Source organism: Musa acuminata, chromosome BXJ1-8, assembly GCF_036884655.1.
Source record: "Musa acuminata AAA Group cultivar baxijiao chromosome BXJ1-8, Cavendish_Baxijiao_AAA, whole genome shotgun sequence".
Classification (NCBI taxonomy): domain Eukaryota; kingdom Viridiplantae; phylum Streptophyta; class Magnoliopsida; order Zingiberales; family Musaceae; genus Musa; species Musa acuminata.
In genome coordinates, this window is record NC_088334.1 from 43,979,999 (window position 1) to 44,035,200 (window position 55,202).

The 55,202-nt window shown below is 39.9% G+C and overlaps 9 protein-coding genes across 9 annotated transcripts; 5 read left to right on the top strand and 4 right to left on the bottom strand.

Moving 5' to 3' along the window:
* Positions 1-1,506: 1,506 nt before the first annotated feature.
* LOC135680363 (extensin-1-like) lies at positions 1,507-2,010 on the top strand. The gene has a single exon (XM_065194244.1). The coding sequence runs from the start codon at positions 1,507-1,509 to the stop codon at positions 2,008-2,010; it is 504 nt and encodes a 167-aa protein (XP_065050316.1).
* A 5,710-nt stretch (positions 2,011-7,720) lies between these two features.
* LOC135588050 (probable xyloglucan 6-xylosyltransferase 1) lies at positions 7,721-9,444 on the top strand. Its single transcript, XM_065079983.1, has one exon. The coding sequence runs from the start codon at positions 7,941-7,943 to the stop codon at positions 9,264-9,266; it is 1,326 nt and encodes a 441-aa protein (XP_064936055.1). The 5' UTR covers positions 7,721-7,940; the 3' UTR covers positions 9,267-9,444.
* Positions 9,445-13,004: 3,560 nt separating this feature from the next.
* Positions 13,005-13,931, bottom strand: LOC135680365 (protein PHOSPHATE-INDUCED 1 homolog). Its single transcript, XM_065194245.1, has one exon. The coding sequence runs from the start codon at positions 13,929-13,931 to the stop codon at positions 13,005-13,007; it is 927 nt and encodes a 308-aa protein (XP_065050317.1).
* A 3,179-nt stretch (positions 13,932-17,110) lies between these two features.
* Positions 17,111-18,870, top strand: LOC103995487 (glucan endo-1,3-beta-glucosidase-like). Its single transcript, XM_009416083.3, has 3 exons — positions 17,111-17,118; positions 17,636-17,721; positions 17,814-18,870. Exons 1-3 carry the CDS (start codon positions 17,111-17,113, stop codon positions 18,749-18,751), a joined length of 1,032 nt encoding a protein of 343 aa, XP_009414358.2. The 3' UTR covers positions 18,752-18,870.
* Positions 18,871-25,934: 7,064 nt separating this feature from the next.
* On the top strand, positions 25,935-27,228 carry LOC103995486 (glucan endo-1,3-beta-glucosidase-like). Its single transcript, XM_018830252.2, has 2 exons — positions 25,935-26,004; positions 26,171-27,228. The coding sequence occupies exons 1-2, from the start codon at positions 25,935-25,937 to the stop codon at positions 27,226-27,228; spliced, it is 1,128 nt and encodes a 375-aa protein (XP_018685797.2).
* Positions 27,229-32,891: 5,663 nt separating this feature from the next.
* On the bottom strand, positions 32,892-34,129 carry LOC135589152 (glucan endo-1,3-beta-glucosidase-like). The gene is made up of 2 exons (XM_065081451.1): positions 34,043-34,129; positions 32,892-33,955 (listed from the first exon to the last, which is right to left on the bottom strand). The coding sequence occupies exons 1-2, from the start codon at positions 34,110-34,112 to the stop codon at positions 33,009-33,011; spliced, it is 1,017 nt and encodes a 338-aa protein (XP_064937523.1). The 5' UTR covers positions 34,113-34,129; the 3' UTR covers positions 32,892-33,008.
* Positions 34,130-35,531: 1,402 nt separating this feature from the next.
* Positions 35,532-37,631, bottom strand: LOC103995485 (putative pectinesterase/pectinesterase inhibitor 22). The gene is made up of 2 exons (XM_009416080.3): positions 36,683-37,631; positions 35,532-36,351 (listed from the first exon to the last, which is right to left on the bottom strand). The coding sequence occupies exons 1-2, from the start codon at positions 37,629-37,631 to the stop codon at positions 35,678-35,680; spliced, it is 1,623 nt and encodes a 540-aa protein (XP_009414355.2). The 3' UTR covers positions 35,532-35,677.
* A 674-nt stretch (positions 37,632-38,305) lies between these two features.
* Positions 38,306-47,100, bottom strand: LOC135588051 (sucrose synthase 4-like). The gene is made up of 15 exons (XM_065079984.1): positions 46,895-47,100; positions 46,691-46,817; positions 46,362-46,513; positions 46,083-46,275; positions 45,879-45,997; positions 44,966-45,182; positions 44,728-44,823; positions 44,349-44,522; positions 41,991-42,107; positions 41,737-41,903; positions 40,773-40,997; positions 39,446-39,767; positions 39,128-39,372; positions 38,888-39,026; positions 38,306-38,697 (listed from the first exon to the last, which is right to left on the bottom strand). The coding sequence occupies exons 1-15, from the start codon at positions 46,990-46,992 to the stop codon at positions 38,659-38,661; spliced, it is 2,430 nt and encodes an 809-aa protein (XP_064936056.1). The 5' UTR covers positions 46,993-47,100; the 3' UTR covers positions 38,306-38,658.
* A 6,018-nt stretch (positions 47,101-53,118) lies between these two features.
* Positions 53,119-54,547, top strand: LOC135588052 (multiple organellar RNA editing factor 3, mitochondrial-like). Its single transcript, XM_065079985.1, has 4 exons — positions 53,119-53,540; positions 53,648-53,745; positions 53,838-53,903; positions 54,043-54,547. Exons 1-4 carry the CDS (start codon positions 53,146-53,148, stop codon positions 54,261-54,263), a joined length of 780 nt encoding a protein of 259 aa, XP_064936057.1. The 5' UTR covers positions 53,119-53,145; the 3' UTR covers positions 54,264-54,547.
* Positions 54,548-55,202: the final 655 nt, after the last annotated feature.

Sequence of the window (55,202 nt, forward strand, 5' to 3'; positions counted from 1 at the left end):
GCACATTAGGAGATAAGACTTTAGTTATATGTATCAGAGATGGAACAATATCTTTAATGTTCTTGCTTTTTATTCGAAAAAAAAAAAACTAAATGATCATTGCTTTCTATTCGGACAAAAAAGAAACAGTGGCTGATCATTTGACCTGCACCTACTTGTATGTGCAAGAGGCTTTCTTGTTTTTGCCTGATGGAATTTAACCTTTTTGTTTTTATTGTGTTACATTTTTCTTGAATTTTTTGCGGTAATGATATTTTACCATCACATTCGTCATTCTCGTCTTATCATTTTTTTGATCATTTTTAAGATTTAAGTAAAAAAAATTAAGCTAAATGTCACGTAGATTGGACATGTCTTGCACTAACCGCATGTCCCCGCCGTAGCCGACGAAGCGACGCCGAGCATGATCCTCACTTTGGCGTCGCGGACCCGCTGGCGCGGCGCGATCTTGATCCGCCAGAACCCGCGGCGGCGCCGTCCCTGGCTGCCGTCGAGGCGATGGTACCCGCTCCTCTTCCAGAACCCCTTCAGTCCGCCCCGGTACAAATCCATCGTCGCCTTGTGACCGAGCGAGCAGGAGAGGTAGGTGCCGTTCATTTGGTTGGATGGCAGTGGCGGCACCGTCGATCTCACAGCACTGTGTTTCATTGCAGTGCATGCACTGTGCTTCGTAGAAAGATAACACGAATCTATTCTCGATCTTCGTGGAACATCTGCGGTTTCCTTTGGCAAGAAGAATACGGTTTGCAGGCTCAGATCGGACCGGCTGTGGAATCATCTGCAACCGGAAGTGAGGAAGCTTCGAGGCCGGTGCAAGTGGAATCGCTTCTCCTTCGCTACATGCTGACTGCAGCTGAGGCCCACCGGTGAGCGGAAACACACATGGCCGGCTGTAGAATCCTTGGAATGTCATCAGATCATTCCAAATGAAAGCTGTACTCTTCTTGCAATATGTTCCGATGTCGGCAAACGCTGCATGCACCCGTTTTCGTAGTGCGGTATACAAGATGCATTCTTAGCTTGGCGTGCAAGGTTCTCAATGATACACATCGACCATCGATTGCCGTGACCTGTATCCCCCACCGGGATTCCACGCCGGCCCAACCCCGTCCGCCATCGGCACGTGCGACCGCCATCGCCGTCGCTCAGGGTCGTCGCCCCGAGCCTCGGCAAAAGCGGGCGGCGCCCGAGACGCCGGTTCGCACGTGCCACCCCTCCGCCTCGACGCGATCCCTTAACACGTGGATCTCGCGGAGTAGTCAAAATAAGCGAATTTTAATATCCCAATAAATATTTTTAAAAATAATTATCGAATGAAAAATCGAATTTATCAATTGATAAATTCGAAGCATTTGTAGTAATAAAAAAGTGCAACTTTTTCCAGCTTGGGAAAGTAAAACGAGTGAGAGGGTGGTGAGGAATCGCTTTATATGATACCCGCACACCGAAAGCGGAGGCTCCCACTACGCTCTCGCTCGCTCCCATCACTCTCGGTCTCCATCCGAGATGGCGAAACGCTCCGCGTCGCCGGTTCCCACAATTCCCCGGGCCTTGCTCCCGCTCCTCTTGCTGCTAATGGCAGTCGCCTCCCCACCGTCGGTCTCGGCGTCGAGGGCCGTGATCAGGGACGGCACCTCCTGCACAATGTGCGCCTCTTGCGACAACCCCTGCCTGCCCGTCGTTTCCCCTCCCCCTCCACCTCCTCCTCAGCCGCCGTCCACGGCGCAGTGTCCCCCGCCGCCGTCGTCATCGTCGACGCCGGGCACCTTCTACTACTACTCCCCTCCGCCTCCGTACGGAGGAGGAGGAGGAGGCTACTACTACCCTCCTCCGGCAAACATCTACTACACGGCACCGCCGCCGCCCAACCCCTTCCTGCCATACTTCCCCTTCTACTATTACAGCCCCCCTCCACCCTCAGACCACAATTCCGTCGCCGCGCCCTCGAAACCCTTCTTCTTCGCCTTCTTCTCCTCCTCCATCCTTCTCTTCCTCTTCTTCCTAGCGTAGGAGACTCTTTTTCTTTGCCTTCCCTACATGCGCCACTACTCTTCCCGAAATATCCCTGTTAGCTCTTCCCATCCCCTCCGACCGTTCCCAAAATACCCCTGGTGCCGCAGTAAAGGCAGCGGCAGCCGGAGCCGCCGAAGAAGGCAAAAAGAGGGTGAGATTGTCTTCGCCGCTACCAGTCTCTCTCTCTCTCTCTCTCTCTGTAGCAGTAATTGTCGTTTACTCTGTTGACGTATCCTGTGATTCAGTCATTTCATTGTGGAATTCGTGTTGTAATAGTTATAGGGACAAGAACAATAATACTGAGATATGTATCGATGAATAAGTAGTTTATAATTGGATGTTTATTTAGTTTGATGGATTGATCCTAGAGCAGAGTGCAGATGAGCTTGCAGATTGACGATACGTACAAAGATGAAGAAGAAGATGGAGAGAGTACACAATCGAGGTGGTGGAAATGTCGGCGGCGGTGTATCGATCACATGGGGGAGTTTGGTAGATAACGACGCATGGGGAATGATGTGGTGGTCTGTGCGTGCAATTATTGCTGCAAGCCACCATAGTTTGGGATACGATTGCCTTCTAAACGAACGTCACTTGAGTTGCCGATTTAGGTTGGGATAGGGGCATTAACTCGGTCCAATCTAGTGGAACTCTTTTATTTGGGCCCGTCTCTATTGAGGTCGAGTCAAATCGTAATGTCTCGATTCTTTCGGGCTGCCTATCTTATCCATCACCCTCGATTCTACAACCTAAATCGATTGTTATCATCGATACTATAAGTTGCGCTACCTGATCTATCGTTAGTGCGTCGTAGACCGTCTTTGCATACGTATAATTTACGAACCGTTACGTTGTCTTTGGAACGGCACAAAGAGCAAGTCGCAACAGCCTCTTGCTTCGTCTCCGTGCCGCGTGTCAGCGTCGCCATACGACAGCTGGAGCTGTGACAAACCCTCCTCCTCGTTGCCTCCGCCGGCCCGAACGTGTTTTCGTGCGTGCCAAACTTCTCGCTCTCCTCCGCTCCTGCGTGCTTGTGTGGTTCCTTTTCGTGGGTCCCACGCGTGAAGGCTCGTTCATAGCCCTTTTAAGCCGGCCCCACCCTTTCGACATGGCCACGTGGATAGTAAGTCACCTGAGGTGGATTTGTTGCCCACTTTTCCCAACAATTATCTACACTATAATATATTTTTCTTTTTTGCACTCTTAGGCCTTATTGTTATTCATTTGTAAATAAATATAATTATGTCCATTAACATATATTAATAGTCAGGGAAAAAAAAAAGATAGTTTCAGCATCTCAATAAAATTCCTAACTCTATAATTTTTAAATCATTATTATTTAACGATAAATTAAATAAACTTATGGCCACCAATTTTACTGATCATAAATATGGCTCTTTCAACTACAATTCAAAATAAGGATAAATTAATCTAAAACAGCAAAAGAAATTGAGAACTTCTCTTTGAGTTAGAACGGGACCGATGTAGAGTTTTTGAATTTTTTTAATTCATTTTGGACTATTTTGGATGGGCAAACTTGATCTAAATCAAATTTGTCTTCCATTAGGATTAGTGTTGTAATTATACATAAATTGGAATCACAAACCACTTTGACTTGGAAACAACTTCATAACCCTAATTCTAATGAATTGTTTTAGGAATTAGATGTATGTATCGGAGAAGCTTAGTTTCTTTTGAAGTATATCTCAAATTGGATTGTATTCAACGGTATATCTCATCCAAATGCTAAGTTAACATGTGATAATGAGAATATTGTCGATTAATTATCATTTGACATGTGAGTTTCATTTAGTATCCAAATTAGAAAGAGAAGATAAATATCATCATTTCGTTGAATCTCGTATTTTGATGATGAAACTAATTGATAATTATGTTTATGTTTTGATCTGTGTTTTGAGCGACACAGATGTTTCGATCAGGATGAGACAATTAAAGCAGGAAAAATCATGTTGGGCCGAAGGAACATGTCAGGACGTCGGGCCGATGGATCGGTCGATGTATTGACAGAATGCTTCAAGCCATGAACTTGGGCATCGGGCCAAGAAGAGTGGGTATTGCGTTAAGAATATCGGAGTTGCGGAGTCAACTGGCCGATTGGGCAATAGGCTGTAGGAGAGGACGATGCGCCGAAGAATCGGACGAAGCTTCAAGGGACCAATGACATACCGGACAACTTGATTAATGCTTAGTATTAATTGTTTAGATCGAAGTTTTGTTTCACATGTGCAAGATTAACTACGATGGAAGTAAGATATGTAGCAGGAGTTACACCGGAGTCAAGACCATGATCACGTTGGGGGTTTAAGAGTTCGACGGAAGTCCAGACAGTCGTCGGAGGTTCTACAGGAACAAATCCGAGAAGTCCAAGAGCTTGCCAAAGAAGCTCGTCAGAACTCGCCAAGTGGATCGTCGCAAGTTCAGGAGTTTGCCGGAATTCCGTCGGAGCATCGTCGAAGGTTCGTCAGATGTTCGTCGGAAGTTCGTCGGAAACTCGCCGGAAGAAGCGCTTGACACACTGGAGCAAGTTGCAGTAAATGTCTTAAGAAATATCGTAGTTAGTATGTAGATTAAGTTAAAAATGGGAGGTGATCCCATTAACTTAATCCGGGGGCAATTGGGCCCTTGACAGACCGAAATTGGGCCGAATGAATCAGCCCATTCGGACCCAGAATTCCTACTAAGCGGTGGCACCGCCCAGGAGCTCAGTCTCCCAAGAAAGCTGGGCGATACAACCGCCCAGGTTAGGCGGTGGTACCGCCTGGGCTCAGTCTCCAAGCGAGATTGGGCGGTGGTACCGCCCCTGTCAGACGGTGGTACCGCCTGAGCTCGGTCTCCGAGAGGTAGTACCGCTAGGACCCCAGAAATCTGGGAGATGATATTTTTGAGCTCCAAATTCAAACTAATTTGGGGCCTATATAAACCCCACCCTTTCCTGCATGAAAGGAAATCGAAAATCCAATCTTACTATGTGATTTTTAAAGCTCAAAAGTGTTGTATAAGCTAAAAGTTCTCCTTCCTCTTTTCATCTAAGTTTCGATCATTCAAGAGAGGAGTGAAAATTCTGTAAGGGTTGTCTCCTAAGCCTGTCAAAAGGAGTGAAACTGTAAAAGGGTGGTTGACCTTCGCCTATTGAAGGAAGGCCTCTAGTAGATGCCGGTGACCTCGTCGGAGGAGGAAGCCGAAAGTGGATGTAGGTCACGTTTGACCGAACCACTCTAAAATCTGGTTTGCATTTCTTTTGTGCTAGTTATCTTAACTGCAAACTGCCTTCCTTACTTTATTTCAAATACGTTTCCGTAAGCTTTCAAAGTTATTATATGCACGAAACGACTTTTACGTCGGAATCAGATTTCTACGTACGAACGCAGTTTTAATAAGTTTTTCGCTGCACTAATTCACCCTCCCCCCCTCTTAGTGCTTTTGATCCTAACACATTTACCCATCTATTCACATAGACAATGGTTTAAAATAAACGCTTTTGATCCAAACACATTTACCCATCTATTCACATAGACAATGGTTTAAAATAAACGATTATAGATTATTCATTTCTTTGTCCCCCACATGAATAAAAGGTCAAACATAAATTATTAGAGGTGATTAGTGATTATCATACTATAAAAAGCTTATATTTAATGCAATAAAAAAGGGATCACCTTTTGACCACTCAATCTACGCTCATCATCTATCTCAATTTATTAATTTGGAAGTTGAAGAGATGGAAACCTTTCCTTATATCAATCGTCATGCAAATAGTATCTTAAGAATTTAACAGATGTATCTTGAACAATCACGTTAGGTTCGACCAAAATGTCAACAATTTTTTCTTATAATAATAAAAAAATATACAATGTTTTAATTAATAAAACAGCATACATTTTATTCATTAATTAGATGAGCTATATATGAATTTAAATAATTATTTTTCACCTTGTTAATCATGTAAAAAATAATAAAGAACTAATAGACCATAAAAGGTGAAGGAAAGCATTAATATTAAGATCGGACAATCTCTCTCTATCTCTCAAATCTATCTCTGAAATCTAATTTGAATGTAGAAGAGATTACATCGAGAACTCGTTTTATCTTTGTTTAGAGAACAAGTGCACAATTACATTGGGAGCCTTCTATACCTCATTCAACATACATCGATTCTGTTGATACGGATCAATCTAAACCTGTTCAAATCAATCAACCCGTTAAAAGATGATCACCAATACTGATGTTAGATGATACTATTTTTAAAATCTTATTTAAAAATTAAAATAAATCAATTAGTTTATGATACAACATATTTTGGAATCCCGGACACGTCACAGCTGATATCACACGCAAAGTCAGAACCGTACCGAGAAGTTGTTCCACCTATCCCGTCCCGAGAGCTTGGGGCGATGCCGTCTGATGCGGCTTCGCACGCCTCGAGACGACGATCGGTTAGAGGCGTTGTCCCATCCCTCGAGGGTCGATGACTACGTCGAATCGACGTGCTATCGATCCTCGTACAATAATACATAACCCCGAGCCGGTCTTCGGCTAGATGAGGCATAAAAAAAGAATTATACCCACTACTGACTTGATCGTCGGAGGGGCCAAAGTCGAGAATCACCCGACGAAGATCATTTTTGCAGGGAAGCGTCACCACCTACGGGTCGCGAACGTCCCACCTTGAAAATCCCCGATTGATATCTCCAAGGCGAGTTGTCAACCGGTCCGGATCCCGACTGACGTCAACCAGCATCCCTTCCCAAGGGCACGACCACCTCGTCATCCAGCTCATTCTGCAGAAGGCTCTCGAATTCGACCCATGAATCTAGCCGTACTAACTCATCAGCCACTGTATATTTGTTCGTTAACGTTTATTTGACAAAGCAATGTATTGAGATCAAATTCCGCCTCCTTCACTTGCAAAATAATTGAAATCCAATACAATTTTGATGTCTATTTTTCGATAAAATAGGGAAATGTTGTTAATTTTGGGATGGTCAAAGGAGAGACAGAGCAACTTTGACTTGTTTTATTTGTGTGGTCACAGTCCGATGGTTGGTGTCACGTCTTCTATTTATCCACCCCACGCTGAGTTGTTTGTCCCGCGACCCAAACATTTCATGCGCCACGTCAGCCTCGTGACTTATCTCATAAATCATGTCTTTGTTACACCCATCAAATCACAACTAAACTTGTCCAAATTCATTATTATTATTATTATTATTATTGATATACTATTTAAAACTTTTAAACAATAGAAGGTTCGAAATTTTATGTTTCGATTTTTCGGCCGATCGAACCGAGTCAATTAAGACAACTAAAAAGTAAAATAAAAAATAAATACATTTTTAATGTATTCTTTAAACATGATTGGATTCGAGCAATGAGATCGATAGTGGACGATGGAATCTTTCTGCATGGGACGGGAAGAGGGGACGAATTTATTCGAGAATAAATAAAAATAATAATCTTAATTGAAAATGAAGTGGCATTCGATGAGATTAGGGCACGCAGGTAAATATCAAAACGAGAGGTGCTCCGAGATAAAGATTAATAATGGATTAATTTTGAAGTAAATAATATTAAGTTAAATTATTAATAAAGAATTAATAATCTAAATCCGACAAGATGTGGAACTACCATCTGTCATACATGTACAAACGGAACAGCCAACCACAAAACCCAAATAATGCCTTCTTCCCCCTTTCTCTCTTCGTATTCCCATCTATTGCCTTCCTTTTCCATGGATTCCTTCCTTCTCCCGTCCAGATAAAAAACGACCGACACACCTCATGTCCTTCCGGCACTTCCTACCATCGCTCTGGTCTCCCACCACCTCCTTGCCATCTCTATCTTGAGCTCCCTTAGCGACTTCACCGCGAGGAGGAAGAGGAAGGAGAGAAGAGAGATAAGAGGAGAGGATGTCGGTGCTCGGGCGGTGCTTGGGGGAGAGGCGGGTGCGGCAGCTGCATCGGGCGCTTCGCAATGGGCGGCTGACCCTGCTCTGCCTCGTCATGACCATCGTCGTCCTCCGAGGTACCATCGGCGCCGGTCGCTTCGGCACCCCGGAGCAGGACCTCCACGACATCCGCCGCCTCCTCCACAGCCATCCCCATCACCCCCACCGCGCCCTCACTGAGCAGCAGCCGCAGCATACCGATTCCAACGGCGCCGAAGAGGAGGAGGATCCGCCGCGCGATCCGTCGAAGCCCTACTCCCTGGGCCCCAAGATCTCCGATTGGGACGAGCAGCGCGCCGACTGGCTCCGCCGCCACCCGGAGCGGCCGAACTTTCTGGGCTCCACTAAGCCGCGCGTCCTCCTGGTGACGGGATCCTCCCCGAAGCCCTGCGAGAACCCTGTGGGCGACCACTACCTGCTCAAGTCCATCAAGAACAAGATCGACTACTGCCGCGTCCACGGCATCGAGATCTTCTACAACTTGGCCCTCCTCGACGCCGAGATGGCGGGCTTCTGGGCCAAGCTGCCCCTGATCCGCTCCCTCCTCCTCGCCCATCCGGAGGTGGAGTTCCTGTGGTGGATGGACAGCGACGCCATGTTCACCGATATGGCCTTCGAGCTCCCCTGGGAGCGCTACGCCCCCTTCAACCTCGTTTTGCACGGCTGGAACGAGATGGTCTACGACGACCGCAACTGGATCGGCCTCAACACCGGCAGCTTCCTCCTCCGCAACTGCCAGTGGTCGCTCGACCTCCTCGACGTCTGGGCGCCTATGGGCCCCAAGGGCAAGACCCGTACCGAGGCGGGCAAGGTCCTCACCGCCTTCCTCAAGGACCGCCCCGTCTTCGAGGCCGACGACCAGTCCGCCATGGTCTACCTCCTTGTCACCCAGCGTGACCGGTGGGGTGACAAGGTCTACCTCGAGAGCGCCTACTACCTCCACGGTTACTGGGGCATCCTTGTTGACCGCTACGAGGAGATGATCGAGAACTACCACCCGGGCCTTGGCGACCACCGCTGGCCCCTCGTCACCCACTTCGTCGGCTGCAAGCCGTGCGGCAAGTTTGGGGATTATCCCGTGGAGCGCTGCCTCAAGCAGATGGATCGCGCTTTCAACTTTGGGGACAATCAGATCTTGCAGATGTACGGGTTCACCCACAAGTCGCTTGCCAGCAGAAAGGTGAAGCGGATCAGGAATGAGACCAGTAACCCGCTGGAGCTGAAGGATGAACTGGGGTTGCTGCATCCGGCGTTCAAGGCCACCAAAGTCACTGGCACAGCATCCTGAGTAACTTCTTTTTTCTTCTGTACCTCTTGTTCTTTTCTAGTTAAATTTAGAGCTATTGTCATCATGGGAGGCTTAATTATCTAAAGATATATTTATGTTGTATTGGTGTTCAATATCAGAGAGTTCCTGACATATGAATATGCATCAAGGATAGGAATAGTAATCTTCTTTTATTCCATTTCTTTTATTTGTTGCCACTTGCTTATCCTTGAGGATCCTCAGATTTATCTAAATGTGAAAAGAGATTATTGTCATCTTTTGGTTTGGACATGAAGTAAAGTCACAGACAAAAATAACACTATGTTGTCAGTAGAAATATAGAGTTTTGTTGTAGATGTTCCTGTTTCCTGCAAAGGTTTGTTTGTTCTGTGAAGTAAAGGAGGACCACTGTAGTGTTTGCTTGGATGCTACTTGTCTTGCTATTGACATGGTCAGGTCCTTATACCCAATGAGCACCTCAATGGGTCACTTGTTTCATTTCTAAAAATGATAGTCTGCATAAACTTTATTTTGTCACAATACATGAAGCAAAGGTCACAAGTTGTTATGCTATACAGTCAGATCTGCTTGTACAATTATTGTTATGTATTCGTCTGTTTGTTCTGTTCAGTACAAGTTTTGAGCTTTTGATAGATGAAGGTATTGGATAAACCACTGGCGCCATGGCATCTAGTTTTAAGTCATGTGTTGTGACCTATCTGGTTATTGTTACTTGGATCCTGGACAGTATTTCTTCGGATTCAAATGGAAAAGTTCAGTTCTTAAATTGATTTTATTGGAAAAGGAATATACAAGAGCTCTTTTAATTCTCTTCTGGTAATGGCTAAACATCAGCTCTCTTCATTTTTCTCTATAGAAGCTGAAATCTGTCATGTTATGCAGAGAATTGAGCTATTTTTGCAATATGTAAATATTTCTGTTGCAATTTTTTGTCTCATTGCTACCATTGAATCCTAATATTTAAACGATTATGGCAGTCTTGTTGATTTTGTCAAAGCTCTATCTTCCTATCTTCATGTTAATTATACATCAGCTCTCTTCTTTCTTTTGTTATATATTCGGAGAATTGGGATTTTTTTTTTTTGCAATTTGGCAACATATCAATTGAACTTTCCATGTTATTGCTACCACTGAATCCTGACATTAATAGACTATGAAATTCTCATTGATCATTTCAAGTTTTTACCTTCCTTTCATAATCTTGAACACACTATTAAAAGACTTATGAAATTCTCATTGACATTTAGTGGCTTCTTTGCTGATCCATGCTAAGATGTGCATACTAATGATCAGTGAGATGTACCTATTACAAGCCAAATTACTTTTCATGTAAGTGTCAAGTCCTGATCTCTTATAGACTGTGCCAATTTTCTTAATAGTCTTCTCAGTTCTCTCATACCCAGTTGTTGTTCAAATTGTTGAGCTAATAAAGAAGGTATTTTGCCAATAGAAGTTAATTTTATTGTGATCTGAGAAAGTTATGACCCTAGTTGTGCATTATTTTATTTTTGTCGCATGTTACACCCAAAAGTTATAGCTTCTGACAGACAAAAATACCAGTCAAGCCACTAGCATCATGACATCGAGTCCTTGTTTAGGTTTTTGAACTTGTGAAGTTCAGCATTGTTTTATTCTATTAAATTATGATGTTTGCTGTACTTTCGATTGGGCTTGCTGTGCTTTTGATGTATTAATAACAGACTTATGTATTCTTAAAATATGTTATAGGATGATAAAATTTCCATCGGAGCTTATGATGCTACAATAACACTAGTTTGAAACTAGAGGGGAAGCCCTGATGCCATGTTAAGGTTGTGACCTGATTTATCAGGATTTGAGTCATTGAAACATAATTTTTAACTTGCAAGGGTTAGGTTGTGTACACTGACCTCCCATGATCCACATGCACCTCAGTACCCCTTTTTGTTCACTAGTTTGCAACCTTAGCTTCTTGTCTATTTTCCTGTCATCATACCAGAGCGTCAATTCTTTCCTGAATTGATTCTGCATCTTTTGAGTATGATCTTTTCAAGTTCATTGATCAACACGGAGAGGTGCATACAAAAGCTAGGAAAGGATTATTCCTATTGTGACCTGCATTTTTAAGTAACTTTCTCATGTAAATAGCACATCCTTGACGTCGCATACTGTTTCAAAATTCTGAAAAACTTGTAGACTCTATTAGGACCAGCGGTGTTAAGCCGTTCTGTACCATGGAGCATCTAAGCTTGTTTTCTGCCCCAAAATGGTGAGACGAATCTTCTTCTCTGCTAAGTAGGCTAAATCATCTTTTCCCTTGTGCGGCATTCCAAATTGTTCTTGTATTCATTTTCTTAGCTGTTTGGGCTATATTGACAGGTATATTTTCCTCTCATCACATTAAAGCTTTGATTTTATACAGAATTGCTTTTGAATCAGCTCTTTAAATTCATTGATTGATGTGGATAGGTGCATGAAGAAAACTAGAAAAATAATATTCTTAATTTTCACATTACAAGCAGCTTTATGAAAATGCAGTCTTGATCTCACATAACAGCTTAAAACCTATCTGCTACAAGGAACATTAGGCTTTTTTTATTTTGACCCAAAATATGAAAGGAAAACTTCTCTGCTAAGTAGACTAAATCATCTTGTCCCTGTTTTACATTCCAAATGATTCTTGGGTTCATTTTCTGAAACTGTTGTTAGATTACTTCCTTTAATGAGTCCCCCAGTTGTAAGTCCTAATAACTAGATGCAAACAATATATCTTTAAACTCTGTAGAATCTGGAGCTTTGTAGCTTTTATTGTGAGGCGTGAATCTTTTGTTAATTATAACTTTTGTTACATCCAGTTAGTCTTCTCTATGCGAAAAACATTTTCTTATTAAATAAACAGTATAAATCTCTTTTAACCCAAATTGTATAATTGTATAAGTGCTCCAAATTTTGTTCATTTTAGAACATTTATTGAGTTTCTAGCTTTTTAGCATTAAGTATGGGATTGCAGGATGTGTGAGATAACCTAAATGACACTCAAACAAAGGAATTTTCAATGCTGTTCACATGCATGTCTCATATTAATATGCTTATATGGCAATTGGTTGCATTCAAGGCCCTGAGATTTAATGCCAACTTGAGAGACCTTTCTTCTTTTGTTTGATTGCATTCAGGTTTCTACTTTGTGCTTTTAGTTACCTACAAAACAAGTGATAATTTATATTTGCTATCAACCATGCTAGGAAACTGAATTATTTGTCACATTTAGGGGCATGCATGATAAATATTTCGAAAATCAAATTATAACAACACGATAGACTGAGCATGCTCAACATCTGTCTTTGATAATGTTCTTATCAATCTATCAAATTGTGAAACTAATTTTTACATTTTATATGCATATGTTGCATTTATTCAGTAACATTAGATCCTGTCAGGTTCTAGGCAACTATGTTGTTATTTCTAAAGGTAATTTTTGTCTCATGGAGACTAATTTCTGATATTTAGACTAGTAGATGATTCTCTCAGCAACACCATCAGAAATCCATCTCATAATATTTATACTACTTTATCAATTTCCCTAAATTAATCTCATTTGTTCATATCACTTCTGATATAGATCGGCTGTCATAAGAAATATCTTTCGATGGTCATATGCATGTATTTATTGACTTCCAAACCAATATACTAACAAGCTCTACGTGCTTATTACATATTAAGACTTCAGCCTTCTTACAAGCTAAACCAGACGTGGAGTTCTCAAGCGACAACCTTGCACTTTCCACTGATCGGCTCCCAAATGGCCGGTAGGAGAAACCTCCGGCCACCGGCGCCGAAAGCGTTAAAGCTGGCTTCGCTCTTGTCATTGATCAACAGGTTTCCGGGATTCCCCGGATAGGCACCCTCCCCGAATATTCCGGCGCAGGCGGTGGCGGCCTCCAGCGGCGCAAGCCGGTCGCCCTGGTAGTAGCCATCGCGGAACGGGTTCGTGACGGCCCCCGCAATCACCGTGGCGATGTTGATAATGGTCCCGTCCACGCCGACCCCGTTCGGCGCCACCAGTGGCGGCCTCGGCGGCCCGTATGCCGGGGCAGCGTACGGCCATGCGCAGAGGCCGGGGCACTGCGTCCCCGGGTCGCCGACGTGGGCCATGACCACCCGTTTCCCGGTCGGCATCAGAACCGTGCTGTGGAAGCCGCATGAGCTCGTGCAGAACTGACCGACGGTCACGTCGGAGGACGTCAGGACCATATAGACGCCGGTGGCGTCGAGGGGCAACGAGCCTTTCGCCACGGAGCTTCTCACCAGGTCGGCTAAGTTGGAATGGGTGAGAGATCGTCCCAGGGAGTAAGCCCGGTCGGATGTCTGGGCGGCGACCTCGACGGTTGCTGACGCAGGCTTCCCGGTGTAGTCTTTGTACTGTTGCACGGTTGACCACCATTTTGACACAGTGGGTTGCGGCGAAGGCGAAGACCGAAAGGAGGCGAAGAAGTCGGAGATGGCGGCTCGGTGGGCGGCGGTGAATGAGCCATACCATATGATATAGATGTTGATGGGTGAGCTGAGGAGGGAGCCATTGTGGTAGTGGAGGGTGGTGGAAAGAGCGGCTAAAGAAGAAGATGATGGTAGAGCCAAGGAAGCAAGGATAAGCAAAGTTGGAAGCATGGTTGTAGTGGACTTGGCCATGCTTTTTAAGTGTGGTCTTCATGTTTCGGATGTGGCTGCCTCTTTATAGAGGCTTGGAGTTTGGGACTACATGGAGATTGGTTGCTGAATCAATGATGATTGATTGAAGAGATATTGTTTACAATATTTTTTCGATTGTTCTGAGTTTACTATAAAGTATTTCATAAAGAAAGATTCTAGTTATACAAAATAGTGGCTCTTAGATAATATTCAACGTATTCCTACTATCACATGCTTAGTTAAAATTATCTAAGTTATAAGAGATCGTTATGTTATCCATCTGCAAAGGATTAATCTAATTACAATCTCGTTCAAACATATAAAAGAATAAATTGATTAGTTCTGAAAACGAGTGATAGACAAGTAATTCGGTAAACACTTGGTGTGGAAGAGAGAAATGAGAAAATAATAACTTTATAAGATAAACAAATAGCTGCAAGTCTACAAATGACTACTCACTAGATGTTATACACGTTGGCAGGTTTACGTAGGTTTTATGTGTGAACTTGTGAATCCAATTAATGTCCAATATTATCCTAAACTCCCATTTAGTCTTATGTCACTTGGGTGATTGACATTTCGTACCATAATATAGTCTATAGAAAATAGGTTATTACACACTAAAACTAGACCATTTTAGGATAGTTTTATCCATTCTGGTAAATAGTCATTTTGCAACCGTACAAACTATTTCTGCTCATAATTTTTAAGAAAAAAAATATAAAATAAGATAAAATATACTGCCAAACATATGTATATACAAACAAAAGTGATGAACGGTTCATAGACATAGGTGTTGCGGGTGCACGACGACCATCCATGATATTCTCCCCCACTTAAATTGTCAATACCCTCGTTGACGTCTTGTTAGTAAGCTTTACTAATTGCCTCTTCATATTGTAGGGCGCCTTTAGATTGTTAATTAGCTTCTATTTGCGGAAGCTTTTGCTACTTCACCAAATACTCAATCTGCTCTACACCATTGAGTAGTTTTGTGATGCGATCCATTAAATTGACTTCAACTCGCTTTTCATAAGAGGCTCTAGTAGAGAGTATATGAGTTAGAAAACTTCAGAAAGCATCTTGCATATCTGAGCGATAGGTTTTCAAGTTACTTGAAAAATATTATAAATTTTGAGCTATGTCAGCAGTTACAACTTGTAGGAGATATTGCTTATTCCATTGATAATTGGGAAGGGTCCTTCGCACACCAATTCCTTATGGACTTTATGTCTAAAAAACTAGAGTGATACTGGTTGGAGCTTTACTAGTATCAAGTTGTCAACTTTAAACTCTTATGATCGTTTTTTCGAATTTGTCCACTTCTTTATTTTTTTTTTGACTGTGTTCTCCAAATAAAATCAAATAATATTTGTATTTCGATATCGTTAGTTTATAAAGTGATATACTAATGTTGTTGGTGATTATATGTGACTGTAGGGACGTAAAAGAGTCACGTGATATATACTAAATTTGATCTATGTTAATCTTGATTAGTTTAAGTCATATTCATTGTTAAACTTCAAAATTTCAACATTAATGAGTAGTCTAAGACTCTTTTTGGAATTTGATATAAAAAACAATGGCACATAAACAACCCAGTGACACATCAGTTTGTTCGATTGATACATCAATCGGAATTTGGTCCCATGAGATTGGTAACATGGCATCAAGAAAGATACTGATTCGATGATGTCGATAGTTGACAAACCTGAGCTTAGAACAAGCGTTTATACTGTAACCACAGCTCTTATAATTTGGCATACGATCTCACAAATTGTTGATGATCAAATTACTCACATAATTTGTAAATCAGACTAACTTATAAATAAAAATAAGAAATAATCTTTTAGAATACAATCTTTATGATCAATCAAAGACATATTTAAGTTGGAATCAGGATTCGTCCGGTGTAACATCACTGGTCCTACTAATCTAATGAAAGATTCGATCGAAGACTAATCTTCGATATGCTAATCGAGACAAGGAACCTACTCTACCTCTTCACGATAAGCTACTTGTTGCCGGAGCAAATTAAGATGACCTTAGTCCAGCTAGAGGTCAATCCATGTTGCTGAAGCACGAAAGATCGAAATAGCTAAGTTATTCAAGGATTGAACAGTGATTGATGTGTTGGTGGTCGAATGAAGTTTTCAGCAGATTTTATGTTAGGATATGACAGAGTTATCAATCAGAGTCTAATATAAGTACACAGTTTGCATGAACTAAAAAACCCTTCCTCCACCTCACATGTGATTGTCATTATAGCCGTGAGGGGCTTAATATGGTCAGTGAATTGGATATGGAAGGATTTGCTATGAAATCAAACAAAAAGTGAAATCACCACAAGGAGTAGTGTGCTTGCAAATTTTAAGATTTTAATTGGATCACACGCAATCTCCCTTTGGAATTGCATACAATCGAATGAGAGAATTGATAAGGTGGCTCCCAGAGATCCATATGTTGGTGCTGTGAATGCAAAATATGGCCATTGATTAGTTTAAACTTTTAGAATTTATTCTAGATAAGCTTGTGTGCAAGAGGGGATAAAGATTTTGATTATGTTGCCTAGCATTGAAATCTATACAATTTAATTATTAGAGAAACATTCATCGTCGTACCGTATGCATCACATACTTAAGGACGAGAGATTTTATTCATATTCGTAGTGTCAAGATATCAAATGATTAAATTGTTGAGGGAATATCTCTCGTATTCATATTTGATGGTGTGGTTATCGATGATGTCTCTTTCAACTCGACTTGATCTTTGGATGTTGTTAGGAAGTGATTTACAAGAAGATGAGTGGATGCTCTTAGACTTTCCGATGATGCTCGTATAAGGATTGAGATAAAAAAGTGAAGTCACGATTGAATAGTAATTAACTTTGATAACGATATGATTATCGTATCATTGGGTCCCACCTCTAGTGTCGATTAGGGGGGTTGAACTTTCCAACTATCAGTATTCTTATAATTTAGAAAAATATTTATTGTTTTTATTTGGAGATGACGGTATGATTGGGCTTCTCGGACTTTAAGAGGTCTTTATCATTTTTCGTGACACATTTGATGTGTTGACGGATTAGGCGATGCTCGTTTTCTCTCACATTACCATTTAACCACAGCGTAGAAATAGAAAGAGAACTGAATGAAGTTAATCTCACTCCCAATTAATTCATGGCCTCGTAATACTCATGGAAAACTTATGGCCTCGTAATACTCATGGAAATTAATTCAATTCATTAATCCATCCATTTCTAATCTATCCAATTAGATCAAACTAAATATATGATATTTTTTTAAAAAATAATATTTTTATTTGATTTGAGAAAATAATTTTTCTCTATGATATTCCTGCTTGATTTATAATTTTTAATAATATTTAGTTTTAAGTAGATATTGAAGTTATTATACATGTAAAATATCCCTAAACTAATCGCTACTACAACAATAGTTGACCTTTGGAGAATCGTCCATTTTGATTTCAATCACCATTCCATTTGGCCAAATCACGACAAGAATCTATTCAAATATTTCGTTCATTACAACCTGAAGAAACGAGGATAAGCAGCCATCGCATGCCAACTGTGCGCATTCCATTCATGGACGAGGCGATCTTCCCACCGCTGGCCTCTAGATAAGAACAAAACCCTCCGATCAACCCGACGGCATCAGAATAGAGAACTGTAGAGGCAGCTAAAGCTCCAGAGATCTAGAAATGGCAGACCGACTTGTCTACTCTCCGCTTCGGACTGCATTGTTAATCTCGGTCTTGGCAGTCCTATCAAGTATTCTTTCTTCCTCTCTTCCTTCCTCTGTTGTAGTGTTAACTGTATGTACAGGGACAGTGTGGATTACCAACTCGTGTTTCTGCGTTCAGGCGTGCATGGCATCGGCGTCAACTACGGTTTGGTTGGCGACAACCTACCCAAGCCCAGAGCGGTGGTGGATCTCTACAAATCCAACAATATCGATGGCATGAGGATCTTTAATCCAAACCATGACGTCCTCGAAGCCCTACGAGGATCCAACATCACACTCATCGTTGGCGTTGAGCACAAAGATCTCCAACCTCTGGCCTCCGATGCTTCCGCAGCTACCAACTGGGTTCAGACCAACATAGTACCCTACTCGCCCAGCGTCTCCTTCCGCTACGTAGTCGTCGGCAACGAGGTCATCCCCGGAGATTTGGCGCAGTACGTCTTCCCCGCCATGCAAAATATCCAAACCGCACTCGATTCCGCCGGCCTACAAGTCAACGTCTCAACCTCGGTCGCGCTATCTGTTCTCGGCTCATCGTATCCTCCGTCCGCCGGTGCTTTCACTCCGGAAGCACAAACCTACATGAAACCCATCATACAGTTTCTCGCCAGCAGTGGATCCCCGCTCCTCGTCAACGTGTATCCTTACTTCGCCTACAGAGACAACGCTGATCAGATCGCGCTGTCCTATGCCCTGTTCACCTCCGAAGGAGTGGTGGTGACTGATGGAGCATATGGTTACAAGAACCTATTCGACGCAATGCTGGATGCGACCTATGCGGCGATGGAGAAGGTGGGAGGGAAGGATGTGGCCGTCGTGGTGACCGAGAGTGGCTGGCCATCAGATGGCGGCTTTGCAGCAAATATCAGCAATGCTCACACATACATCCAGAATCTGATCGATCACGTTGGGGAAGGAACACCAAGAAGACCTGCACCGATCGAAGCCTACATATTTGCCATGTTTAACGAGAACCAAAAGGAAGCAGGAACGGAGCGAAACTTCGGTCTCTTTTACCCGGATGAGCAACCCGTCTACCCATTAAGCTTTGTTTAGCCAAAACATGGTGGAAGAACTCATTCCTATATCTCAAAACGCAAAACCATAAGGCACCGGAAGAACTCCCAAAATTCTGGTCCTTCAAGTCTCGCACTAGGGAATACCCATGTTTAGGAAACTTAGAAGGGTTATCTTTCTCGATGAATCAACGTTGTTAGGGCTCACCAAATAAAGAAGATATTTTCCAATCGAATAATGCACTTCTTATTATGAACATCAGCATCTGTGTGCCTTCACATGTGGATATATCAGTTGTAATTATAGGGAGGAGGGGAGATGAACTAGTGGTGAGAATTGCAATGAAGAGATAAATGAATCTGTATGTGAATCATGTCATATAAGAAGAATTTAGTGATACGAATATTAATCTTACTAGTTCTGGGGTTGTAGTGATGTGAATGCTGCTCCAACAAGGAAGGCCTAAGCCGATACGAAGGATACACCTCGAAGGAATAACTCCGATACTAATTATGCACTAAAATATATTGTTCGGGGTTTGGATCCAAATCGAGTCTAGAGTCCGAGCTCGTCATAATAAGCTTTGGAGTTAAGGATGAAGTGGTTTTATAAGGTCTCCTATAAAACTACATTAGGGGTACACCCCATAAAAATCACATATGATGCTTAAATTAATAAAGAAATTGGGGAATTCATAAGAAGAGTTGGTGTACACTCAAATTATTCGAGATAGTCATAAAAAAACACCTTAGGCCTTTTTATGGAGAGCTTTAATAACTATAGGAATTAAGCGAGGAGTTAAAGTATAGAAAATCGATGGTACTTATTAGTCATTACTTGATCGCGACGATGTCAATCAAATTGTTAAACATTACGATTAGTGCAAGCAAGGTCTATGTAAATAGGGCAGGGGAGCACGACTATCATATTATGATGATTAGATTCTTGAGATGGCATTGAGTCAGCATTAATGTGGGCATCACACTTCTCCGACATATCGATTGATAAGGTATTTGATAAGACATGATGTGGTGTTGGATCATCTGCATGTTAAAAACTCATTCTTATCTACGGGGCCACACCATAGTTGGTGGGTGTTGTTACCATCGTTATAGTCACTCAAGAAGAGATCAAGAATATTTTATGATTGAATTCAAGGATGTTTCATGATTTAAAAGGGTACATATTGACATTAGCTTTGACTCGATGACTGGCTTGCTAGCTCACTACCAATTGGACGTTGATGTGGGCAGAGAAATGCCCACATCCCCCTTCCCTATGACAGACGGTAGGGCAACAACCTTTCACTTTCCCATATTATGATTTTGGGATACAAGTCGACTATCCGGAGCAGTAACTCCCTAGTGGCAAAGCCTATATGCTCCTTTCCTAGTTGATTGACACAGTCGATCGCCTTCTGCTTATTTCGGGTGACTGCCAAACAAGTGACACCCCCATAGTTGTCCTTCGTTAACAATGCATTACATGGATCGTACCATCTCGCCGTCTAGGTAAATGAGTTACAAAGAGGGTATACGGGCTCGTCCCCATCAATTATAAATCTCCCTTCACATATTGTCTAGGTATAAAAGTCGATCTTGAAAGTAAGAAGAGGGAATTGGACTTAAGGCTTCTACTATTCATACTATTTATGCACTACACATTTTTCCTAGCTTACTTGTTCTTACAGTGCCTCTCGTGTGAATGGTTGGACATTCCTTTAAATACAAATCTCAAATGCCCGCTCTTTTAAATGACTTCTTTTTCTATATCTTTATGCATGTTTCTCTCAAACGGTCGTGCATGTTGGCTACCCTCAATGTAGCCTCTCCCATATTTGTATACTAAGTATTTCTATATGTATTTGTCCTACTCTGATACCAAATGTCATGAATTTAGTTGATTTTGCCTAAGTCATGCGACACCCTTGCATGTCCGTCCATAAAAGTTAATCTTTCTGAAACCTCCCATGGTCCCTTAGGATCTATAAAAGAGAAAATAAGTTAGAAAAAACGTTTCACTCGGGATCCATAAGTAATTATTTTAGCAAACATTTCATAACCAATGCAAATTACATATATACTTTACAAGATCTGAATGATCACACAATAAAGGATCCAAAATGGTCAACTATAGATCAAAATACCCACAAGTGCTCATATAACACAACATTCATTTACAATAGAACCATTGTCTAACAATGAGGTATTATCAACCATCAAGTATTCCGTGAGCAGATCAATCAGTGAACTTATTCTCCAATGAAGACCTGTACTGTAGCCTTAGTGTCCCTATACAAGCAGCTATGAGACCAGCTGCCTCCATTATATGGACGGGTATATAGTACACTAGTCTATCCGGTTATATCGATGCCCCTCTTGAGTAACCTATGACCATAATTATTTAGGGCCTATGTTTAAAGGTGAATCGGTCTCATTATCATGATTTCATCACTATCTGATTCTCATTGCACAGATCCAAAGATATCACAATATATATATGCAACAAGCAATATCAAGTGAGAAAATATCATAATAATAAAAAGCAGAAAGACTATTGTCATGTCATACGTGTTATCACTCATGTGATTGACTTATAGGGCACCTATGATTAGCAATCTCTCACTTGACCTAAAGTCAATTACCTTTATATTTGATCCCCATCAGACCTCTATGACGCTCAAAGATAATATGAGACAACAACTTTGTCAGTGGATCTACGAAGTTATCTTTGGATGAAACTCTTTCCACTACTACATCTCCTCGAGCCACGATCTCTCTAATAAGTTGGAACCTCCTTAGAACACTTATGATGAGACCTGAGTTACCTCATTTGAGTAATCGCCCCATAGTTATTACAATATAAGGGAATTAGCTCTTGGATCTATGATGTACTTCTTCATCCAGACTCCCTCATTTGCTGCCTTTGTCGCAACAATGTACTCCGTCTTTATGGTCTAGTCAGCAATAATATCTTACTTTGAACTCTTCCAGTATACTATTCCATTCAGGGTGAACACATAACCTGAATTAAACTTGCTATTATTGATATCAGACTGGAAGCTCGAGTCCATGTAGCCCTCAACCCTAAGGCTACTTTCTCAACATACTAGTAAAAGATTCTTAGTCCTTCTCAAGTATATAAGGATCCACTTTACTGTTTTTTAGTGCTTCAAGCCTGGATCCACCTAATACCTGCTCATGACACTCAGAGCATGTGTTATATCAAACCTAGTATATAACATAGCATACATGATAGATCCTATGGCTGAAGCATAGGATATCCTATGAATGTTTGTCCTTTCTTCAATAGTCTTTCGAGACATACCCCTAGAAAGCGATATCCTATGTCTCATCAGTATGAGAACTCTCATAGAATTTTTCATGTCAAACCTTTTGACAATGGTGTCTATATACTTGGATTGGGATAAGCCAAGCATCCTCTTGGATCGATCTCTATAGATCTCAATCCGCAAGACATAGGATGCTTCTCCTAAATCCTTCATGAAAAAGTGTCTAGATAGCTAAGCCTTTACTATAGAGAGCATCCCTATATCATTCTTAATGATTATGATATTATCCACGTATAGCACCATAAAGGTAATAGCGCTCCCACTTACCTTTATGTACATGCAAGGCTTATATTTATTCTTAACAAAGTCTTAAGATCTGATCACCTCATCAAATCTTATATTCCAACTTTGGAAAGCTTATTTTAGTCCATAGATGGGCCTAAGCAACCTGCATACCTTATTTTGACTATCCTTATATATGAATCTCTCAAGATGTATCACATATTCCTCCTCCTCGAGATTGTCATTAAGGAACACAGAATTTGTATGGATTTTAGCATGACTATAAGTGAGAATGTTTCGTCATAATCAACACCATGCCTTTAACAATAATACTCTTTAGCCACTAGCCTTGCTTTATAGATCTCCACATTTTTATCTACTTCAATGTTCTTGTTAAAGATCCATTTGCAACCAACGAGTACAATACCCTCGGGTGCATAAACTAGGTTCTAAACATTGTTGGAGTACATGAAATCCATTTCAAAATTCATGGCTTCTTACCACTTTCCAGAGTCTATACTCGTAATAGTCTCTTTGTAGGTATGAGGATTAATATTCTCTCCTCTGATATGTCCCACATATCTCTCAGGAGAATGAGGTACTCTACCGGACCTACGTAAAGTTGGAACCTGTGTACTAGGTACCTGAATAGACTCGGGTTATGGAGTAGTGCTTAAGCTTAGTTCTCTAACCTCACTCCTATTAGATCTTATTCATAGGATCCAATAATTCAGGGTCTTATTGGATATCCAATAAGATAAGGGCTCCAGCGAATATCTTATTTCCATAATAATTTACTCGACTCATCGATTGCGGATGTACTATGCCACTACGTCGTAATCCCCATACGATATAGTGAAATCCAATTTTTTGGATCTATATATCCTTAATTATCATGTACCTATAGTCCCTCATCCATTTAATATCCTAGAGACTGTATATCGGGTATGGTACTATCAAGCCCATATAGTTTCTTCTCGAATTTTGCTCTAATCAAATTCTCTCGGAGAACTCTTTCTCTCTCAATCCGAATAACCTTGGCCAAAGATTTGTTTGAACAAGAATATATGGGATATTTCTCTCTTAATACCGAGAGCGGATGATCCTCTATCGATACTCAATAACCCTCGTAAGGTTAGTTACTACTCTTGATGACCGGCTATACTAGATTTGGAACTTCCAAACTAAGTTTGGTATCAAAGAATGAAGTACTTATATAGGATATCATTGGTATCTCAAGTCTAAGGACTAGATATACTACTGGGATGATGGAATCGCTGTCTGATAATGAGGTATCATTAATCATCTAGCATTCCATGAGTGGATCAATCAATGAACTCATTCTCCAATGAGTACCTGTACTGTAGCCATAGTGTTCCTACAGTATATCAGTTTGTTCGGTTATCTCAATGTCCCTCTCGAGTAACCTATGACTAGGATTATTTAGGGTTTGTGTTTAATGGTGAATCGATATCATTATCGTGATCTTATCACAATTTGATTCTCATTGCACAAATCTAAGGATATCATAATATATGTATGTAATAAGTAATATAAAATAATAAAATCATAATAATAGAAAGTAAAAAAGACTGTGTGTCATGTCATACGTGTCATCACTCACGTGATTAACTTGCAGGACACCTATAACTAATAATATCTTACTTGACCTAAAATCAATCATCTATGTATCTAATCCTCAAGAGGACGCACAGGCCCATCCCCATCAACCATCAATCTCTCTTCGTTGGCTGCCAAGTATAAAAGCTGATCCTTAATGCCAAAAGTGATGACCAAACTCAATGACTTCTACCATTCATACTTCGACTCATACTAACTTTACCATCAAGTCAGAAACTCCCCCCGACGGGAGAGTTAACTTGCCAAACTCTCTGTAGAACTCCAATCGGAGAACTTCTCTCTCATATGTCAAGTTGAAGACTTAACCTAGCGACTCCAGATGAAGAGTCCCTTCGGCCCTAGTATAAAGTAGAGGAGCTTGCTAAGTACTAAGATATAAATGGGTCTGACCAAGCATGCTAATAAAATATATAGCCTAATGATCTCGTGAGTCCTCTCTGACCATCCCGGCTTGGCATGGAGTCCTCTGAACACCCGAACGATTGATGCCTTAGAGATGACTTTGTCATCATGCAAGAGAATGACATTTTCAATGAAAGTAATGAGACATCTACTCTAGTGTGACACGACAATATGGAGGTCGATATGGAAGTCGAGAGAGGGAAGAGCTAGAGGAGAAGATAAAAGAAAAATTAGGATAAAAATCAGCTTGGTGGACAAAAGGTTGTTCTCGAGAGTTATCATATGTTGCACTATTGCTCGAGTCATTTGTCATATTCAATGACAACGAGGGAGAGGTCCCTCGTGACCTAATAATTGTCTTCTAGTTTTGTCATCTCTTTTTTGTTTTTTCTATTAGGAATCGTTTTATGTGTCTAAAATGTAAAGTTTTAAAATATAAAACTTTTGCATACTTGGAGTAATAATTTTTTAAGGGTAGTATTTTTTGAGTAATAACTTTTACATACTTTGAGTATAATTGTATGATGAATAAGTTTTAGGCATCAATATCAGGGCCTTCTGACTTTAGTGGCTGGTAATTGCTCACTTGTAGGTTAAAGCTCTTGAGTGCTCCATGGCTCAAGTCTTATCAATTAAATGAAGGTTTGTCCAAAGTCCTTGATTCGATCTCTCCTCATTGTAGTTGCTAGTTCAGGTTCTCAAGGGGAATGACTGCTCGAGTCTCGTAGGTGAGACAGTAAGGGAACTCTTCCATTGAGGTCGGTGGAGTTGTTCCATAACTCGCTAGAATGCTTGAATATTCATCAATCTAGGCTTCTTTGGCTTTGATCGTCTATTCTCCAATGCCTATGAGATAGTTTGGTTTCTCACCTTACTTTGGCTATTTGATTCGGGGGTATGTCACAGAGTTGAATCATAGAATGATCCCAAAAGATTCATAAAATTTTCTAAATTTTTATGAACTGATGAATTTGATCATATATCGTATTGACATTAAAGGATGGTTAAAGCATTTGAAGGGTGTGTTGTATCTAAAGCGTTTGCTTTAGATGTCATTCATTTGTTGAAGACAAAAAGTATCTGAAGTCGACTAATTACAAAGATGAGTTTGCCTAAGACATATGCATATGAATTACACATGGAAAGTATTCGAAATGCTCGATACGACTAAATAGGTTCAAAGTATTTTTTTACATTAGGTCAATCTATTCAAGATAAAAATGTAACCCAAAACATCTCATTTACTTACTATGCATCCCCAATACAGGACAAGAACCAACAAAACAATTTAATTATTTATTAATACAGATAATAGCAGTTAAGGCCCCGAAACAAGCAAGTTTGTACCTCGAAGAACAATGGGGCAGGTGAGTACTTTTAGGCAATGGGGGCTCGGCCAAGATGTGCGTCAGCCCAATGGAAAAGGCAGATGCGCACGAATGGTACTCACAAACATATGGCCGACACCACATGCCAAGTCTACGTCGTTCCGTTCATGACTGAGGCAATGTTCCCACCACCGGGCTCTACATAAGAAGAACCCTCCTCTCACCCCGCCGCCATCAGAATAGAGAACTGTAGAGGTCGCTAAATCTCCAGAGAGAAATGGCTGGCGGACGTGTCTTCTCTCTGCTTCCCATTGCATTGTTAATCTCAGTCTTGGCAGTCCAAACAAGTATTCTCTCTTCCTCCTCCCCTCTCTCTTTCGTGGCCTGCATATGTGTGTTTTTTGCAGTACAGGGATAGCGTAGTATCATTCTCCATCTCGCACGTGGATCAGCATGGGATCTAACTTTCACTTTGATGCGAGCGTAGATTACCAAGTCTTGTTTTGCGTTCAGGCGTGCATGGCATCGGCGTCAACTACGGTTTGGTTGCCGACAACCTACCCCAGCCCAGCGCGGTGGTGGAGCTCTACAAATCCAACAATATCAGTAGCATGAGGATCTTTAATCCAAACCATGACGTCCTCGAAGCCCTACGAGGATCCAACATCCCACTCATTGTTGGTGTTGAGCACAATGATCTCCAATCACTGGCCTCCGACATTTCCGCAGCCACCAACTGGGTTCAGACCAACATAGTAGCCTACTCGCCCGGCGTCTCCTTCAGCCACATAGCCGTCGGCAACGAGATCATCCCCGGAGAATTGGCGCAGTACGTCCTCCCCGCCATGCAAAACATCCAAACTGCACTCGCTTCCGCTGGCCTAACAATCCACGTCTCAACCTCGATTGCACTCTCTGTTCTCGGCTCATCGTATCCTCCCTCCGCCGGTGCTTTCACTCCGGAAGCACAAACCTACATGGAACCCATCCTGAGTTTTCTCGCCACCAGTGGATCCCCGCTCCTCGTCAATGTGTATCCTTATTTCTCCTACAAGGACAACCCCGACCAGATCGCGCTGTCCTATGCCCTGTTCACTTCCCAAGACGTGGTGGTGATTGATGGACCATATGGTTACAAGAACCTGTTCGACGCAATGCTGGATGCGACCTATGCGGCGATGGAGAAGGTGGGAGGGGCGGATGTGGCCGTCGTGGTGTCCGAGAGTGGCTGGCCATCAGATGGCGGCTTTGCAGCAAATATCAGCAATGCTCAGACATACAACCAGAATCTGATCAACCACGTTGGGGAAGGAACACCAAGAAGACCTACACCGATCGAAGCCTACATATTTGCCATTTTTAACGAGAACCAAAAGGAAGAGGGAACGGAGAGAAACTTCGGCCTCTTTTATCCAGATAAGAACCCCGTTTACCCAATAAGCTTTTCACCCAGTCAGCAACCTCCTCTTGACGCGATAAGCTCCAATGGTTTCAATTTTAGAAAAATGGAAACCATCAAATTTATTTCCTATTTACTATTTCCCTTCCTTGTATTCTTCCCCCTTTTGTAAATGCCTGTTTGGTGGGAAGAGTAGACTCCAACTTGTTAGAGATAGCTTAGTAATCATCATCTTGTAGATGAAGTTGGATTAGAAGATGGGACTATATTGGTCCAAATTAACAGTCAGCTCCATCTGAATTCGGGATTAAAGACATCAAAGTGGAATATATATATATATATATATATATATATATATATATATATATATATATATATATATATAGAAGTGTCCTCAGTTTGTTCATTGATTAATTTTAACATCAGCCATTTGGATTTTGCTTTTACATAGTGAATCTTTTTCCAATATATTGTTGTTTATACATCTTCTTCAATTCTACTCCATTTTATTATACCATCTCATTCGATCGCATGAGGTTAACCATGCAGTACTGATGATAAGCTGATTCGGTAAAATTATTTTTTTGATATCGCAACCCCGATGATTATTGGATGTTTGATTTCACAACCCATTGATAATCGAATGAAATGTTAAATTATATAGTTTTATTTAATTTAAAAAATTATATTATATATTTATTTATATTTTAATTATAATTATCAATCAAAATAAAAAATTTAATAATTATCGTAGGATTACTTAGAAGATGATCTTGATGAAAAGAGACTTTCTAATTATCATCTCACATTACCTCCTACGAGATGAAATATCAAAAATTAAAATTATAAATCTATTTTCAATCTCTTAGTCCATTATTTATCACTAGGAGAGTTCGTCCTTGTAGCGGAAGAGTCACGTTAAGCAGGAGAAGGGATCCCGTGTTGGGCACGAAATCCACTATGGGGTTCGAGTACTTTGATAACCAAGAACAGTCGATGTAATTGGGGTGTACACTTTGTTGTGAAGACCGGTGGACGAGAGTCTAGCGTGGATGTTTTGCATGGTGGGGAGGACGTACTGCGCCAAATCTCCGAAGATGACCTCGTTGCCGACGGCTATGTAGCGGAAGGAGATGCCAGGCAAGTAGGCTTGTATGCTGAAGGGTCGGAGGCGAGAGACCGGAGATCTCCATTATCGGAAGGGATTCGATGACGTCGTGATTTGGGGTAAAGATCCTCATGCTTCCAATACCGTGTAGTTGGTAGAGAGCTAGGGCGGTGGTAGGTTGTCCGCCACCATGGCATGCACGCTTGATGCATAACAAATCGACTCACGTAAGTATAAAACATACATAGTGATGGGGGATATAAATCAGAAATAACTTTTATATATGAACAAAGACCATAATATACAGCGGAATCAAATGAAAGCACAATTAAACAGAACATCAAGATATACGTGAAAAACCCTTCCAATTTAAAGAGTAAAAATCACGGGGCAAACTAGAGATAATCCACTATGAGAATAATGAATGTACAAATCTCAATCTCTTGCCCTAAACCCTAGCAATAATCACAATAGAAAAAACTGGGATACAAGGATCACGTCATTGTCCACGATATATAAAACCTCCCCAAGTAATCACAGCAAGAGTCTACTGTAGATTTGATCTAACCTGAGATGAGAACACTGCTAGATGATTGAGAACAGCCTCTCTGTGTTATCCTTGTCTTCTTTCCTTTCTTTCTCTTCCTTTTCTGCCTTGTTTTCTTCATTTTCTTTGGAATCCCATGGCTCTCTTCTTCTCCCACGTTACTGCCCTATTTAAGCCTTTTTCTGCCTCCCAAAACGCAACCACCACACCCATTCTAATCTTAATTAGGGTTAGGTTAAGAGGGGTGTGGGCTGAATCTGTGGGTTGCCAGCCCAACAACCTCCCCCTTCAGCCCATAAGGGAGGTTGTCCCATGACTCCTCAATGTGAAGCCATACCGACCAACTGTCGGCACATCTCCTGCCTTTCTTTTGGTAAGGTCTTCATTCCATTTAGTAGTAGTACCAAATCATAAGTGTGGTTCTTCTTAAGAGCATCCATCTCTTCCTGCATAGCAACTAACCACTTTTCTTTCTACTCACTTTCAACTGCTTCCTGGTAACTCTCTGGTTCACCTGCATCAGTAAGCATCACATACTCATCTGTAGAGTATCTTTTGGAAGGTTGACGTTGTCTAAAAGATCTTCTCAACTGTGGTTCTGCTGGAACTTGCTCTCCAACTTCTTCTTGTTCAACATGTCCTGCAGGTAGATCAACATCAGGCTCTACACCATCTTCCTGCACATCTCCCCCATCACCCGGATATACTAGAGAAATAACTGGGTCACAATCTGCTAATCCTTCTGTGGAAGTATTGGTTGGTGCCTTCTTCTTCAAATCTTCAAAAGTTTGATCCTCAAAGAAGACCACATCTCTGCTTCTAAACACCTTCTACTTTTCTGTATCCCAAAGCCTGTAACCAAAATGATTATGTGAGTACCAAAAAAAAATACATTTTTTAGTCTTACCATCCAGCTTGGACCTCTCATTATCTAGAACATGTGCAAATACACGACAACCAAACACTCTCAAATGCTTGTAGGAAACATCTTTCACTGACCATACATGCTCTGCAACATCACTATCTAGGGCTGTACATGGTGATAAGTTGATCACATCAACTGCAGTCCTCAAAGTCTCATCCCAAAACCTTTTGGGTAGCTTGGCCTGTGAAAGCATACATCTGATCTTTTCCATGATGGTGCGATTCATCCTCTCTATAATTGCATTATGCTGAGGTGTACCAGGAAATGTCATCTCATGCTGCATCGCATGTGACCTGCAATAGTCATTAAACAATCCTGTATACTCATCACCATTATTTGATCTTATGCATTTCAATTTCCTTTCTGTTTCCCTTTCAACCCTGGCATGAAACTCGTTGAAGATATTAATCACCTGATCTTTAGTCTTCAAAGTATAGACCCAAACTTTTCTGAAAAAATCATCTATAAAAGTGACAAAATAAAGTGCACCACTTATACCAAGAACATCAACAGATCCACCAGGAGTTTTTGTCCTCAAAGGACCACATACATCTGTATAAACACGGTCTAAGGCATGCATTTTTCTAGACAAAGCAGGACTAGCAAATGAAACTCTATGTTGTTTACCTGCCAAACAATCAATACAAGGGTTCAGATGTATACCTCTGAGGTCTGGTAATACCTCTCTCTTGGAAAGAGCTTGCAGCCCCTTCTCGCTCATGTGTCCCAGTCGCCTATGCCACAACTCCATGCTGAAGTCTTTTTCTGTAGCATTTAACTGCTCACCATAAGCTTTAGCATGCAACATGTACAAAGTATAACATTTTTTTTCATTAGCTATAACAAGAGAACCCTTACTGAGCTTCCATTGTCCTCTGTGAAATCTGCTTTCATAGTCTTCATCATAGAGCCTTCCAACTGAAATTAGATTCAGCCTCAAGTCAACCACATGCCTCACATCCTTAAGCACCAACTTGCAGCCTAGGTTGGTCTTTAAATGGATATCACCCATGCCTATAATGTATGTTGTGTCATAGTTGCCCATCTTGACAACACCAAAATTTCCAGACCTGTATGTATAAAAAAACTCCCTTCATGGTGTAGCATGATAAGAAGCACCTGTGTCAATCGCCCACTTAAGATCCTGACACATACAAGAAAATATATCATCAGAAAGAGATAAAATCAAATAATCACCACCCTGCATTGTAGTTGTAGTATTATCCTTTGACTCTGTAGACTCCACTTCTTTTCTCTTTTTCTTGTTCTTCTTAGGTTGCTTATATTGGTTCTTGTAATGTCATTTTTCACCACAATTATAGCAAACAATATCTTTTCTTGATCTTGACTTGCTTCTACCCATGTGTGAACTGCTTCTAGACTTTGACCTTCCTCTGTTCTCTGAGATAAGTGCTTATGAATCATTCTGAGATGTTGCCGAACTTTTTCTTCTTAACTCCTCATTCAACAAACTGCTTGTTACTTGACTCATAGTGACAACACCACCTAGCGCAGAATTACTGAGGGAAACCACTAGTGTCTCCCAACTTTTTGGTAATGAACTGAGAAGTAACAATGCCTGCAACTCATCATCAAGAGACATTTTCATAGAGGATAACTGGTTAATAATACTTTGCATTTCATTCAAATGTTCAACAATAGAAGCACACTCTCTATATTTTAGGTTCACAAGTTTTCTGATCAAAAAAGCTTTGTTACCAGCTGTTTTTCTTTCATAGAGACTTTCTAATTTTTTCCAAAGAGAATATGCAGAAATTTCAGTAGAAACATGATGAAAGACACTATCATCAAGCCACTGTTGAATAAATCCAATTGTTTTTCGATCTAACCTCTTCCACTCATCATCTGTCAAAGTTGTGAGTTTTGTACTATCCCCATGCAAAGGTCCATACAAATCTTTGCAATATAAGAGATCTTCCATTCTTGGTTTTCATATCATCCAATTGTTTCCATTTAAACTAATCATGCGAGAAACATTATTGGCCTCCATGTTCAAATACAAAATTAAATCACCAAAACCCCTTTTTGCTCTGATACCAGTTGTTGGGGGATATAAATCAGGAATAACCTTTGTATATGAACAAATACTAGAAGACCATAATATGCAGCGGAATTAAATGAAAGCACAATCAAACAGAACACCAAAATATACGTGGGAAACCCCTCCAATGTGAAGGGTAAAAACCACAGGACAAACTAGAGATAATCCATTATGAGAATAATGAATGTAAAATCTCAATCTCTTGCCCTAAACCCTAGCAACAATCACAAGAGAAAAAATTGGGATACAAGGATCACGTCACTGTCCACGATATCTAAAACCTCCCCAAGTAATCACAACAAGAGTTTACTGTAGATTTGATCTAATCTGATATGAGAACACTGCTAGATGATTGAGAACAGTCTCTGCGTTGTCCTTGTCTTCTTCCATTTCTTTCTCTTCCATTTCTACCTTGTTTTCTCTTTTTCTTTGGAATCTCGTGGCTCTCTTCTTCTCTCATGTTGCTGCCCTATTTAAGCTTTTTTCTGCCTCCCAAAATACACCCATCACATTCTTTCTAATCTTAATTAGAATTAGATTAAGAGAGATATGGACTGTGGGCTGCCCAAACCCACTATGAGTTTAATATGTCGGCTGGCAGCTCAACACATACACTACAATATAGAGAACAAATCGGCTCATTCATAACTAGAGAATGGCCAAAGACAAAGGAGATGCGTTGGCCAGTCATGATGACGGTTCTCAGAAGAGATGGGTTTGAGGTGTACGTGAGAAGAGGGTTCTTCTAATATAGAGAACAAATCGGCTCATTCATAACTAGAGAATGGCCTGTGTTTGCATCTAAATGTTTCGAATTCCATCTCTATCCACCTCACCGTCGGTGGTCGATCTTCTCGTTGTGATCAATGGAATGAATCAGTACTAATTTCTTTTCTCTGTACACCACCGCATCTCCAATTACTGGTGGCAGATGGTTCGGATGAAAATTTGGATTGATAAGTTCAATTAATGTTTTGACCTTACTACACTCACGATAATTTCCATAAAATTTACATTATACACGGTATATAATATGATACTTTCCTTGAAATTTACATTATACATCGTATAGAATTTTTAACTAGTCTAGCCAAAATAGATGATTGACTAAGATGAATTTGTATGAGATGAAAGTCTTGGACCTTTCGAGTGCTAAGTAGTAATATTAGAATAAAACATTAAAACATGCAATGTATTATAAATAATTTTATTCAAGGACCAGAATTCTGAGAATGTTCCCTCTTCTGGTTCATTATTTAATATCATATGGTGGTGTATAGGAACAAAGTTCCTTAAGCCACAACAATTATTCAGCTGAAGTTAATAGTGTAAACAGGTTGCTTATCCGGATAGAAGAGACCAAAGTTCCTCTCCAGTTCCGAATCCTTTCGGTTCTCGTTGAACATGGCAAATATGTAGGCCTCTATTGCACTCCCAGGTCTTCTTGGTGTTCCTTGGCCAACATGGTTGATCAGTTTCTGGTTGTATGTCTGAGCATTGTCGATTGTCGTCTCAACACCACCAGCAGATGGCCAACCACTCTCCGATACCACAATCGCCACACTCGACCCTCCCACCTTCTCCAACGATGCGTAGGTTGCGTCGACAATGGCATCGAAGAGGTTCTGGTACCCGTACGGCCCGTCATTTACTACAACATCCGGGGAAGTGAACAAGGCGTAGGAGAGTGAAATCTGAGCTTGGTTATCTCTGTAGCTGAAGTAGGGGTAGACGTTGAGTAGGAGGGGAGCTCCATTGTTCACTAGGAACTGCACTATGGGGTTCATTGAGGCTTGTGCATCAGAAGAGAAAGAACCCTCGGAGGGAGGGTATGATACCCCGAGAACGCGTGTTGAGACTGAGGTCGAGACTTTGATTTGACCCTGCAGATTTGCTGAAGCGAGAGCATTTTGGACGTTCTGCATGGCGGGGAGGACATACCGCACATTGTCTCCGGGGAACACCTCGTTTCCCACCGCTATGTAGCGGAAGGAGACGCTGGGCCAGTAGGCTACCACATTACTCTGAACCCAGGCATTGGCAGCAGATGAGTCCGACGCCAACGACTGGAGCTGATCATTAGGAACACCTACGAGTAGTTGGATGTTGGATCCTCGCAGGGCTTCGAGGACATCAGGGTTTGGATCATAAATCCTCATGCTTCCAATGTTGTTGGATTTGTAGAGATCTACCACCTCGCTGGGCTGTGGTAAGTTATCTCCGAGCCTGCCGTAGCAGACACCGATGGCCTGCACCCCTGAAGCAAGACAAGCTCAAGACTCAGTAATCCGTACAGAACGCACGTATGTAAACTACAAAAAGAGGAAAGAGAGATAGATAATACTCGTTGGTAATGCCAACACTGAGATCAGCAATGCAGTGGCAATCACAGAGCAAATGCTATGGTTCGCCATGATCTGTAGTGGCCGTGGGTGTGATGGCCTGTGGTGTTACACGGTGCTTATATAGAGGCCGGTGGGGTAAACAAGACCTAATTGAAGGTGGCAGGTGAGACGCGACCGGTTGTTTTGAGTTCCACTCGCGTACGCCCATTCCCTCCGCCGATCACGGTGGTTTGCTCGGTCTCCTCAAAGTCGTATTTCGTGTGGAATGGGGGCAGTCCTTCCCTTGTCTGTACACCGTATCTCCAGTATTTTTCTTGCCTTAACCAAGAAATTTCCATTTGAATTAGTTCCGTGTGCTGACTTTTTGACCTCCTCCTCTTTGGACGCATGCATCCATTTGGAGTCAAGGCTGTTGACTTCTGAATGGTGCGACTTTTGTGTTCTCGACGGCCGAACTCGTTCCGTCTCTGGTGGTGTATCGAAGAAGATGATTCGGTTGACTCGAGTGGACTACAGCGATTGTTGGAACGGCAACAGTAACACCGAGATGGATTTGGATTGGGACGTACCCATCATTGGCATTCAATCACATAAGTAAATGAATACTTCTTGAGTACTTGGTAAGAAGTAGGAGCATTCGATTAGATACTAAAACAAATGAACACACTCAGTGTCATTTTTTATTATACGGTATATGATCGTCAGGTTGAGATCATGACAAATGTCAGGATTATGACCATCAATGAGACGTAATATCGTATGATTGATCTTATAGAATCAAATCGAGTCGACATCCACGTTGGTGTCACACTGTTGGTCTCTAGAATCGGTTCCCACTTAACACGTCGGATGATGAGTGAAGATGACGTGTAGAGCGTTGCCTACGTACGTGTCTATCTCCCTTGTCACAAAAGGTCGAGATGCCTTTCTATCTTTGCTGGCCAAAGAATATACGTTTCTCTCTTAGGTGGTTTCTTCTTTAGAAGGATGGTGGTGGTGCAATAACTATCGGAAAATTAATCTAATTAGTCATTTTTGTTGGACTGCATGAACTTATCTAGATAATTATAATTATGAATATAATTAAAGAGAGTATAAATAAGGATACGTTGAGAAGATAAAGGAGATATTCCTATAAATAGATGAGGTTTAATGACGTGTATTATGGAGAAAAGACTACTTGTGTGATTTGCAAGAAAAGCACCAAAATAAGCTTTGACATAAATAATGCAATAGGAAAGCCTTTACATGGTAAAAAGTAACTACTTTTGTGATGAATTCTAATCTCCCAAGTTACAAAAAGAATATTCTAAAGAGAGAGAGACAAATTGATGGTAATTAATCACATAAAAGTCCTTTTAATATTGATATTTTTGTATTTAAATAGTAAAAAAAATCCCTTGAAATTAACTAGCAATGCTTTATTCTCAACATCCATTGCCTTTGTCGTTGGGAAGAGATTGGATTGCTCGTATACTTAAAGCGCTATCGGCAATCGGCATTAATTTATTGATCCAAGAATTCGTTTATTGAACACTACAATTCCATGCAGCAAGAAAACTGAAACCAAATAAGGTTGTGTTGTAAGCAAACGTGAATGATCGAAGGCGTATACTATCATCCTGCTTTAGAAGCTACTTATTGATGAGATCAGCGGTGAATTCGATTCCGGTGGCCGGCAACCACGACGAGCCATCAATGAACCGCCGCACTGTGAAGAGGCTGGCCACTGCAGCATCCCGGATCACATGATACCCGGGCCACCGCACTCGCCCGCCCAGCCTCGCACCGGGGCCATAATTGCGGTACTCCGCGTACCACAACGTGCCCAGCCCGTAATCCCCCGCCCACTCCAGCCACCCCGCCGGCTGCACAGCGGAGCTCAGGTACGACTGCATGAACACCGTCCTCGAGTACGGCTTCCATGGCCGGCCGAGGTAGGTGGGATACGTTGCGTGAACGAAGCTGTCGTGGATCGAGATGCCCGTGTTCTGGTTGGGGTCCTTGCGCCCCTGCGCCGTGATCGTCACCTTCTGCTCCGGCAACGGCCTTCTCGTGTAGATGTTGCAGCGCTGCAGCACGGTGAGCCCGTTCCCGAAGATGAAGTCGATGGTGCCGTAGATGTTGCACTCGCGGTAGAACTGGCGGAGGGAGTGGGCGTACAGGGTGTCCTGGTAGCCCTCGATGCTGCACCGGAAGAAGGCCGAACGGTCGGAGTCCACTCGGAGGGCCACCGCCTGGTGGTTCTGCGGCCCGGCGGTGTTACGGAAGGTTATGTCCCTCGCTATGAAGCCCTGCCCGGAAACCGCTGCCATGGAAAGCCCACATAAATGTCAAGACATGCAGTACGTTCGAACGCCAACAGATCTTTCGTTTGCCTCTGTTCTTAAATCAAACAGGATTTAATTTTAACATTAAATATGAGATTATAAATAACTTTTCACTAGCGACAAAATAATAAGCAAATCATATAAGATTTTACGTGAAAACAAAGCTTTCATTAACCCTAAATAATGATAATATTAAAGATGTAATTGATACATGAGATTTAAAAGGCTCGTTCCACATTTCCATCACACAAAGAAAAGAATCATGTTGAGTTTGCCGGTGGAGGGAGAAGAAAGGAATGAAAAGCTTACCGAAGGTAGCAGTCCTGAAGGTCGTCCATCCTTGCATGAAATTTCTGCTGCCGGAAATCACCGTAATTCCCATTCCATCACCAACGATCATAATATTAGTCTTCTTCTTCTTCAACTCCACGTTCTCTTCGTACACCCCCTTCTTTACGTATATAACGTACCTCCTCGAGCTGTGGCTTGGCGCTCGATTCACCGCCTCGTTGATCGACCGGTACCTCCCACTGCCATCCGATGCCACCACCGCATCGGCGCGCAACGCCTTGGGATCCGCATGCAGGAGCTCCTGGTCGACCACCACCCAGGGTGGCGAGTCTCTGTTGCCGTCGCTTTTGGTGCCATTTCTGGGTGGCGCGTGAGGTATGATGCTGCGCATCTTCCTGTACATCACCAGCAGGTTGCTCACGAGTCGTGTCACCTCCACTACTCTGCTGTGGATGTAATGGCGTATGCGACCGTCGGTGCCGTCGAAGCCCTCCAAGCACGTGTCTTGGTTGCTGAGCGCGGCGCTGAGCCATGCGCGGAGGTTTGCTTCGTGGTGAATGTTGCGGTTCTCCAAGACGAGCCGGCTGATCTCTTCCAACGACCAACCGAGCTCGTCGATGGAGTAGCCAAGGAGCTCGACGCAGTCATGGATGGCCATCTCCTCGCGGAGGTCACTGGAAACTGCAGCGAGGCCCGACAAGGTGCCGACGGCGCGGAGGGCTTCGTCGATGGTGCCCCTGACGGCGCCGTGGAGTATGGAGATCGGCCCAGTGCGCCCCTGCCGGTGACACTCGATGCTGATGCGCGACGTGCAAGCTTCATGGTCGGTGGTGTTCAAGCAGGCCTGGTGGAGCAAAGATTCCTCGAAGGCTTTTGCTTCCTCCAGGGAGGAGGATTGGCTCCACTGGGCATAAATGCTGGGAAGGAAGAGCAGGAGGAGGAGAAGGACGTCAGAAGTTAATGCCATTGGAGAGGTGTGGTGAAGAGGAAGGAAAGAATGGTGTATAAATCATGCAGGCCAGTAAGTTGGAATTGCCTGCGTTGGAAGAAAGGTGTCTTTTTACCTTTACACTTCCATCTCTCCTTTAATTTAAGACCAGATGTACAAAATGGTAAAGTTAGAGAATGTGTTCATCAAGCTTTCAAGTGTTTTGCTTAGTTCAGTGAACTTGCGGATTCGATGGTAGTAGGCATCGATACACCATTATGTCCATAAACCTAATATATATTATCTTTTTCTTTCAATTCTAAACGATTTGAGATTACGGTTGACATCGCTCACTCTCACTCACGTAGGATAGGTTTCGACGAGTTCTACAAAATAGACAAATTGGAAAATAATAATATCGAATAAAACTGAAACAGAATGGTAACCTCCAATTGATCAAAATTAGATGGAATTTAATTAAGAAAACCAATCAAACTATTTAGAAAATAAAAGAGAGATGAGGAAAGAAAAGAAAAAAAAAGCCTTCACTTTTTTCTACAAATAGTATAGTATGCTAATTTAGTAGCTCTTGCGTTTGTGTCATGTACTTGTGCTTATACTAAAGATGAACACCAAAAAGACCATGCTCTTCAATATATCGAATGCTAAATGCACAGATTGGTCTTTGGTCTTCGATGCAAAAGAACAAAAAGTTAGAGCAGGAATGCAGTTTCCCTTTATTTACAAGAACAGTTTAGACTGGATAAGCTGACAGCAAACACAAGTTTATACATTAAAACTTACACCATAAGCAACACCACCCAGCATAATCTTTAAGCAAGTTGGTGGAAGATGGGTTGACTACTTGAGCATATGCCAGGCATACCTTACAAATCTTATTGGAAGTGTTATTAGTGACAGTGTGCAAGAAAGCAGCTTGATGACCATCGAATATTGAACTTTAACTAGGCTTTTCCTGAGTACATTGCAGCTTGTGGCACGCCATCGACGGACAACCAATTTTGCAGCAGAGGCACATGTTTATTATTTTAGTTTATGTACAGTATCAGTGATCGTCATCGACTGCACGAGGGACAGACTTCACCTGACATTAAAAAAAATAAAAATCTGATTAGAACATTCATGGGACAGAAGAAGAAAATTCATTACAGGATAATAGGCCATGTGAATGTTCAATGTAAATTTTGTGTTAATCCCAGCATTCAGAGATCATGAAGCATATCTTTTGTCAGAGCAAGAATTTCCATATGCAACTCGGTGAAGATCAAATTTACCAGGTCTCTGAACTTCAGTATGTAGAACATTTCAAGATATCTCCGCGTCTCACGCCTTTCGAGCTTTGAAACGTATTTCCAGAAGCCATAAACTCCAGCCAGTGTCATTAGCCTTTCTGAATAGATCTTCCATGTATACCTAGAGATTGTTAAACATTATGTCATTGCTTACCAAAATGTGCTGCAGCAAACCAGATGTAAAAGAGAAGCAAATTAAAGAACAAATCTTGTGTGAAAGACCTCTCTTGTATTCTACGCAGCCCTCCATCTGATATTTTCTTCCAGTAGCCAGAGTCCTCTTTGCAACGTTCAAAAAACTCCACCATGACTACAGCAGACTGATCAGGATGGTATGGATCTATATGGAAGCCTGATAATCCATTTTCAATGATTTCTGCAGGACCTCCATGACAAGTGGCAAATGTTGGAAGACCACAAGTCATGGCCTCCACTACAGTTAGACCAAAAGCCTCGTAAAAAGCAGGCTGTAGAGAAAGGATAATAAGTGATTATACAAAGTTAGGTGCAAAAAATTCATTTGATGACACAAAATTGTACCTGAACAAAAGCACCACCAGTATCAGCTATGTAGCGATACAGCTCACCGTTCCTTGCCCTATTCGTTTGGGCAGAAATCCAGCGGAACTGACCGGACAAGTTATATGAACTAATGAGCTCGTGCATCTTCTCAATCTCTTGGATTTCTTCTCTGTCACTGGATTTCTTTACATCAATGTATCCAGCAACTACCACAAGGTTGACCAATTCTCTTAGTTTAGTGCTTTTACCAAACCATTCGACCAAGCCTGTTATGTTTTTCACTTTGTCAAGCCTCGCCATGGAGAAAATAATGGGCTTTGATCGGTCATCCAAACAACCACTGAAGTAGGAAAACAAAAGTCCAGTTATTAAGTGTAACCATGAGAACCACAACATAATGAAATAAAAAGTCAGATTTACTTGATCAATCATGATTAATCAAAGAAATTATACTCCATCTGGTTATGGTAACTTAGTCTAACTTTTGAATCTACATAATTCCTCAGAAAGCACTTCCTACAACATAAAAGATAAGTTCTATCAATCTTAAAATTTGTCTGTGGAAGGAAAACAATGAATTCATGCCAAGAAGCAGAAAATGAGAGGACAATGTTGGGAAAGACCTAATAGCTGATATAAAGATTCCAAATCATCATGTAGTTTGGAAATGGCAGGACAAATGAGTAAAAATGAAAAAGCATAACAAATGAAGCTTTATCAAGATCAGGTGAAACCCAAGTTCAGGCTCATTCACATGATGGAATGTTACAGGGTATGTCCTATAAGATCTGTGCTTGGACATGCCATTTCACATGACCAGATAATGTGTTAAGCGACAATATATTAAACTTGATACTTACCAGCCCACATAATAAAAAAGTCTGTCTTCGTTGATATTGGCCCAGAATGGCTAATCCATATAAATAAATATTCAATTCATTAAACTGTGGGCAATATAGCCCACTTGTGGTGCCCCGTGTTGTGAACCAAAATTTAATATCACTCCTACATGGCAGCCACCTCAAAGTGCATTCTTTCAATTCATGCTAAACACAGTGCCGCAATTGTTATCAAACAACTATGATTAAATATCCTTCACTTGTTTGTGATTTATACCATTTTGTGTTTTGTAAATGATCACACTTCATGCCACATTGAAGACAATTATAAACGATGACAACAAAAAAAGTTCAATGACCCAGCAGAAAATGAAGTACAAAAAGCTCTGAGAGATTATATCATGGGAGTAATGAACTGAAAATTTATTTAATAGCAAAACAGACAATTATCATTATTAAAAATCAGATAACCAGTTTAAAAGGAAAATTATTACACATATACTCACATGTGCAAATCACATTGCTCTGGGTCATAAAGCAGCTTTTCAATTGAACCATGAAGAGAAGTGAGCCTCTTTCCCTTTTCCGAGTATGTAAAGTAAATACTCATATCTGCTCCAGGGGAGACTATATTGAACTTTGGATCAAAAACATCGATTCCATGGACAACACGATACAAACCAGGCAAAGTGAAAGCAGTATGGCTCTCATACTGTCCAACTGTGTTCTTGCTGAGACATCGAGGACAAAATTTCATATTGAAGATCAAGAACAAAGCCAGCATTTTAGAAGCAACAAAACAAAATTTAGCAATCAAGTCCAGGTTTAAATTGACAGCGTGTGTGTGTGTGTCAAAAGATAGTACATCAATTGCCAGTATTTGTCAAAGCAATCTAACTCGGTCGACCATGTGCAAAGAGAAAGCATACACTTCAGTATTTGTCAATGAGTACATCAATAGCCAGATAAGGTTCAAAATTAAACAGCAAATTGAAAAGAAAGGCAAGATGGGAAAGCCTGATTTGAACAACTAGAGTAAGCAGCATAAATCAGTACTACATCAAACTCTAAATCCCCATTTAAGGTTCCATAAATAATGGTCTGACAAATTTTCATATGGCTTTGATATGTTATCGTGAGTGTCAACAAGACTTTATAAACAATTACCTTGTGACTATACTATCTAAATTTTGTGAGGACATGTAAATGTATTAAGCTCTGGGGGCTTAACGGCCATCCAAACTGTACTATTTTGAGCTCTGATATGCAGGGCCTCCTTTGTAATAAAATTTTGAAATAGATATATTTTTCCTTGGAGAAAAAGGACAATAACCATCAAACTAGAAACAAAAAGGTGTGAACAAGATGTCAATAGAGAAAATGTGCGACAACACAGAATGAACAGAACATCTCCAAATGACAAAAGTAGATAAACAAACTTAAAACATACAGAGAACAAAGAAAAAGTACCTTCCAGCAATTTCTTGATAGGTGCTAGTGATTATAAAATCTGCATTATTCATAGCAATTAGATCAGCAGTGAACTGGCATGAAAAATGGTATTTGTCCTCAAACTTTCTCCAATATATATCTGAATCTGGATATTTTGTCTTCTCTAGTGCATGAGCAATGTTACACTGTACAAAAGTTTATCAATTATATATGTAAATACAAAGTTCAAATTGATGAGAACGTGTAACAAAGATATGACGACCAGAGAATACCTGGGTGATTCCCAGTTTATAAGCTAACAAAGATGCAACAAGATTCCCATCACTGTAATTTCCAATAACGAGATCTGGAGTGCCATGTAACTCTGCAGCGATCTCACTTGCCACATCCTGGTAATAGGATAAACTGTCAATCAGCAACCACATATGTATGCCAATCCAAATGATTAAAGGAACATCAGTGAAAAATTATAAATAATTGAATTCATCTGTTAGCCAAATCACAAAAGATATTAATTATAACATAATCTCTGGATTATTACATCCAAACAATGAATCTTGTTGACAATTTTTTTCAATTTCTAGTGAATATATCCATAGTGAGTCAGAGATGAAATCCTCCAATTCTAGTTTTAAATACTGAGATGATTACATTCAAATTTTTTGGCATTTGAGGAACAATATGAATGAAGCTTCTAGTATAACAATCTCAGAATGCCATAACATAAGTTTTCAATAACTATTAAAACCTACTTCATATATTTCTAAAGAAGCACTTCAGTTATCTTGCCATATCAAACACTAGAACAACGTTCAAATCTGATGTGTCAACATCCACACAACAACTAAGAAGACCCAAAATACGAATGCATCCAAGTAAGATGTCAATCATCAATAAACAGAGAACTAAGTCAAGATACAGAGGAAAACCTTATAAATCACCATTAAGGTCGGTCATGCAAGCAAGGTTTGACCTACTCATAATTGTTAGGTTGAGTCACATCAAACCCTTTACACAAATACCATAGCAACTGTTAGTGCAGCTTTTTGTTGTCCGATCTGAATGTTGATTCGGGGCCAACTAAGGTTCCTTCCAATGCTAACTTTCCCCAATGCTGTTCAAATCAGTAGCTGAATCCTCCAAACCTAAAATTAACTTAAGCATTAGAGGGTCATTTGTCAGGAACACCCTTGATGCAGTTCTGTAGGGTTCGGCATCTTAGGGGTCAGCAGGGTTCAACATCTTCGGAGTCAGACAAGTTTGACATCTTTGGAGTCTGACAGATCCAGCACCTTTGGGGTCGGACGACTATGGTGTCGACCGAGATTGAATTGTGACAGATGTGGAAGGAACCTCGGTTGGCTCCGAATCAACACCCAAATCGGACAACCAAAAATTGCACTAATAGTAACTTATGGTAGTTTATGACTTCAATCATGTTAGAGTTTAACCTCTGACATGATTGTTCATTTCTGTCACATGATCAAACCCTTCAAAAGAAGAGTTAGATACACAGGCATCTTGAACTTCCATCTATTTCTTTTCTCCAGTTATGTGAACCTTCTTTTTGATGCTTGAGCCAATCTTATCAACATCAAGAGCAGGAGCAGTAACGTGACCAGATCTCATATTAATGGGAAAACATCTGTTGTGACAATATTCCAGAAGTATGCAGCTGTTGTCGTGTAAATAGAGCAGAAGACACTTGTGTCTTCTAGATATCCCAAGCCAAATGAAGACACAGCAAGAAAAGAAGGAAAAAAGAGAATATTTTAGATATCCCAAGCTAATCCAAATAAATAATGTTTCTCTATTGTTGACATCCTTAAAGGATCAATATACCATGTTTTAAACCCTTCAAATTTCCAAACAGCCCTAAACAGAAACCTATATCTAAACTCTTACTGAAGGGCCGAAGGCAGACTTCACAAAACCTAATTTCAAAAAACTCTGGGCTGCATCATGCACCAAGTAAATCAACGAAGTCCTTGACACTTATGTCACTCTCTTTTTTCTGTTTGGTGCTTTTCAACCAAACAATTAATGAACATATGGTCGGAATATAATTATTAGGAATTCAACAACTCTCGAGAAAGAACAGGGATGAGAGCGAATAAGTACAAAGTGGTTCAAACCTTTAAGGATCGTCAATGAGGTATAAGGTTTTACTCTGTGGTTCATCTGAATCATGTGTCCAGATTCTATGAGCAAAAATAAACTAGAAGATGTCAATCAACCAGTAAGATTTCTTTATCTTCATGATTATGGTGATGTTGTTTCATTAAAGTACCCTAAACCTTTTTCTTTGCCTCTGTCCATTTGTATTTTCTCAGCAGATGTAATGTTTGTTCAGTAAAAAAAATCAAGAAAGATATGAAACAGAATATAAGCTAACTCATGTTGGCACAAGTGTTATGATACTTATTAAAAAGTTCCTAGTTAAACCTCAGATCACCAAGGAAACAAATTCTCCTGAAGAATGAGTAAACTTCTGCTTTTACACCACAAAATAGTGCAATAGATCAGGTAATAGAGAAAAGATGCACAAGTCCAACGGTGTGCTAACTGTTTATCTAAATCATGAATCAAGGCAGGACCTTGGGAATCTAAAGAAGTTTCATAAATTTCACCTCTGTGAATGTCTCCAAATAAGGCCAAACATCAAATCTTGAAATCCATTTCTTAAGAATTCCCTTTTCAGTTCTAAAGGGCACCCGCAAGATATGAGTATGTTGTGTTCCACTGACTCTTTCTAGCCGCTGATTGCATGTTGTGCCTTTTGCATCAGGTATCAACCTAGTAACCTTCAATAAAAAAAAGTTAGCATAAATAGGAATTTTTATATAAAAAAGCAAGTAAATATATGTACACAAAAGTTTTTGGCTGGAATATTATTCGTACACAAATATTGATAAATAACACTCATAACATCTACAAAGCCAATTATTGCATTGGTGATATCTTCAATGAGAAAACAAACACGAAGAATGGACTTCAACATTCACTCACGATGAGGATTTTAGGATCAATATCTAGCCCTTGCTTTTTTATCCTCAGAAGCATCTCATTTTCCAATGCGCGAACTTGATCCAGTATATAGACAACCTGCAAGGGAAATGCGACATAACTACTTGTTTTAATCCATAATCCTTAAAATGCACCAATAAGATAAAGTTCTCTGTACAGTTGTTGAATACAGTTGAATTGAAAAGAAAAACATAACCATATTTCACTATAGGAATACTACCTGCCCTCCAGTGTCTGGCAAGCCTAATACATTAGCTTGGCCAAAGTATCCATGGGGAGATAAGATTACAACATTGAACACCATTGGAATTCTCCCCAGAAACATCTCCAGAGTGGAAGGATCAGGAGCCTGAAGAATGTCAAGAAGAAGATGAATCATTTCAAGAACATGTTGAGCTGTGTCACCCCAGCCTTTCTCCAAACCCATCTCTTGAAGCCTGCAAGTAAAATCATAAGAGAATATCAACAGGCTGGCTTAAAACTTAAATCATCTTGACAAAAGAGCATAAAAGGCACTTTTCCATGAACTTTAATCTGCATAAACTGATACTCCTAAAAGAAAACTCAAAACAGTTGGGTTGAACCAAAGAAATAGAAACCACTTAAGGAAAAAAAAAATATAACTCTTTTGTAACAAAAATAATATCATGCTTTGGTATTTGACTCCTTTCTGCAGATAAGAAGTTGCACTCAGGTACATTCTATGTCCTGTCAACCTTATACAAAAAGCGAAACAGCAAAACTGGGTTATATTAAACACTGTTAGCACTAAAAGGACACCTGATACCATTTTGAGGTTGATACTCATATTCAGATTGTGTTTCCTTTCAAAATAAGTAATACATAGATGCAATTTCTTAATTATATAAAAACTTAGTGAAACATTAGCTTGTAAAGAATGTGAATTCTGTTTGGTAAAAAATAGCAAAACTGATGAACATTCTGTGTCAGTCATGCAGAGCATGGTTAATGTTCAGATTGTAAGGTGCCTCAGCACCTGCCACCTAATCAAAATATATGTTTTTTATTGGCACTCCCATGACATCCACCAAAGAAAGAGGTTCCACTTGGAACTACCTCCAATTATAAACCCTGTTTTGGTGTTGTATAACTGGATGTAACTATTTTCTTACTTGTAAGCAAATTCAGAGAAAGGAGTCTCCGGTATAAGCTTAGACAAATATTCCTCAGCCTTGGCTAGAACGGACTGAAGCCTGGATACACTCTGTACCCTGTCATTCAACATCATGACCTGCCCAATGCATGGACAAAAATAACTCAAACATCACATGCTGAAATGTCAAAGCTCCTAAATATTCATCAATGACTACTCTTACATGACCCTTGTACTTGTGGGCCCGGAGGAAATCCAGCAGGGGCTCCAAGCAGTCCTTGTTGCGGAACATAATGGATGAAAGGTGCCGGTTCAGGAAGAGAACCCCATTTCCAATCGATGATGACCGGTTTGGCCGTGGGAATGAAGCATTGAATGGTTCAAAGTCCAGCTCCAGCGTGTAGCGATCATCAGACCTTTCAAGTTCATTAAATAGAACACTTACTTCAGATTAAGAAAGGAACACAATCGCTACTGCAGGGTCCTACAAATAATAGTTCACCTTCCATCGACGAGCTCTTCCTTGAATTGAAGGTACTCCGACACACTCAGCTGCTCGACGCTGAGCTCATAGACATTAACCCGGACATACTCCCACACGCCAGGCCTGGGGCGGATGGCAATGGCCACGAATGGTGGAAGAACTATTGCTTCCTAATTCCCATATAAAATCCAAATGAATGGTAGTAAGAAAAAAAGAGAAAACAAATCCATGTCTAGCTCACCAGGAACCAGTTAGGAGCGAATCAAGGAAACAAACATGGTTTCGGACGTGACTATGAGTCGCCAGAAATCAAGAAAGAAGAACAAGGCGGAGGTTTCCGTCCGAACCTGGGCAGATCTGAGGACCTCCGAGAAGGGGCCCTCGGAGAGCTTGGTGCGGCCGTCGTCCCCGAGCGTCGCGAGGGCATCGACGAGGTGATGCGGCTGCAGCATCCCCTTACCCTGGCTCACGAACCTGCCGACAAAAACCCCGTGCTCACAACCAAAACCCACACCGGCCGACAAAATTCGATCGGGGAGAAGAGGCGGAACCTGGAAAGAAGCGAGACGAGGTCGTTGCGGTAGGCGGAGAGGGTGTCCTCCACCCTCTCCCGCATGCTGGGGATGCGCTCAAGCTTCTTAGTCGTCATGGCTTATCCTTGCTCTCTGATTTCAGAACCAGAACAGGGGAGGAAGGTGGAGGAAGCAGTGAAGGAAGACGCGAGAAGCGAGCCCTGTCAGCAGAGCACTAGTTTAAGCTCCCGTCTCCGAGGCAATTGCCTCATTTATAGCAGCATGCGAATAAACTGAGGGCATTAAATTAATAATAATAATATTATTATTATCATCATCATCATCATTCATCGTGATCATTATTATTATTACTATTTTTTCGGTAAAAGATAATAATAATAATAATAATAATAATAATAATAATAATAATAATAATAAATGCGGCGCCGTGGGTTTTGTTATGAGTGGTTTTCGTGAAATGTTGTTGGCAACTAATTATTTTGCTAAAATATGAAATAATCAATAAAATGATTTAAAAATTATATAGAATATTAGAAGAAGAGAAATATTGAGAAAATTGAAAATATTAATTTTTTTGCAATGGAGGCAAAACTTGACACTAATTTCCTAAAATTAAAGATGTTGGATTGTTAATCTTAAGAAAAGATTTTTTATTATTTATGATTTATTTTCCAAAACTGTAAGAATTTTACTCCTGACAGTGTCAACGAGAGTTTGGTCTTTTCGAGGTTTGTGGATCTTGCTATGTCATTTTGACATTTCCACCACTGAGTAAGTCAAATTAGATCTCAAAATTGGAAGATATTGGATTTCTAGAAGGACAAGAATAAGAAAAAGGTTATTGATTTTCTTCCATAATACCAAATATCAATATATATATATATATATATATATATATATATATATATATATGATTTCAAGCTTATACTTAAAATTATAATATATATATATATATATATATATATTATTAAAAATAAATAATGGGATCAATCTTTTTTTAGTATGTTAGTAATGATCTTATCCAAGATAGATGTGACTGGAATTGGTTGATGCTACCTAATGATGTCCTGTAATTGATAACCTTATCCTATGCGACATAATCGTTTAACGTTTTCCAAACACTAATGCTGCTTGTTTCCTTCGATAAGACATGCAGAAAGATTTTTTTTATAATAAAAAAACTCTTTCGTTCGATTTTAGGAAATAATTCTTATAAAACTAATTTTTTTTATTTTATTAAGTCAGAATTTAATTATCCAATTTATATATTGATTCAGAACCAATAAATATCTTTATTTCATGCTAGTCTCTAGAAATATTTTCAATCGAGATCGCACTTGCCTGACTTCAATGATGTGCAAAAACTATATCGGTGTGTTTCCAACGATACTCCTATGATCTTTAAGTTAGTTTTGAACTCAAAATGATTCGACTTATGCTTTGTGTTATATTGCTATAAGTGTTTAAGGATTTTGACTTAACTTCGATTACAGTACACTAAATTCAGATAATGTTCGATAAATTCGACTTAACATCAATTATGATACACTAAATTCGAGATTCGATAATGTCTGACAAATTTAATCTTATAGCGAGGTGTAAATCTCGTAGTGTTGAGGTGTCAATCACGTAATATTGAGATGTCAGTTTGATCATTGTGCACTAAATTCAAGATTCGATAATGTTCGATGAATTCAATCTTGTAGCGAGGTATAGATCATATAGTGTCGATGTGTCAATCACCTAATATTAAGGTGTCAGTTTGATTATGATGCATTAAATTCAATATACGATAATGTTCGACAGATTCGACTTAACTTCGATTATGTTATACTAAATTCAAGATACGATAATGTTCGACGAATTTGTAATGATATAGGTCACGTAATATTAAGATATCAATCCATGAGATGTCAATCTTATATATATATATATATATATATATATATATATATATATATATATATATATATATATATATATATATTATCATGTTTTAAATTTATCTATTTATATTAAATCAAATGAGATATTTGATTTAGATAGAAAAGAAAATATAAAAAAGCCGATTTCCACCGTTGTGGTGTATTATAATAGTTTTCGACTGATAACACTGAGTGCTTGTCAGCGTTATAGATAAGATATAAAATTGTACCAAGTGTATTCTTATAAATCGGGTGCGGAGGTGTCCATAATTTATGGCGTTGCTACATGTTACATTGAGAGTATTATATGTATGATGTGTCGAGTGGGGCCATAAGGTCAACTGGATGCTTGGTCAACCGAGAGGCCCACAGCTACTTGAATGCCGGACAACGTTCTAGAAGAAATAGGTATGATGTTGGTGTATGTATGTCATTCCTAGATTATTATTATTATGACTATTATTTCTCAATCAATTAGCACTCGACACATTGATATGATATTTTAGCCTAAGAATATGACATGCGCCCACTAGATATGTTGCATCAACATGGTCACGAAGACGAGAAATTTTGGGGTCCAATTCTATTCTTTCGAGGTGGACATTTGAAATGAGCTATGTGAGAGGAGTATGACTCCGATCAGGGCTAAATATAGTTTTGTTAATTTTAATTGAGCGAATGTTATAACATCTCTAATCTTATAATCATTGTATTTGACCATGATTAACTTCAAGGTTATATAGTCAATTATATTATATTAAGATAAAAAAATGATAGGATGAATTTTTAAAAAATCTTTAGTTTTAAGAAATTTTTATAAAACACCTCAACTTTTATAAAATTTTGTAGATAACTTATTTTTTTTATAAATGATGATTTTACTCTTGATCGTCTTCGTACATCGACAATGCTTGCGCCTTTGGTTAGGTTCTGACTAATTATGTCTTCATCATCTACTCATCGTCGCTCAAGCGAGCCCTTAATTACCTTCACCATTAGTTGTCTTTGTGTGATAACCACACTAGCCCAACCAAACCTATAAAGAAGGAGGAAGAATGAGGTCACATGTGAGGGCGACGAGGGCCCCTAGCTATATTAGCTCGAGCACATGTACGAGAAAAGAGAAATGAGAGGGTCGTCAATGATGAAGGAGGAAGACCAATAACCACATATAAAAAAGAAGAGGGCCGCAACTGATAGTCGAGGATAGTAAACAGAGAATAAATAGACTCGAATGAGTTAGCCTTACTGATAAAGACTTTAATAGTTTCTCGTAAAGTCTTGGCTCGAATCTCATCTTCCTAGCTTATCCCTTTCTCAAAAATAAAAATCAAGAAGAAAAAACCAAGAAAAAAAAACAAACAGTCTTCTAAAATATTTTTTATTGATTCAATAAATGATCACTGTCAATCACACACGATGAAGATAAGAAGAGACAGGGAAGTTGAAGACAATGGTTAGCTAAATGATGGCAACTACACAGGTATATTAAACAGTAGTAGAATTATTTACATTCACTAATCAAGTTTTGGCATAGTAGTAGTTGACTTTATTTATAACTAAAGCAATTTTCTATATGTGAAATTTGTGTTCTTCATCATCATAAAGATAATTATTCTAAAATCATGAAAAAAAATATTATATCAGATTTTTTTTTCGGAATTTAGTTTTCTAAAGTTTTAAATTTTAGGACCTCATCCGATAATTTTTATACCTAAGTCACTAGAATGATGATGGTGATGAAAAGACATGGAGATCAAATATCATCTTCACCACTAATCCACTATATAAAAAAAAAAATCTAAGATCAATATAGGTTGATTCTCAGATGAATAAGACAATTCTAAAACAATGGACATCATGTATCCAATAGTCATATGTGGGTCAAAGTTGGTGCTTGTAATATGCCCATTGGAAGGCCACAATCCTATCCAATCCATGGAAAGTGATAGCAAAACATGTGATTCTTAAGCAGTGGGTGGGATATTTCTTTGCCCACTGCAAAAGGAGGATAGTGACAATGGCAATTGGTGGTTTCAAGCATTTTGGTTGTATGCCAACTTGTGAACTAAGGGTTAGTTTATTTATGATGGGAAATAAAGTGTTCATCTCTTTTCCAAAGTATGACATGAACAGAGGATGAATTGCACATTCAATTGTTGATAATATCAATGTAGTTTTCTAGTATTTTTAATTAAAAATTTAAACTCAAGAGAAAATTTATCTTATTTATGATAATATTTTGAGTCAGTAATTCAAACTTAATAAGTTAATGATTTAGTTATACGGATTTATCGAGTTTCTGGAGTAGGATAATACTATATATTTTTTCTTGATAAGGACATAATTTAATCTCTACATCAAATCACATCAAAAGTGGAAGAACAAATTATTTTAGACCGATATGAATAGGGTCCCATAGATAATCGAATATTTTTGAATCACATGAATGAGAAAAAAATAATGGAAACGGAGAGAATGACTCAAGTGACAAATTGGACTATGAGAATGATGAAGCAAAACCTTGATTTGGTTATTAGAGAAAAATTTTGGATGATGAATTCGATAAAATTTTTTATATATCATTTCAATTAGGAATATTGCCGAGAAAAAAAATCAAAAAGGCATAAATCCATTCAGTGATTTACAATGAAAACTTCTTCATTAAAAAAAATCCACCAATTTATGTATAATAGCATAAAAATCTTATCAATGGGCATGAAGATATCAAGAGCTTCAAATATGTGCTTATGTCGTTCGATGAGATATGATGTATTGATTTATATTCTTAACATATTCACGAAGAACAAGCTTTAGTAATTCTCATCGGATCAGTTGTTTGCCTTCAGCACAAGGTTTCTTGCTATTACCATATTCCATTATTTTGAATCTTAGAGAATATGTTATGTCTTACCATTTCTTACCATTTTTTATCCTTTGAATTCTATTAAATGTTGATCTTATGCGTGAATTCTTACCAAACATGAAAAAGGAAGGCAATATACCGTAATACTAAATCTTAGGTTAATAGACGGAATAGGATTCATTCATCTTAGTTAGTATGTTCTTATTCTTTATTGTGATGTTGAATTATGCTAAATGTGAGTGAATATACACCTTGATAAAGAATATACAATAAGCCTATTACGTCAATGTCACGTAAAACATGAGAGGAAAAAAAAACTTAAATAACTCGATGTCTCTTACTCATATGGATAGAAGTCGAAGAGATAGCTCGAGCAAGTTATCGAGTTGCTTCCCTTATAGAATATTCGTAAAAATATTTTTGAGAATCTAGGAGATAGCTTCAGTCTATTATGAGTTGTCTCCCTATGAAATATTCACATGAGTTAAAAAGTAATTCAAGTCGAACCATCTTTTCTAAGATATTCTTTTTCGTTGATGTTAATATATAAATGTACCATTAACTCTGAATTTAAAGGAAAAAAAAAAATAGAAAAGTGAACCTCGATAAGTTCCTTACGATATTGGTTTTTATGCAGATAATAAGTCAGAGAAAATCACTCTCTATTTTAGGACCACGTCACGTTAATAAAAATATGAATGATATTTTTTTCTAACACACCTAATTATAATTTATTTTAAAATTTTATGAAATGCTAATCCTAAATAAATCACCACAACTTTCCCATGTCATCATCCCTTACGGAACATAAACAAGAGTGGCATAGATGTACAAATTTTATCACCAACATGTAAGAATTTATGATTGAAAATATACTAAATAACTTGTCAAATGTTGTATATAGAAGCCTTCATGCCACCATACGATTTTATTAATCCGAGTGGATTCTAAAGGATATCTATAGGATTTTATCTTAGAAGCATCATTTGTTTTAGTCACTTATGATGGAAGAAGTGTTGTCAATGGTAGACTTTCTAAAGAGTTACTTTTCTTCTTTTTGATAAGGATCCCAAATGAAAAAAATATCTTTTATTTTTTTTTAAGTTATTATTTTTATTCAATCACTATGAAGATATTAAATATTAAATTATAAATAAAAAATTAAATATTTTAAACTTAACAAGCATATGATATTTTACGAATCTCAACGATAATATAAGGTCAATCTAATTGATTTCAAATAGTTTCATTTCAGGATTTTATTCTTATTATTATGTTTGATCAAGATTAAATATGATATTTATTAATATTAAATAAAGTCAACCTATGAGATGACATGGATGTACTCTCAAGGTGATGAAGGCAGCTTATAAGATGACGTGGAACGATGGAGCTTAAGATCACCGGGCCTGGGGGTGACGTCTCGGCCCATAAATGGGAGATGGGCTTGAAGCGAACACACACCCTGAGACCGTTCCATGGCGGCGGTGACCCGACGCGGCCGCTCCTCTCTCCTCTCCCGAGTTCTCTCCTCCCATCACTCTCCCGTGCGATCCCCGCTCTCCCATCCTCCTCCGCCCCCTCTTCCCTCACGCCTCTCCGCATCCGTCGCCACCCTTGAGGTTCCCTGGCTCGCTGGCGCGGTGCCAAGGCTCGTTTCGGCCCGGTGGAAGACGACATCCGGCTCGGGATACTCTCCTCTCAATGACCCCTCCCCTAACTGGAGTAATCGCCCTCCCAAGGAGACCATCCTCCTCGACGGCTGTGACTACGAGCACTGGCTCATCGTCATGGAGTTTCCCCAGGACCCCAAACCCTCGGAGGAGGAGATGATCGCCGCCTACGTTAAGACCCTCGCCGCTGTCGTCAGCAGGTCAGAGAATACCCTTCTTCGTAACTTGGAAAAGAGTTCTTTCTCCTAAAGTTTGGATTTTGGCTTAATCTTTAGAGGTCATTGGTTATGGAATGATCTGGTTGCAGTGAGGAGGAGGCAAAGAAGAAGATATACTCGGTTTGCACCACGACCTATACGGGTTTCGGGGCTTTGATCTCCGAAGAACTTTCTTACAAAGTTAAAGGTATTGGTTTCAAGTACTGTTGATGTTTCTGTCTGCTAGAAATGGCGGATTGTTGAATCTTAAACCTTATCATCTCTTATCGGTCATTGCAGGATTGCCTGGAGTTCTTTGGGTATTGCCTGATTCTTATTTGGACGTGCCCAACAAGGACTACGGAGGTTGGTATCTAAAGTTGTGCTTCACTTGTTCTTGTTGGTTGTTTTTAGGATATTGTCTTACATGTGATTAATTTGCTATTTTTTATTTCACAAATGATAATTACTTGTGATAATCTCTATTCTCATGTGAATGCTGTAGGTGATCTATTTGTTGATGGTATGGTCATCCATCGGCCACAGTTTTGGTTCAACGAAAGGCAGCAAACTAGAAGCAGGCCCCGACCCCGGTATGATAGGCGACGAGAGACAATGCGAGTTGAAAGAAGAGAACCAATGCGGAGGGGGAACTGGGGGCAAGATCAGAGTCAACCTGGCTCGCAGCAAATGCCCGAGAATGGGCCACCAAGAGGAGGATATTAAGGCTAGGTGAAGCTATTATGCATAGTGTTCTATTTGCAAAGTGGCTTCTTATTCTGACATTGTGGTGCTTTTTATATCATGTGAGACAGCCATCAAAGTAGATGCTCTGATTTATAGTATGATGTAAGATATGCTGCTGGAAGCTTTAATAACTTTGAATTGGCATAGAGGGAAAAGTTATTAATCCATAACTCGAACATATTCTATGCGGTAAAATTTAGTATTGCACTTGCTGTAATTTGCTTTTGGAGTTTATGTAGATTTGTTGTTTTTTCTTTTCTTCATCTCTGGTTTTCTATGTAATGTTGCTTTATCCTGTGTCTGATTTTTTTAATGTATGTTTGTTTCATCTAAAGCTGTTTCTATTGGAAAATTCTTTCAAGTAACCTGAGATTATATGGAAAACAGTCAGATAAACTCCAGGTTTTCTTTTTATTATTGGATTCAGGAGTTCCAGAGTCTCAAAGCAAGAATTCTTTATATTTAAATTTTCATCCAACGGTGGAAAAAGCTTCACATTGGACAGGTGTCCATTAAATCATTCCCCAATCAAAATCTTTTCATGATAATAGGGACATATATCAACCTGCATGTCTTAGTGGTGTTATCTATTTTACATATTGCTAGTTATGAGAAGCAGGGATGTTGCGAGATCTTTGTCCTGTTTTCTCTGTGTTGTTGTCTCCTTTGCTTCTTTTTATTAGAAGAGGTTGATGTCTATTCACATTTGGTGGTACCCTCCATATTTGATCTGCATTTATCATCCCTTGAAATTCTGAGTGCAGTTTGCTCATGCTGAAATTTTTATATAATCTTAGTTCATACAAACTGTATTAAGAACTCTAGTCATTATAAGAAAATAACAACAAATGATTTTTTTTTGCACATAATAGTCTTATACTGGCTTCTTGTGCTGTATTCTTGTTACTATACAACTCA

What these genes read in the sequence shown, in the direction of transcription:
- LOC135588050 (XM_065079983.1), top strand. Translation starts at nt 7,941, where the DNA reads ATGTCGGTGCTCGGGCGGTGCTTGGGGGAGAGGCGGGTGCGGCAGCTG.
- LOC135680365 (XM_065194245.1), bottom strand. Translation starts at nt 13,931, where the DNA reads ATGGCCAAGTCCACTACAACCATGCTTCCAACTTTGCTTATCCTTGCT.
- LOC103995487 (XM_009416083.3), top strand. An exon ending in GGTCTTGGCAGTCCTATCAA is followed by an intron (nt 17,722 to 17,813) that starts GTATTCTTTCTT and finishes TTCTGCGTTCAG; the next exon opens with GCGTGCATGGCATCGGCGTC.
- LOC103995485 (XM_009416080.3), bottom strand. Translation starts at nt 37,631, where the DNA reads ATGGCATTAACTTCTGACGTCCTTCTCCTCCTCCTGCTCTTCCTTCCC. An exon ending in CTTCAGGACTGCTACCTTCG is followed by an intron (nt 36,352 to 36,682) that starts GTAAGCTTTTCA and finishes TTTCCATGGCAG; the next exon opens with CGGTTTCCGGGCAGGGCTTC.
- LOC135589152 (XM_065081451.1), bottom strand. Translation starts at nt 34,112, where the DNA reads ATGGCGAACCATAGCATTTGCTCTGTGATTGCCACTGCATTGCTGATC. An exon ending in AGTGTTGGCATTACCAACGA is followed by an intron (nt 33,956 to 34,042) that starts GTATTATCTATC and finishes GTCTTGCTTCAG; the next exon opens with GGGTGCAGGCCATCGGTGTC.
- LOC135588052 (XM_065079985.1), top strand. Translation starts at nt 53,146, where the DNA reads ATGGCGGCGGTGACCCGACGCGGCCGCTCCTCTCTCCTCTCCCGAGTT. An exon ending in CTCGCCGCTGTCGTCAGCAG is followed by an intron (nt 53,541 to 53,647) that starts GTCAGAGAATAC and finishes ATCTGGTTGCAG; the next exon opens with TGAGGAGGAGGCAAAGAAGA. An exon ending in GCCCAACAAGGACTACGGAG is followed by an intron (nt 53,904 to 54,042) that starts GTTGGTATCTAA and finishes TGAATGCTGTAG; the next exon opens with GTGATCTATTTGTTGATGGT.
- LOC135588051 (XM_065079984.1), bottom strand. Translation starts at nt 46,992, where the DNA reads ATGACGACTAAGAAGCTTGAGCGCATCCCCAGCATGCGGGAGAGGGTG. An exon ending in TATCAAGAAATTGCTGGAAG is followed by an intron (nt 40,998 to 41,736) that starts GTACTTTTTCTT and finishes TCGATGTCTCAG; the next exon opens with CAAGAACACAGTTGGACAGT. An exon ending in TACTGAAGTTCAGAGACCTG is followed by an intron (nt 38,698 to 38,887) that starts GTAAATTTGATC and finishes TTTTAATGTCAG; the next exon opens with GTGAAGTCTGTCCCTCGTGC.
- LOC135680363 (XM_065194244.1), top strand. Translation starts at nt 1,507, where the DNA reads ATGGCGAAACGCTCCGCGTCGCCGGTTCCCACAATTCCCCGGGCCTTG.
- LOC103995486 (XM_018830252.2), top strand. Translation starts at nt 25,935, where the DNA reads ATGGCTGGCGGACGTGTCTTCTCTCTGCTTCCCATTGCATTGTTAATC. An exon ending in AGTCTTGGCAGTCCAAACAA is followed by an intron (nt 26,005 to 26,170) that starts GTATTCTCTCTT and finishes TTTTGCGTTCAG; the next exon opens with GCGTGCATGGCATCGGCGTC.